At 40.5% G+C, this 72089-nt stretch overlaps 1 protein-coding gene and 1 non-coding gene across 2 annotated transcripts; one reads left to right on the top strand and one right to left on the bottom strand.

Annotated features, from left to right (window-relative positions):
• The first annotated feature begins 17928 nt into the window (after nucleotides 1-17928).
• On the top strand, nucleotides 17929-51872 carry LOC126185359 (craniofacial development protein 2-like). The gene is made up of 2 exons (XM_049928127.1): nucleotides 17929-18771; nucleotides 51747-51872. Exons 1-2 carry the CDS (start codon nucleotides 17929-17931, stop codon nucleotides 51870-51872), a joined length of 969 nt encoding a protein of 322 aa, XP_049784084.1.
• On the bottom strand, nucleotides 26832-26906 carry Trnas-cga (transfer RNA serine (anticodon CGA)). Its single transcript has one exon. It is a non-coding gene; the product is annotated as a tRNA-Ser (tRNA).
• Nucleotides 51873-72089: the final 20217 nt, after the last annotated feature.

Raw genomic sequence — 72089 nt, forward strand, 5'->3', positions numbered from 1 at the left:
TGTGATATAGCAGGTAGTTCTTCAGTACCATCAGAGGACAATGCAAACATTCCTGTCCAATACATTTGTGATGCCCTGGGAACACGCAGTAAGAACGTACAGGTTGTCAACAATGACAAGCTGTTTGTTTGTATGATAGTAAAATTATATTATTATATTCAGCAGCTGTATCCAATGGCATTGAAGAACCTGTCCATTTTCTTTATCATATACATTTGTTGCAGCCTTCACTGAAACTAGTGACGCTAATAATGATATTACATGTCCTGTGTGGTATTAACAGACAAGGTTAGTAGTGGTCCAGGCTTGTGTTATAACTATTATGTTTAGGCCTGAGACAGTGAGAGGTACATGTAGATAGCAACATTATAAGCTCTGGTATTCTTAAAAGAGGAACTCCGTTCTGTTCTAGTCAGATAGCTATAATTGAAATGCAGTTGACATGTTGTGAAATCTAGTTAGGAAATTGAAGAATTAGTTAACAGTGTTCTTATACTGTAAGATTGATTTTGACTAACAGGAAAAGCATTAGAAGAAAGATGCCAACTAAACCAGTGACTATAATGACTAACAATTCATCAGTATCATCAGAAGATAGTATTAGTGTTGCTATTAGCAGCATTTTGTCACCCTCGGCGAAGAAAAGGCACATTCTTTATGCTATGACACAATCTTAATTGTTATATAAATGAATGAAGATGGAAATGCTCAGTTGAATTAGAGATAGCTTTTATGTTGGAAAGTGCGAGATCCTTTGGCGAGGTAAAATTCAAATATACATGCATAAGCGCACACACACACACACACACACACACACACACACACACACACACACACACACACACACAGAACAGTGCCCCTACATTGTGCCTGCTAGGTACACAATGCTGGGTTACAGTTTGGCAGTTGGCCAAGGATGGGGTGAGGGCTGTGTTGGGTGAGGTGAGCAGAGGGAAGAAGAGGCGGGAAGCAGAAAGGCAGGGTGTGGATTGGTAGCCAGTGGCTCAGAGGGAGGCAGTAGCTGTGCTAGCTAGGAATGTGGGAGGGTGGTGGCAGATGTATGGTTTGGCATGTGATTCATGACTACCCGACCTAGTGAGGTATCGCACACGATGACGACATGGAGGTGTGGATTCGGAGTGAGTGACACAGCATAGGAATGGGTATCTGTTGGGTAGAGAATGTGGTGACGGTGGGTTAGCAGAGATTTTAGTTTGATATAACAACGGAAATAATCAGTTTTTGACAATATAATGTAATTGGATAGATAAAAGACATACTCATCAAGCAGTAGTAGGAGACCAGACACATAAAAAGGTTTTGAGAGGCAGATGTACAAACAGATCAGTGGTATGGCCATGGGAACTAGGATGTCTCCTTCCCATGCCAGTCTTTTCATGGGTTGCTTGGAGGGGACTCATGGTGAAGCCAATCTATTAAAATTCCTGGAATCTCCAAATACCTTCTCCCAATAAAATTTCACAAGCTCCTACTGAGAATCCTGTACCACTTTCCTTGATGTTGACCTCAAATTTTGACAGTTGCCATCTTTTGCATGTCAAATGTTCCCCCCCTCCCCAAATACATCCTTGGCATTTGAGGCAAATGTATTTGTTTGGATGCAGACTCTTTACAGCAATACACCACTATTTCACACCAGCATTCACTGGACATAATTACTCCATCAGCCCAGTTAAAAAGCAGATTTCTGGGGCCATCACATCTGATCCTGATAATGCTGAGACCTCCAAAAAACAGCTTCAGAGTGCACGACTTGTCACTGTATTATCCTGGTCTTGAAGGTATTAATCAGCTACTTCAACAAGACCATGACTTCCATCAGGTGATGAAATAAAATTCATTCATCTAAGATTTTGCCCGCCACACACAGAATAGCTTGTCATCACCCTTCCAGTCTTTGCAATATTTGTGTCAGACCCTACGCTCCTTTTGCACTCATCCCCTTACCCTATTTCTCCTATCCTTGAGACCATCCCTGCTGCAAGACTTGCACTATGCACCATCCTACCACCACTTATACCAGCCCTGCAACTGGCAATAACTGGCGAAACATATTCTACCATACGGAGAGCCACCTGTGAAATGACTTGTCATGTACCAGCTGTTATGTAAACACATTGGTATGACTACCACCAAGTTATCAGTTAGGATGAATGGCCATAGGCAGCGGATGTATACTGGCAACACACAATATTCTGTTGCAGAGCATGCTCTACATGACAGCTGTGATCTCGGTGCCTGTTTCACCACACGCACCATCTGGGTTTTATTTATTTATTTATTTATACGTCAGGTCCATAGGACCAAATTGAGGAGCCAATCTCCAAGGTCATGGAACGTGTCAGTACATGAACTTACAACATAAAAGTAATAGCAACTAAAAATAAATGTTCATGAACCTGAAAAAAGTCAGTCCATAAGTTTAAGTAAACGCTATCAGCAATACAATAAGAATCAGCTTAATTTTTCAAGGAACTCCTCGACAGAATAGAAGGAGTGACTCATGAGGAAACTCTTCGGTTTCGATTTGAAAGCGCGTGGACTACTGCTAAGATTTTTGAATTCGAGTCGCAGCTTATTGAAAATGGATGCAGCACTATACTGCACACTCTTTTTGCACAAGAGTTAAGGGAGTCCGATCCAAATGGAGGTTTGATTTCTGCCGAGTATTAACCGAGTGAAAGCTGCTTATTCTTGGAAATAAACTAATATTAGTAACAAGAAAAGACAATAAGGAATATACATATTGAGAGGCCAATGTCAAAATACCGAGACTCGTGAACAGAGGTCGACAAGAGGTTCGTGAACTGACACTGCTTATTGCCTGAACCGCCTGTTTCTGAGCCAAAAATATCCATCTAGAATGGGAAGAATTACCCCAAAACATAATACCATACGACATAAGTGAATGAAAATAAGCAAAGTAGACTAATTTACGTGTCGAAGTATCACTCACTTTTGATACCGTTCGAATAGTGAAAATGGCAGTATTAAGTCTTTGAACAAGATCCTGAACGTAGGCTTTCCACGACAGCTTACTATCTATCTGAACACCTAGAAATTTGAACTGTTCAGTTTCACTAATCATATGCTCATTCTGTGAGATTAAAATGTCAGGTTTTGTTGAATTGTGTGTTAGAAACTGTAAAAACTGAGTCTTACTGTGATTTAACGTTAGTTTACTTTCTACAAGCCATGAACTGAGGTCATGTACTGCACTACTTGAAGCCGAGTCAGTGTTGCACACAACATCCTTTACTACCAAGCTAGTGTCATCAGCAAACAGAAATATTTTAGAGTTACCCATAATACTAGAGGGCATATCATTTATATAAATAAGGAACAGGAGCGGCCCCAACACTGATCCCTGGGGCACCCCCCACTTGACACTACCCCACTCAGATCCCACATCACAGCCGTTATCAACATTGTGAATAATGACCTTTTGCTCCCTGTTGCTAAAGTAAGAGGTGAACCAATTGTGAGCTACTCCCCTTATTCCGTAATGGTCCTACTTCTGGAGCAATATTGTGAGATCAACACAGTCAAATGCCTTTGTTAAATAAAAAAACACACCAAGTGTTTGAAACTTTTTGTTTAGCTCATCCAGTACCTCTCAGAGAAAAGAGAATATAGCATTTTCAGTTGTCAAACGACTTCTAAAGCTGAACTGTACATTTGATAGCAAATCGTGTGATATAAAATGATCAATTAACCTTACATACACAGCCTTTTCGATAACTTTTGCAAACACTGATGGCATAGAAATAGGTCTAAAATTATCTACATTATCCCTTTCTCCCTTTTTATAAAGCAGCTTTACTACTGAGTACTTTAATCTCTTAGGAAACTGATCATTCCTAAAGGAAAAATTACAAATATGGCTAAATACAGGGCTAACATGTGCAGCACAGTACTTTAATATTCTGCTAGACACTCCATCATAACCATGGGAGTCCTTGTCTTCAGTGATTTAATTATTGACTCAATCTCCCTCTTGTCTGTATCACAGAGGAGTATTTCATACGTCGATCTCGGTAAGGCATTTGCTAAGAAATTTATATGATTTCCTGTAGAAACTAAATTTTTATTTAATTCACCAGCAATGCTCAGAAAATGATTGTTAAATACTGTACATATATCTGATTTATCAGTAACAGAAATATTATTACTGCGAACTGACTTTATATCATTGACGTTGTGCTGCTGACCACACACTTCCTTCACAACTGACCATATGGCTTTAATATTATCATGTGAATTAGTTATTCTGTTTGCATACCACATACTTTTTGCCTTGCTAATAACATTTTAAGCACCTTACAATACTGTTTGTAATGGGCTCTGTAGCTTGATTGTGACTACTTCTAACATTTTTCTAGAATTCCCGCTTTGTTCTACATGATATCCTTATCCCACTAGTCAGCCAACCGGGCTGTCCATTACTGCTAGTACCCCGTTTAGAATGTTCTAATGGAAAGCAACTCTCAAAGACCATGACAAATGTGTTATGGAAAGCATTGTATTTATCATCTATATTATCGGCACTATAAACATCTTGCCACTCTTGTTCCTCGACAAGTTTTGAAAAACTCTCTATTGCTGTTGGATTAACTTTCCTACGTAGTTTGTAATTAAATATGACATTGGTTTGAGTGCAAAAACCTTTTAGTGTTAAAATTTGTGCATCATGGTCTGAAAGGCCATTCACCCTTTTTTCTTCCCCCAGACCCCAGTTTGCCAAAGCTCTGCAGGTGGGAACTGGCACTATATCATATCCTTGATTCTTGCCACCATCTGGCCTTAATTTATGTTAATTTCTTCTGTCTCAGCATTTCTTCACAGTAACTACTCCTTACTTCACTCCGTTTTAGTTTTCTACACCTTTCATTTTCTGACCTATCTATTTTTTGCTATTCCTCTCCCACATCTGTTACATGCAAAGCATTTGACATAGCTTTTCCCTCTTATTAAATCATCCATGGCGTTTCAGCAGTAATCTCTGTCTTGCATATTGCCCTGTCTTCCACCTTTAAGCTCTTACATTATCTAATCTCATCTGTGCTCAGTCCCCAACAATCAGTCTTTCCTTCTCATCCAATCCACCTAAAGTGTCCCCTGACCCAGGGTTCTGGGTGACTTTTCTGAACTCTGCCCCTTTTCCCAAACCTCTCCAGTCCTTTTCCTTCACCCCACTTCCTTCCCCACCAACCATTCTTTCAGAAGAAGGAGCCACTGGCTCCGGAAGCTTGCATATGTAAAACCTTTTTTATGTGTGTGTTCTCCTATTGCTGCTCGGTGAGTAGATCTTTTCTCTATCCAATTACAAGAGACTTTGGTTTGTAATTGAAAAGGTTTTTTCATCTCTTTTTATATGTAAATGTCTTCATTATTTCTCTTTTTTGCATCTACATATACTTGAAAATAAATTGTTATGAATCTAGTGTTTGTGATAATTGTATTATAAGGTATTATGGTTAGAGATTGAGGGCATATGATAACTAAAATTGAAGAATTTGTTACAGTAGTGTAAAGTAATAGTTTATTATTAGATTTAGAGTGTATATTCTTCAGACTTCAGACCCACTACCTTATTCCTCATACACCTAACTAACTTTATCCTAGCACATAACTGCTTCTTTTTTGAAGGGCAGATATACAAACAAAGCTATGGCAGAGCCATGGCACCCACTTGTTGTGGTCCTATGCCAAACTGTTTATGGGTCATCTAGAGGAAACCTTTGTAACCTCCTATACCCCAAAAGCCTATCCTCATTCTTTCAGAACCTGACCGCCTTCTCTCCTGTCTGGTTTACATGGTCCTCCTCAACACAGTGTGCAACCGTCTTGGACTTTGACCTCCTGGCTCCTCTCTGATGGCTCCATCCACATATCGGTCCACATTAAACCCACCAGCCACCAAGAGTACCTGCATTGTAACAGTTGCCATCTGTTCCACACCAAAAAAATCCCTTCCATACAGCCTGGCCATCCAGAGACAGTGTAACTGTCATGACAAGAACTACCTTGCCCAATATGCTGAAAGTCTCACCAAGGCCTTCACAGAATTCTTACACATCCTCAATCTTCCCACCATCTCCCAAGAGTCAGCTACAAACAGAGTGCCCCTTCATCACCCAATACCAACCAGACTTGAACAGCTGAAACACATAATTCATCAGGGCTTTGATTATCTATCAATATGGGCAGAAATGAGGGACATTTTACTTGAGATCCTTCTCACCCCTCCCTAAATGGTGTTCCGTCACCCACCCAACCTCCACAGCATTCTAGTCCATCCCTATGCTACTCTCAGTCCCAATCCCTTGTCACAGGTATCCAGCACTTACTGTTCCAGTGTCACAAGCTGATCCTACCCTATCAAAGGCCAAGCCGCCTATTGTGAAAACAACCATGTCATGTACCAGTTCTGCTGCCATCATTGCACAACTTTTTGTGTTGGAATGACAACCGACCAGCTGTCCACCAGGCTGAATGGACACCACGAAACTGTGACCAAAAGCAAAGAGGGCCACTCTGTGGCACAACATGCAACTGAACATATTCTATATTTCAATGGCTGCTTTACAACTGGTCCTTTTGGATCATCCCCTCCACCATCAGCTTTTCTGAACTGCACTGATGGGAGTCATCATCACAACACATTCTCTGGTCCTGGCCTTAATCTATGATAACTTACTGTCCCTATGGCCTCCACCCATTAGTTTCTACCTCCTCTATCCTATCACATGCTCCCATTTCACCTTCCATCACCTTCATAGTGCAGCACTCTCTGCCAAAGCACCCAAGATCCTTTACCCTTCTCTGCTTCCCTCCATTCCCGCTCCCCACTTCTTCCCCTCACCTCATCCCCTGACACAGTGCCAGGCAGTCTCATCAGGCCACCATCTAGTCCACACATGCCCCATCAGATGATACTCTTCTCTATCCCCACCCATACCTTCCCCTTCTCCACCTCAATCCTGATTGCTATTTGTGTGACAGTCACATTCTGGTCGGAGCTGCCAATGGTAGTGGTCATGTGTGCATGAGGTGTGTTTGCTTTTGTGAATGTATGTGTTTGTTTTCCTGAAGGAGTCTTTGGTCAAGAGGTATAGTGTGTAACAATCATTTCATTGTGCCTGTCTGCAACTCAATGTTTGATCTTTATGGTGAGTAGCAATCTGCCCTTATCCTAGTAGTGTTAATAAGTGATTAATATCTTGAGATACACTTTCCCCCTAGAAAGAGGAGCAAATCTTCACTACCATCAAAAGGCAACGTGAGGTGTGGTATTGCAAGCTATCCTTCATCTCAAGTGAGCAGAAGGTAAAGATTTACTTCCACTAATGAACAAATTATTATTACCCTCATTGTTTGTAATGTACTATAAAAGTGGTAAATGAAAGGTGTCAACAGAAAACAGTGCAAATATTCCTGTCCAAGACATTTGTCAAGCCCTGTGAACAGATAGTTGTAAGATCATGATGGCTGCCATCAGTGACAACTTGTTTTTTATATGAAACTGAAACAATTTTGTTAATTTCAGCAGCTGTATCAGGTGCCACTGAAGAAGTTGTTCATTTTTCTAATCAAAAACAGCACTTTCCCTTGAACTAGGAACTTAGTAATGGTATTAAGTGGCATTACCAGACAAGGCCGTTGGTGGTCCTGGCCTGTGTTATGACTGTTGTTTTTTCACCTGAGATTGAGGGCTATAGATAGCAACATTGTAAGCTCTGGTATTCTTAAAAGATGAACTCTGTCCTGTTCTAATCATGTAGCTACAATTAAAATGCAATTGGCATTCTTGCTTGACAAAACTGTTCCCAAAATGTGTCTTTGCCAACACGCGTACCATGTTTAATATGATTGTACCCAATTCTTGTGAAAATGAAGTTGATTTTCTTCCCTGCTATTGGGAGAAAGTAGGACAGAATTAGCTGCAGAGGATGTCACAGGAGCTAAGAGAACTGGTTCAGTTGTCTGTGAGCATTTATGATGTGTAAAGTTTAGAACATGTCTTGAGACACAAAATGTAGAAAAATCATTGAGCAGCTCTGTGCCATCAATCTTAGCGTTAAACTAAAGAAACCTGCTACAAGTATTTTTCGAGTAATCCGTTAATCTTACAAGCATGAAGCAAAATCCAAACTGCATGTTTTACAAATTTGATTTGATGGATGTTGAAGAGAAGCTCTTAGTGAGAATTTGTTGTGAACTATTGGAACATTTGTACCTAGAGATGGAAGGGAAATGTACTAAGTGGTACTCAAGCATTTCCACTTGATCAATTAAAGTAGAATGAATTCAATGATAGTTATCTTCTTAGACACAAAAGATGTGATGTACAAGCATTTTCTGCCTGCTTGACAAACAGTGATTGGTCCACTTTGTGCAGGGGTCTTGTAAGAGGATTAGAGTTCACCACATTTGAAGAGAAATAATAAATATGTGTATGCTCCATTATGACAGCACACCTAGTACCATGTTGCTAATTTTAAGGCAGGCACTGGTCAAAGATTTGTCATCAACACTGCCCCAATCAGACTACATTTCTAAGTTCACTCTTAACAACTTCATTTTGTTGCCTTTCATAAGAATGTGAATGAAAGAGCATTGTTTCAAAATGACTGAATCTCTTAAAGTAACAGCTTCATGATTGTCAACTACCAAAGGGTGTATGAAGACTGTGCAAAGTGCTGGCAGTGGTATATTGATGCAGCAGGGCTATATTTTGATTAATTTTAATTCACTGTGCAGATCTCTGCAACACGTTTATTTTTAAGTCTTCAGTCCTGACAATTATGAAACACTGTAGTATGTCCTTTTCACATCTGTGCCTTCTATTCATTCACCGTCAGTCTTTCCTCTTGTGACTTCTAAATCTAATCCAATTAACAGAAACAAAATTCTGAGAGTTCCTTTGCTACCCCCTAAGTCCACTTCCAAATGATTACAGATGTGAAGTTTTGACTGAGTTAGTATTGTTTGTGGAATATCAGAAACTGCTGCTTAGTAGCATATTTCTCCATTGGTAGGACATGTGTAGTTAGCTCTTTCTTTATTGTAATAGAATGTAGAGTCTCAAATCCCAGTGTCCACGGCCATTGGATTCCCCTTTTGTTAAATCACTCTCCATCAAATTATTCAGTTTTACCTTTGTAATCATAGTCCATTACATTTTTCACTTGCATTGACATTCCTTTCTCCTTAGCATTATCTCAAATCTTCAGTGTCACCAGCATCATGATTGTATACTTGTTAATGGGTTAAGCCTTTCGGCATGTTCTGCCTCAGAATTGTTCACACCTTCTCTTTGAGGGATGTCGAAATTTTCCCTTTGCTATTGGGTTCTATATTATTGCAGTTTTAGATATCCCACTGTTAGAGTTTAAAGGTGGTATCTCTACCAGTGTCCTTACCATATACAGCTCATGAGAAGCGCCAAGGGACACTAAAATTGTTAAAAATCAATGGTAAATTCCATGTTATGCTGATACTTGCTTGCTAACCCACATAAAAAGAAATCCATAGACTTCACTTAAGAGGATTAGCACCTGTGTACAAATATATTGCCCTCAGGGGCTCAGCAGTTATTGTCTGGTGAAGGGGTTGGTGACTGTGGGCTTTGTGAGCTGGGAACTGGTAAGTACTGCCAGTCCTCTGTCATCATAAGCTCTAGGCATGCTTCAGCAACTACTGTGCTGTGCAGTGGTGGAACATTGTGTGCCACTGGGAATGGGAATCTTGGTTTGACTGCCCAAATCACAAGGATGGGACAAACCTCTATAAATAAAAAAGAAAAACCTCAATTTCAAGGTGTGCTGTGCGCCGATAGGCTGTGTGGCTGTCGAGATGAATCTGTCGTTAGCAGGTAAAAAAATGGAAATGTCGTGTGGCTAGGGCCTCCCGCGGGTAGACCGTTCGCCTGGTGCAGGTCTTTCGATTTGACGCCACTTCGGCGACCTGCGCGTCGATGGGGATGAAATGATGAAGATTAGGACAACACAACACCCAGTCCCTGAGCAGAGAAAATCTCCGACCCAGCCGGGAATCGAACCCGGGCCCTTAGGATTGACAGTCTGTCACGCTGACCACTCAGCTACCGGGGCAGGTAACCTCTGAGGAAACTGCCACACCTCAGTTATATAAGGCTTCCTCTGGCAAGTGGGTCTCTGTCTGAGTGCGCCTTTATTTCCCTAGCTGCTCTTGGAAGCGAGGTTGAACTCTCAAGATCTTCTTCTCTTCCTCCTAGCATAATGTGTGTACTCTTTGGAAGTACTGACACCCATTCATCCAAATGAATGAGGCCAGCTAGTCCTCCTTAATTGAGAGCTTCAATTCAGGTTTCCTCCAGTTTCGGGTTTGGCCTTATGTACCTAACCCTATGTGATGTTACAAATGCCAGCATTTTGCCCACACTGCAGTGAGTTGTGAGGTGAAGTGACCTGTGGGAAGTGTGGAAAGGCAGCCCATGAAGCTGGGACTGACTGCCCATCTCCAACAGTTTGCATTAGCTGCTCTGGGAGCCACCCTGTCTTGAGCTGAGACTGCCCTGTTTTTGCTGAGGAACTCAATATTCTGGAAATAAAAGTGACCAAGGAGATCCCCTACTGAGAAGCCGAAAACAAAAAAGGAATACAAGATGATGAAACCCCCAATACGGAATACAAGATGATGAAACCCCTGTAAATGCCAAAATAAAGTTAGTAACACATAATAATCTAGGCAGCTACACCAGAAGAGGCCAGAAACACATAAAGGGTGTGGCAAATAAAAGTGGCCCAGATGAATGGTTATAATTGGATGTGAATGTATGCACATAACTATACTCCATGGCATGCACACCACCTGTATGCCCACCTTGTGATCCACATTTCTGAGAGGAGCAGTACAAATGAGACAGTGAGACCCACAGTGGAGCAGCAGGTGTTGGTTGTGTAAAGTTATGTGATAACAAAGTTGTGGAAACAGTGTGGTCAGACTACCAGCAAAGAGTGCCATGTGACACTTAGTCTGAGGATGGTTCAGAGAGGATCTGTTTTGAACAAGCCAAAAAACACCCCAAAACTTGCCCACATGCCAGAAAATGTGGTAAATGTTTCAGAGTCCTACGAAATCAACTTGGTGACAGTTGCAAGGGCCTGGCATATAATATGAATCATGTGGACAAGTACTCCACCTGGAGCTGCACATGCATCCTTACCAAATGTGTGTTATTTGTGCATTAAAGCCAACAGATGCTCCCCAGTGCCTCCAGTTTTTTAGTGGCTGTTCACTTGAGATAACAATGAATGGCTTGGACATGGATCTGTTCCATATGTATAATGAAACCTTGTTTCACCTGAATGGTCATGCCAGCTCAATGAATAAAAGGTTCTGTGCAGCAGATAATCTGCCAAACTGCCAGAAAACTCCATTGCATGATCAGAAGATTTGGGTTTGGTGTGTAATGTATGCACATTTCTTTATGTCCACCCCGATAGCTGAGTGGTCAGCGTGACGGATTGCTGTCCTACGGGCCCGGGTTCAATTCCTGACTGGGGATTTTCTCCGCTCAGGGACTGGGTGTTGTGTTGTCTTCATCATCATTTTATCCCCATCCGGCACGCAGATTGCCCAATGTGGCATCAAATGGAATAAGACCTGTGCCAAGGCGGCTGGACCTGCCCTGCAAGGGGCCTCCTGGCCAATGATACCAAATGCTCATTTCATTTCATTTCACATTTCTTTATTTGTCCCACCTTCTTTCATCAGACACTGATTTTGCCGCATTACACTGCCAATATTTTGTAACAATTTCTGGAAACATTAATGTAGGAAGAAAAGACCTACAGTTATTTCCAACGGGATGGAGCAACTGCCCATACAGATGGCCAAACCTTGGAGCACATATACACAATCTTCACGCCTGACAGAGTTGTTAGCAGAGGTCAGTCTGATCATGTCTTTAGCCAGCCACCCAGGTCACCTGATTTGTTGGAATGCAATTACTTTGTGTGGGGAACTCTCACATGCAATGTGTATAACAACAGCACTCATAGTCTTCAAGAACTGGAGCAGAACATTTTGGATGTAATTGCAGTAATTTTATCAGTCCAACTTTGACCGCCATCAGCAACTTGCTGACAAGGGCCCAAAGTGCCAAGAGATGAATGGTGGTCACTTTCAACATCTGTGATAAGTCTTGTTAGTACTGTATCTCCTTTCCTCTTCTGTGTTTCTTTTCACCCTGGAACTCTGTTCTCTGGGCCATTTTTATTTGCCCCACCCTGTATTTTCTCAGTGAGCATTGGAAAAGCACCGCAAAACCAGAGTGCCTCTCAACACATCCTTTCCTCATCATCCTTGAAGGAAAGGGAGCAGGGAAAGGGTATGTAATTCTGGGACATCTGACTGATGATGAGGACATCATGAATTCTGATGCCTCATCACCAGGCACGTGCAGCCTTTTGACACCCCTTTTTCAATAAGTGCCTTCCATCCTAGCACAACAAGGATAGCAGTAGGTCAAAACTATACACTGCTGAAATGCCTCCCATAGTTCAGTGGAATATGAATGGATACACAACTCACTTTGAGGCATCCTTGCAGTCTATCATCTCTACAGACAAGGTTGCCTTATGTAGTGTTTCGTTACCTCGGAGTTCTGCCGTGAAAAATATAAAATAGAAAATCTGATTGGCTTTTGAATTTTGGTGGTTTCAGTTACGGATAAGGTGGACTTTGTATTATTGATTGAGATAGTGCTGTAATTTGACCATGCATGGCAGACCGGGTCGGCAACACTACAAAAAGCGACTGTACAGAAATAGCATCAGAAACTAATTGGAATTTACCTTATAATCTTGTTAGAAACGCAGTACTAATTACAATATAGTCTTCATGGCTGTCCTGTAGGACGACCCGTCTTTCACTTTTCTCCATCTGTTGAAAACTTCTTCAAGTTGTCATTGCCATGATCAATTTACAAATTTGGCGATAACCACCACAAATCACTATTGAAACAACCTCGCTTTGTAATATAATTTTAATTTCTACCCAAAAGCACATTCAACACAGTGCCGAAAATACACGTCTTTCGTATGAAGACAAGAGAGAGAGAGTAATCAACTAGTTGTTAAAAAACAAACACCTACGCAAAAGTAAAAAAAAAGAACAAAATTATTTATAAAAATCGGTCGCTGGCGCAGCACTCTTCTGCGTGCGCGATCGTGAATTATATCTTCGTATTGGCGGAGGCGCGGTAGTCAAAGTACCATTACACTTACTGGTGACAGGGCAAAAGGTGGGGTAGCAGTGTTTGGCAAGGATGCTTTCCCTGTCTCCCCTGTGCTCTTAACTACAATGCTAGAAGTGGTTGCTGTTCAGATGAAAGCCTATATTACTGTCACGATGTGCTCGTTTTACCTCAGATAATGGCCCATATTTCTATCACGAGTGCTGTGTTTACCTATTGCCTCATGAGCCTGTTGACAGTGAGGTCCTCACACATCTTCTTGATGAACTACCCCATCCCTTTCTCCTTTTATGGGCTTTTAATTCACACAGTCCGATATGGGCTTCTCACACCACTTCTACAGGGGTTGAATACTTGAGGATCTAACACACACTACAGAGCTCATATTGATGAACATGACTGAAGCTACAAATTTTAATGCCACTATGGGTTTGTTTACAGCCATAGGCCCATAGACCTCTCCTTCTGCTCGCCTGCTCTTGCAGACACTGATCTGTGGGGAGCAGATGAAGACCTTCATGGTAGCGACCAATACCCTATCTGGACCCATGTGCCCAGTGAAGCAGATAAGGCTAACTGAATGCTTTACAGGCAGTTACCTTTTGTAGAGCAGTGTAACAGTGTCCAGGACTGGGTGGATCACATTAAAATTGTGATTCACCATGCCACTGATGCGTCCATTTCAGATTCAATGGGAACACAAAGGAGGTGACCTGTACCTTGGTGGAATGATGAGTGTCATTCTGTAGTGAGGGACAGGAGGGCAACTGTGCACACATTCAGTTGGCGCCCTACAGATGCGAATCTTGCAAATTTTTGAATGACATTGGCAAAGGTGAGGAGAATAATTTGGGCAAGTCTTGGCAAGAGTTCCTGAACTCCATCAATAAGTCTACATCCACAAGTAAAGTATAGGGAGCTGTCAGGAGGATCTGAAATTGCAACCCACAGCCACCAATAGCAGCTGTATGAGAGAGTGGTCTCTCCTAACATCGCTGAGAGACTTTGTTCAGATGATGACAGAATCGTACAAGTTTCTTACAGGTGATTCTAGCCACGATCCAGGTTTCATCTCAATTGGTAGACACAGGAGAAAGTTGATTTTGATTTCTGTTTCACCAGCATACATTCAAACACGACCTGACAATGTACAGCCTGTTGCAACAGTTGCGCCCACAGTCAAAGGAGATCCTCCTTCAGCTCTTTAATGAAATTTAGGTGCCCGAAGACTTTCCCAACTCATGGAAGAATCTATTTTAATCCAAATTTTAAAACCAGGGAAGTGTTGGATAAACCCCAGTGGTTGTTGTAGCATTAGCCTGACAAGCTGGAGAGGAAAGGCACTGGAGTGTATGGTCAACTGGTGCCTTGTGTGGTTTTCCAGGACCTGGACCCTACTAAGCATCCCCCAGTGTGGATTTGGGAGGTATTACTTCACAAACGATAACCTGACACTGTTGGAAGCAACAATTTGACTAGCTTGCTGCTGTAAGCAATACCTTATTGGTGTTTTCTTTGTTTTTGAAAAGGCTGCATGGAGGTATAATATTTTGTTGCAGCACTATCAGTAGGGGTTCCATGGATATCAACCAATCTCCATGCTGACCTTCCTCTTGGACAGGTATTTTAAATACAGAGATGGGAATCTTATGTCTAACTATTTTAAGCAGGAGAATAGTGTCCCTCAAGGGAGTGTTTTAAGTGTCATGACTTTCACCATTGCAATAAACAGTATTACATCCACAGTTTGGTGCCCTGTACCATGTTCCTTGTCTGTAGATGACTTCTCCACAATCTGTGCACCTTCTAAACTTGCAACAGCTACATGGCAATTTCAGATGACAATCACGTGGTTGGAGGAATGGTCTTATACCACATGTTTTAAATTTTCTTTGGAGAAAACTGTTCGTGTTGATTTTCATTGCTCCCGCACTATTATTAGTTTGTTGTTGTTGTGGTCTTCAGTCCAGAGACTGGTTTGATGCAGCTCTCCATGCTACTCTATCCTGTGCAAGCTCCTTCATTTCCAAGTAACTACTGCACGCTACATCCTTCTTAATCTGCTTAGTATATTCACCTCTTGGTCTTCCTCTACGATTTTTACCCACAACGCTGCCCTCCAGTACTAACTTGGTGATCCCTTGACACCTCAGAACATGTCCTACCAACTGATCCCTTCTTCTAGACAAGTTGTGCCACAAATTCCTCTTCTCCCTAATGCTATTCAGTAGCTCCTCATTAGTTACGTGTTCTACCCATTTAATATTCAGCACTCTTCTGTAGCATCACATTTCAAAAGCTTTATTCTCTTCTCGTCTAAACTATTTATTGCCCACATTTCACATCCATACCTGGCTACACTCCATACAAATACTTTGAGAAAAGACTTCCTGACACTTAAATCTATACTCAATGTTAACAAATTTCTCTCCATCAGAAACTCACTTCTTGTCATTGCCAGTCCACATTTTATATCCTCCCTACTTTGACCATCATCAGTTATTTTTCTCCCCTAATAGCAAAATTCATCTACTACTTTAAATGTCACATTTCCTAATCTAATTCCCTCAGCATCACCTTATTTAATTAGACTACCTTTCATTATCCTCGTTTTGCTTTTGTTGATGTTCATCTTATAGCCACCTTTCAAGACACTGTCCATTCTGTTCAACTCCTCTTCCAGGTCCTTTGCTGTCTCTGACAGAATTACACTGTCATCGGCAAACCTCAAAAAATATCTTTTCCATGGATCCATACTTAAAATTTATCTTTTGTTTCCTTTGCTGCTTGCTCTGTATACAAATTGAATAACATTGGGGATAGGCTACAACCCTGTGTCACTCCCTTCTCAACCACTGCTTCCCTTTCATTCCCCTTGACTCTTATAACTGTTGTCTGGTTTCTGTACAAATTGTAGATAGCCTTTTGCTCCCTGTTTTTGACCCCTGCCATCTTCAGAACTTGAAAGAGAGTATTCCAAAGATAAGTCATAGGGTCAGTATTGCTTCGCGTGTTCCAACATTTCTGCAGAATCCAAACTGATCTTCCCCAAGGTTAGCTTCTACCAGTTTTTCCATTTGCCTGTAAAGAATTCATGTCAGTATTTTGCAGCTGTGACTTATCAAACTGATAATTCAGTAATTTTAACATCTGACAACACTGGCTTTCTTTGGGATTGTAATTATTATATTCTTCTTTAAGTCTGAATGTATTTTGCCTGTCTCATACATCTTGCTCACCAGATAGTAGAGTTTTGTCAGGGCTGGTTTTCCCAAGGCTATCAGTAGTTCTAGTGGAAAGTTGTCTACTCCTGGGGCCTTGTTTCGACTTAGGTTTTCCAGTGCTGCGTGTCAAATTCTTCACGCAATATCATATCTCCCATATAGTCTTCATCTATGTCCTCTTTCATTTCCATAATATTTCCATCAACTACATTGCCCATGTATAGACCCTCTATATATTCCTTCCAGCTTTCTGATTTCCCTTCTTGGCTTAGCACTGGTTTTCCATCAGAGGTCTTGAGAATCATAAAAGTGGTTCTCTATTCTCCAAAAGTCTCTTTAATTTTCCTGTAAGCAGTATCTATCTTACCCCAAGTGATATATGCCTCTACATCCTTACATTTGTCCTTCAGCCATCCCTGCTTAGCGATTTTGCACTCCCAGTTGATGTCATTTTTGAGACATTTGTATTCCTTTTTGCCTGCTTCATTTATTGCATTTTTATATTTTTTCTTTTCATCAATTAAATTCAGTATCTCTTCTGTTACCCAAGGATTTCTGCTAGCCCTTGTCTTTTTACCTACTTGATCCTCTGCTGCCTTCACTATTTCGTCTCTCAAAGCTTCCCATTCTTCTTCTACTGTATTTCTTTGCCCTGTTCTTGACAATTGTTCCCTAATGCTCTCTCTGAAACTCTCTACAACCTCTGGTTCTTTCAGTTTATCCAGGTCTCATCTCCTTAAATTCCCACCATTTTTCAGTTTCTCCAGTTTTAATCTACAGTTCATAAGCAATAAATTGTGGTCAGAATCCACGTCTGCCCCTTGAAATGTCTTACAATTTAAAACCTGGTTCCTAAATCTCGTCTTACCATTATAAAATCTATCTGAAATCCTCCAGTGTCTCCAGGCCTCTTCCATGTGCACAATTTTCTTTCATGATTCTTAAACCAAGTGTTAGCTATGGTTAAGTTATGCTCTGTGCACAGTTCTACCAGGTGGCTTCCACTTTCTTTCCTTAGCCCCATTCCATATTCACCTACTACTTTTCCTTATCTTCCTTTTTCTACCATCAAATTCCAGTCGCCCATGATTATTAAATTTTCATCTCCCTTCACTATCTGAATAATTTCTTTTATCTCATCATGTGGTTCATGGTGTGGGTTCCTGTAGTCATGTCCTAGTTCATGAACCACGGGCAATGTATGAGTGGCCAAGTAAATGGTCCCGACAGTCGGGATACCAGTTACTTTGGAATAAGGCTGGGCATCTCGGACATATTCTGAGTCGTGGTCACCTTTGTGCTCATACGGCAAAGACTACCAAATCCACCGGTTAGTCCCTCAGCCATTAGGGGTAAAACCCAATGGGACTCGGGGCAAGTAAGGCTAGCAACCTGCTTCCCTGGTACTTTAAATATGATGCTGGCAACAATCAGAGCAAAATGCCTCGGACCTTTGGAGGTGACGGAGTCCCACCTCTAACTGACAAACCAGGGACTCCTAAGATACGACTTGGCAAACAAATGGTAATGAGATGGGGAGCTATTAATATCAATGGGGGCTATACTGGGAAGAAGGTAGAGCTGGCAGAGGCTGCAAGCAAGATGGGGCTGGACGTTTTAGCTGTTAGTGACATTCGGGTAAGGGGTGAGAAAGATGAGGAAGTGGGAGAATACAAGGTCTACCTGTCACGAGTCAAAGCAGGAATAGCACAATGGGGTGTAGGGCTTTACATCAGGAAAGAAATGGAACCCAGCGTAGTTGCAATAAGGTATGTAAACGAACGACTGATGTGGATAGATTTGACAGTGTCTAGCAGGAAAATTAGGATTGTGTCAGTATATTCGCATTGTGAAGGGACATATCAAGATAAGATGGATAGTTTTTATGAGGCACTCAGTGATGTAGTTGTTAGAGTAAAGGACAAGGACCGTGTTCTGCTCATGGGCGATTTTAACGCCAGGATTGGAAATCGAACAGAAGGGTATGAAAAGGTTATGGGTAAATTTGGAGAGGATATGGAGGCCAACAGGAACGGGAAACAACTCTTGGATTTCTGTGCCAGTATGGGCTTAGTAATCACAAACTCCTTTTTTAAACATAAGAACATTCACCGGTATACTTGGGAAGGCAGGGGAACCAGATCTGTCATTGACTATATAATAACAGATCAGGAATTCAGGAAGGCTGTGAGGGGGACACGTGTATTCAGGGGATTCTTTGATGACACTGATCATTATTTAATCTGCAGTGAAATTGGGATTGTGAGGCCGAAAGTGCAGGAGGTCAGGTCCATATGTAGAAGGATAAGAGTGGAGAAACTTCAGGATAAGGAAATCAGGCACAAGTACATAACAGCGATCTCAGAAAGGTACCAGTTAGTTGAATGTAGTCAGTTACAGTCATTGGAAAAGGAATGGACAAGGTACAGGGACACAGTACTAGAAGTGGCTAAAGAATGTCTTGGAACAGTAGTGTGTAAAAGTAGGATGAAGCAAACAGCTTGGTGGAATGATACAGTCAAGGCAGCCTGTAAAAGGAAAAAGAAGGCGTACCAAAAATGGCTACATACCAGAACTCAGGTAGACAGAGAAAGTTATGTTGAAGAAAGAAACGAAGCCAAACAGATAATTGCAGCATCCAAGAAGAAATCGTGGGAAGACTTTGGAAACAGGTTGGAGACTATAGGTCAAGCTGCTGGAAAACCATTCTGGAGTGTAATTAGCAGGCTTCGAAAGGGAGGTAAGAAGGGAATGACAAGTATTTTGGACAGATCAGGAAAACTGCTGGTGAATCCTGTGGGTGTCTTGGGCAGGTGGAGGGAATATTTTGAAGAGTTGCTCAATGTAGGTGAAAATGCGATCAGTAATGTTTCAGACTTCGAGGTAGAATGGGATAGGAATGATGATGGAAATAGGATCACATTTGAGGAAGTGGAAAAAATGGTCAATAGATTGCAGTGCAATAAAGCAGCTGGGGTGGATGAAATTAAGTCAGAACTCATCAAATACAGTGGAATGTCAGGTTTTAAATGGCTACACAGGATAATTGAAATGGCCTGGGAGTCGGGACAGGTTCCATCAGACTGGACAAAAGCAGTAATCACACCAATCTTTAAACATGGAAACAGAAAAGATTGTAACAACTACAGAGGTATCTCTTTAATCAGCGTTGTGGGTAAAATCTTCTCAGGTATTGTTGAAAGGAAAGTGCGAGTATTAGTTGAGGACCAATTGGATGAAAATCAGTGTGGGTTTAGGCCTCTTAGAGTTTGTCAGGACCAGATCTTTAGCTTACGGCAAATAATGGAGAAGTGTTATGAGTGGAACCGGGAATTGTATCTATGCTTTATAGATCTAGAAAAGGCATATGACCAGGTTCCTAGGAGGAAGTTATTGTCTTGTTCTACAAGATTATGGAATAGGAGGCAAACTTTTGCAAGCAATTAAAGGTCTTTACATGGATAGTCAGGCAGCAGTTAGAGTTGACGGTAAATTGAGTTCATGGTTCAGAGTAGTTTCAGGGGTAAGACAAGGCTGCAACCTGTCTCCACTGTTGTTCATATTATTTATGGATCATATGTTGAAAACAATAGACTGGCTGGGTGAGATTAAGATATGTGAACACAAAATAAGCAGTCTTGCATATGCGGATGACTTAGTTGTGATGACAGATTCGATTGAAAGTTTGCAAAGTAATATTTCAGAGCTATATCAGAAATGTAAGGACTATGGTATGAAGATTAGCATCTCCAGAAGTAATGTCAGTGGGAAAGAAATATAAATGGATTCAGTGCCAAATAGGAGGAACAAAGTTAGAACAGGTGGACGGTTTCAAGTACTTAGGATGCATATTCTCACAGGATGGCAACATAGTGAAAGAACTGGAAGCGAGGTGTAGCAAAGCTAATGCAGTGAGCGCTCAGCTACGATCTACTCTCTTCTGCAAGAAGGAAGTCAGTACCAAGACTAAGTTATCTGTGCATCGTTCAATCTTTCGACCAACTTTATTGTATGGGAGCGAAAGCTGGGTGGATTCAGGTTACCTTATCAACAAGGTTGAGGTTACGGATATGAAAGTAGCTAGGATGATTGCAGGTACTAGTAGATGGGAACAATGGCAGGAGGGTGTCCACAATGAGGAAATCAAAGAAAAACTGGGAATGAAGTCTATAGATGTAGCAGTCAGGGCGAACAGGCTTAGATAGTGGGGTCATGTTACACGCATGGGAGAAGCAAGGTTACCCAAGAGACTCATGGATTCAGCAGTAGAGAGTAGGAGGAGTCAGGGCAGACCGAGGAGAAGGTACCTGGATTCGGTTAAGAATGATTTTGAAGTAATAGGTGTAACATCAGAAGAGGCACCAATGTTAGCACTGAATAGGGGATCATGGAGGAACTGTATAAGGGGGCTATGCTCCAGACTGAACGCTGAAAGGCATAATCAGTCTTAAATAATGATGATGATGATGATGATGATGATCTCATCATACATTTCTTCAATCTCTTCATTGTCTGTGGAGCTAGTTGGCATATAAACTTGTACTGCTGTGGTAGCCATGGGCTTTGTGTCTATCTTGGCTACAATAATGTGTTCATTATGCTGTTCGTAGTAACTTATCCGCACTCCTATTTTTTTATTCATTATTAAACCTACTCCTGCATTACCCCTATTTGATTTTGTTCTTATAATCCTGTATTCACTGGACCAGAAGTATTGTTCCTCCTGCCACCGAAATTCCCCACTATATCTAACTTTAACCTATCCATTTCCCTTTTAAATTTTATAACCTGCCTGTCCGATTAACGCTTCAACTGCTCTGGACGTGTTAAGGTGTGCCTTTGTTCCTGTTCCTGTGTGCTCTGAACGTGCTGTGAACATGTTCAGAGCACACACAGACAGGTACAAAGGCATGTGTGTTAACACGTCCAGAGCAGTTAAAGGGTTAAGGGACCTGATTTTCCATGCTCGGATCCATAGAAGGCCTGTTGTGTTTCTCCTGATAATGACATCCTCATGAGTAGTCCCTGCCTGGAGATCCAAATGGGGGATTATTTTACCTCCGGAATATTTTACCCAAGAGGATGTCGTCATCATTTAACCATACAGTAAAGGTGCATTTTTATTCTACTTGTTTTTAGATGGGGGGGGGGGGGGGCTGAAATATCTAGACCTCACTTTTGATGAGAAGCTAATGTGGCTGCCACACCTTAAAGAACAGATACTAAGTTGTCACAGGGCCTTAAACATTCTTAAATGTGTCAGTCAAAGGTCTTGGGGAGCTGAGAGGGCATATTTGCTCCAACTTTATAAGACCTTTGTGCAATCCCTGGTTGAATACCGTTACCAGGTTTATGGATCAGCAAGGCCTTTGTGCCTAAAAAAGCTGGATGTGGTTCATCACAAGTGTCTCAGATTGTCAACAGCAGCCTATCACACGAGTCCAGTTGAAATCCTGTGTGCAGAGGCTGAAGAGCCTCTGCTGTATGTTCTACTCTCATGGTACACCAGGCATACAGGGCTTTGTTCATTCCTACAGAATCATTATCTACCTGTGTTGCACAGGAACCACTGAACCAGCTGTTCAGTCAGCATCAATCGATCTTCTTGTAACCTTTATGCCACATGGTGTGCTGGCGCCAGCTTATGCTAACACATCCCTCGTCCCTGAAATGCCACAGTGTTGTCATGTACTGAGGTTGTGTATGACAATGGGGAGTGACGTAAGGTGCTGATTGTTGAGATGAGCCAGGAGCTGTGACTTGGGGATGACGTACTCCCGACTGTACCCTGCCATCTGGCTTGCGAGGCAATAGGAGTGTCCTCCTGAAAACTGCTGCCAGGGCAAATGTCCAGGGCTGAGGGCGTGTGCTGGGGTGATGACAGTGAGGACGATGCCAGGATCCAGGTCCATGGGGTCTGCGAGCATGGTCAGTGGGGCCAAGGGTGCATTGTCCATCCGCTCCTCCTGGTTTGCCCTGGTGGCACCAGCGGGCAGCTGCAAAAAAGAGTGCACAAATTGGCAGTGTCTTCCTCTGGTGTATGATTTGAGATGACAATATCATCAAGGTAGTTTGAACAAAATGGCACTTTTGCGGTCAACTGCTCCAAGTAATGTTGAAAAATGGCGGGTGCGCAAGCACTGTTGAAGGGCAAATGCAAATATTTGAACAGTCCTAAGTGCATATTTACAACAAAACACTTTCTGTGATTCATCATCCAATGGAATTTGCAAACAGGCATCATGCAAATCTGTCTTAGAAAAGTGACATCCTGTACCAAGCCTTTCCATGAGTTCTTCAGGGCGAGGTAATGTATAAGTTCTGTGGGTTGACTGTAGACTTGAAGTCAACACAAATGCAAATCTGATCCAAAGGCTTAGGCAACAAAACTAGTGGACTTGCCCATTGACTAGCTTGAATGGGAGCATTTATGCCATTACCTTGCCATTCTTTCGATGCACTGGCTACTTTGCTTATTAAAACAATTGGAACGGTACAGGCCTGGAAATACTTAGGCTGTGCGTTTTCTTTCAGTATAACATGCACTACAAAGTTATTAGCTTTTCCCATTCCATCTGAATATAGTTCAGGAAATTCTTTAAGCAAGTTATCTACTTTGGCTTTTGCATCGGAAGCTGATATGGAAAGTACATTGTTCTGGATGCTAAGGCCAAACAAATCAAAGGCATCTAAACCGAAAATGTTTTCACTGTCTCTTGATTTCAACACAGCAAAATTCACTGTCCAAGTGTAAGATTTGTAAGTGGCAGGCAATCTACTTTTTCAAGCACTGGAATTTTTTGCCCATTGTAAGCAGTGAGGTGCTTGCTAGATGTAGAAAGGCATGGTGAGCCTAACTGTTCACATGTGGCACGATTAAGCGTAGTTACTGAGGCACCTGTGTGTAACTGAAAGTTCACATAACTGCCAGCAATTCGTAATGAGACAAATAGTTTGTTAGAATGTTGTTGCACAGCTCTAGATTGTGAAGGAGGCACACCCTTACTCTTACATTTGTCGGAACCTGTTCTAGGTTTGGGAAACACAATGTTCACTGCATGTGCACGAGCCTGTTTTTTTTCTGGGAGTGGGAAAAATTGGCATTTTTGTGCTATTGCAAATGAACTGCTTCATCATGGCCTTTTTTCCACGTGTGTAACACATTGCGTTATGTGACGGGAAATCCTAAATGTCTAGGGCAAGACTTCGTTAAGTTCACCGGTCTGTTTACATGTTTATGTGGCTGTCCACATCGCTGTGTACGTGTTCGCTGTTGTAGCTGCTTGGGCTGGTTGTGAGCATGGGGTGACTCAACCCAGCAAAACGGGGCCTGGTCAAATGTATCGGCCACTATGGCACCCGAATCTCTGGCTGCAGCTATTTGAACTTGATGGTCACATTACTTGGTTATTGCAGCCATTACTTCGTTATTACTGAGTTCTTCAGGAGACACTGCTGGGAATAATTTTTGTATTAACCTAAATACCGCCTTTGAAAGAAGGTATTGTAGCTTCACAGTACATCGAATGCAATGAACTGCACAATGAGCTTGGAACTGTGTTAGGTATTTGTGCCATCCCTCTTGTGCCGAAACTGTGGAATGCTGGTTGGCTGCACTTGTTGGGTTTGACAGTCGGTCTGTTGGGCGGCCGCCATAGCTTTTGCAGCCAGAAGTTGTACCGTCATCAGCAAGGCAGCAGTTTGTTTGTTCTGAAACTGAAAGGCTTGTTTTAGATCCATTACATTGGCCATCTGCAGTAGGGGCAGGGGGTGAAGAGGTGGGGTAGCCATGGTTTATAGAAATACGTTATAGCAAGCAAAGCCTCTGAAAATATATATTTGATTAGTTCTGTGGCTCCCCTCCTGGAATACACGCAAGAACACAATAACCAATTTGGAATTAGGAACCCCTGCAATCTGAAACACAAGAGAAGGAAGCAAATTCTTCTTCACTGAAGGATTTTTGTTGCCACTGTTGAATCCTTGTTAGCCACTTTTATGTCATCTTATTGTCTCTGTAGAGCTATACCATTTGAAGCAAGGAGAGGATGTTGGTTATTGTCCAGTATCCTTGTTCTATAACACAAACTGCACACAATTATTAACTGGGTTCTTTAATCATAAACAAAGAGCTACTTAATGTAAGCTTCCATGTGCTGTGGTACAAGCTTTCCTACATAGGCCACTTTTGCCTCTCTGCTGTTGAAGTACAAAGTCTGGTATGAACACTATTATGTTCACTATAAGCTGTCCAATTCTAAGGTAGAGGTTGTGACTGGGGCTCCATCTCGGTGACACGCTGGAACTCACATGGCATACAGATTCAAACTAACTTACGAACTAACTGGCACTGTGGTTCACAGTGGCAATCCTAAATACTGACGGCTGAGAGGGCATTGGTGACATAATTCTAGCAAGTCTCTCATTGGCCTCAATTTATCTTCTTGTGACCTCTGAGCCCATTGGTGTGCTGGTGCTAGCTTACGCCAGCACAAAAATAATGTGAACAGTGATAGTAATGGGATGGTCGTGTTTGACGGTCAACGCCGTAGGTAATACACATGTTGCACTGGACCCTGCATGTTCAGTACAGATTAGGCATCATTGCAGGTTGTTTAGTAGTGTACACTTCGTGTTTGCATTCCGAGGCTGAGGTTGACGTCCAATGAAGGAGTAACAGAGTTCCATAGAGGGCAGATTGTGGGGGCCTGATTAGCTGGAACATCAGGGACTAAGACAGCCAATTATTATTAATGTTTCAAGACCAACTGTTTCAACAGTCATGACAGCCTACACAAGACATGGAAGGACATCATTGTATAAATGTAATAGTGGGCGCAAATAAAAACTAAATGATAGAGATCATCATATGCTAATATGAATTGTGGCAAAATAACACAAAGCTACAAAGGCTAAAGTGACTGCAAAGCTCAATAGCCCTCTTCGAGACCCCATTTCTATCGACACTGTCCACTGAGAATGCCATAAAATGAATATTCATGGGTGAGCTTCTATACCAAAACCATTAGTGATCACAACCAAGGCAAAGAAGCATAAGACATGATGTCAGGAGTATATATCCTGGATGGCTGATCAGGGTAAACATGTCATACGGTCCGACGAGTGAATATTTTTCGTTATTTCAAATGTTGGGCCAGGTTTTTGTCTGGAGAACCCAAAAGGAGCCTACAGTCCTGATTGCTTGATTCAAAAGGCTAAGCATGAAGGTGGAAGTGTGGTGGTGAGGGAAGCCATATATGGTATTCTGCTGGTCCTACTGTCACTCTCAAAGGGCATGTTATGGCCTACAATTATTTGAACAGTTTACGTGGTTAGGTGTACCCATGATTCAAAAGTTGTTCCCCAACAACGATGCCATATTTCAGGACAATAATGCTCCCACTCACACAGCCAGGACAGTACAGTCATGGTATGGGGTGCATGAAACTGAACCATGAAACTGAACTGCAGCATCTTCCCTGGCCAGCAGAGTCCCTGGACTTGAACATTATTGAACCCTTGTGGGTGGTATTGGAGCGCAGACTCCAGAGCAGATTTCCGCCTCCCTCGTCACTACAGAGGTTCTGATTGACGAGTAGCATAACATTCCACTGGAGACTATACAATCATTATATATGCCAGTCTTCCAAGAAGAATCGCAGCTGTATTATGGGCAATTGGTGGTCCTACCCCTTATTAATAAACAATTCCCAAGTATGAAACTTCCTGACAGATTAAAACTGTGTGTCCGACCGAGACTCGAACTCGGGACCTTTGCCTTTCGCGGGCAAGTGCTCTACCAACTGAGCTACCAAAGCACAACGCACGCCCGGTCTCACAGCTTTACTTCTGCCAGTATCTCGTCTCCTACCTTCCAAACTTTACAGAAGCTCTCCTGCGAGCCTTGCAGAACTAGCACTCCTGAAAGAAAGGATATTGCGGAGACATGGCTTAGCCACAGCCTGGGGGATGTTTCCAGAATGAGATTTTCACTCTGCAGCGGAGTATGCGCTGATATGAAACTTCCTGGCAGATTAAAACTGTGTGCCCGACCGAGACTCGAACTCGGGACCTTTGCCTTTCGCGGGCAAGTGCTCTACCAACTGAGCTACCGAAGCATGACTCACGCCCGGTCTCACAGCTTTACTTCTGCCAGTATCTCGTCTCCTACCTTCCAAACTTTACAGAAGCTCTCCTGCGAACCTTGCAGAACTAGCACTCCTGAAAGAAAGGATATTGCGGAGACATGGCTTAGCCACAGCCTGGGGGATGTTTCCAGAATGAGATTTTCGCTCTGCAGCGGAGTGTGCGCTGATATGAAACTTCCTGGCAGATTAAAACTGTGCGCCCAACCGAGACTCGAACTCGGGACCTTTGCCTTTCGCGGGCAAGTGCTCTACCAACTGAGCTACCGAAGCACGACTCACGCCCGGTCTCACAGCTTTACTTCTGCCAGTATCTCGTCTCCTACCTTCCAAACTTTACAGAAGCTCTCCTGCGAACCTTGCAGAACTAGCACTCCTGAAAGAAAGGATATTGCGGAGACATGGCTTAGCCACAGCCTGGGGGATGTTTCCAGAATGAGATTTTCACTCTGCAGCGGAGTATGCGCTGATATGAAACTTCCTGGCAGATTAAAACTGTGTGCCCGACCGAGACTCGAACTCGGGACCTTTGCCTTTCGCGGGCAAGTGCTCTACCAACTGAGCTACCGAAGCACGACTCACGCCTGGTCTCACAGCTTTACTTCTACCAGTGTCTCGTCTCCTACCTTCCAAACTTTACAGAAGCTCTCCTGCGAACCTTGCAGAACTAGCACTCCTGAAAGAAAGGATATTGCGGAGACATGGCTTAGCCACAGCCTGGGGGATGTTTCCAGAATGAGATTTTCACTCTGCAGCGGAGTGTGCGCTGATATGAAACTTCCTGGCAGATTAAAACTGTGTGCCCGACCGAGACTCGAACTCGGGACCTTTGCCTTTCGCGGGCAAGTGCTCTACCAACTGAGCTACCGAAGCACGACTCACGCCCGGTCTCACAGCTTTACTTCTGCCAGTATCTCGTCTCCTACCTTCCAAACTTTACAGAAGCTCTCCTGTGAACCTTGCAGAACGGTCGGGCACACAGTTTTAATCTGCCAGGAAGTTTCATATCAGCGCACACTCCGCTGCAGAGTGAAAATCTCATTCTGGAAACATCCCCCAGGCTGTGGCTAAGCCATGTCTCCGCAATATCCTTTCTTTCAGGAGTGCTAGTTCTGCAAGGTTCGCAGGAGAGCTTCTGTAAAGTTTGGAAGGTAGGAGACGAGATACTGGCAGAAGTAAAGCTGTGAGACCGAGCGTGAGTCGTGCTTCGGTAGCTCAGTTGGTAGAGCACTTGCCCGCGAAAGGCAAAGGTCCCGAGTTCGAGTCTCGGTCGGGCACACAGTTTTAATCTGCCAGGAAGTTTCATATCAGCGCACACTCCGCTGCAGAGTGAAAATCTCATTCTGCATTCCCAAGTAAGTACAGGTGTTCTCATTATTTTGCCTATCCCCTGTACATAGTAACAGTGGGAGACTATGAGCTTTTAGCATATAAAAATACACCATCTTTTCTGGATTTGTAAGCTTGATATAAGTTATCATTGTGTTATTAGTATTAAAGAATCAGTTCATTTACGTTTAGGATGTGTCTAAATAGTGCACTTTTTTTTATAAAACAATACTGGGGAAAAAGCAATGTATCAAAATATTGTGAAATCTAGTAATAAAATTGCAGTATTAATTAACAATGTATGTATGATATAAGATGTATTTTACCCAAAAAGAAACATGAAAAGAAAGATTGCAACTAGAGCAACGACTACTATGACAGTATCATCAAGAGTCAATATGACTGTTGCTATAATTAGCATTCTGTTACCCTCTGGGAAGAAAAACTATTGTCTTAATTCTATCAATGGTAAACTCATAACTATTGTCTAAATGAGTGAAGAAGAAAAGTTTCAAGAGCAATTGAATAAGGATAGTTGTTGGGTAGAGAGAGAAAGAGACAGGAAGCAGGACTGGAGCTGGTAGCTGGTGGCATGGAGGGAGGCAGCAGGTTTGCTGGATAGGAATTTGGGAGGGAGGAGCAGCAGCTGTGTGGGTTGCCATGTGATAGATGGGTACCAGTGCCAGTAAGGTGTGGTGCATGATGATGGTGTGGAGGTGTAAATGGAGAGTGAGTGACAACAGGCCAGAGGAAGGGGAAGCTGTTGGATCAATAATATCATGACAGTGAGATAGTGGAGATTGACATCTGCATGATTACAGGAGCAAAGAATGTGTCACAAGGTGAAGTCCCATATGTGTGGTTCAGAAAATCTGTTGCTGGAGGGAGGGATCCAAGTGGCTTATACCAACTTGGCTGTGATCACTGCACAGCATTTTGTGTCCGCTCGACAATCTACCAACTGTTCACCAGAATGAATGCCACCTCCAAACTGTGGCACAACATGCTGCTGAGTGCAACAAGCTCTAGTTCAGTGGCTGCCTCTCAACTCATGGCATCTTGTAGCAAGCTGACTGGAACAATAAGCATAATGTTATAGGTATACCACAAGGCATAATACTGTGTATGCTGTTGTTTGTGTTACAGATTTTCATTCCAAAATTAATTTTTTTATGTATGTATTATGACACTAAGATATCAAAACAATAAAACAATCTTGAATTTCAAAGGAATCAGATTAGATTAGATTTTATTAGTTTTTCATTCCGTAGATCTGTGCTGAGGAGATCCACGTGGATGTGGAACATGTCAATTTTTTTTAACCTGAAATAACAATACTAATAGTATGAATATATACAATACATAATTTGTTTCCATTAAAAACTTCATCAATGGAGTAGAAGGAGTTGGCCACTAGTAAGTCTTTCAGGCTCCTTTTAAACTGATCTTTATTTGTAACTACATTTTTTATGTTTGCTGGCAAATTATTGAAGATGAGTGTTCCTGAGTAGTGGATCCCTTTTTGAACTAAAGTAAGTGCTTTTAAGTCCTTGTGCAGACCATTTTTGTTCCATGTATTGTATGTATGAACTGAGCTGTTTGTTGGAAAAAGAGATATATTATTTAGGACAAATTTCATAAAGGAGTAAATATACTGAGAGGCAGTAGTTAGTAGACCCTGTTCCTTGGAAGAGGTTTCCTCAGGACGTCCGTGAATTTACTCCACAAATAATATGTATTACACACTTTTGGACTCTGAAAACTTTTGTTTGACTTGAAGAGTTACCCCAAAATATTATACCATATGACATTATGGAATGAAAATAGGCAAAGTATGCAAGCTTTTTCATTTTTATGTCACCTATGTCTACTAACACTTGAATTGCAAATACAGATTTGTTAAGGTATTTCTGCAGTACTGTGGCGTGCTCCTCCCAACTGACTTTATTATCAAGTTTTAATCCCAGGAATTTAAGACTGTCAACCTCTTCTATCTGTTCTTCTTCATACTTCATGCATATGCTGGGTGGAAACCCCTTACAGGTTCTGAATTGCATATAGTGAGTCTTTTCGAAGTTTGATGTCAGTGAGTTGGCTTTAAACCATTTATTAATATCCATGAAAATATCATTAGCAGATCTTTATAGAACTACACTCGACGTACTATTTATTGCAGTACTTGTGTCATCTGCAAACAAAACAAACTCTGCTTCTGGCTCTAAGATGGATCCTTGTGGGACACCACATGTAATTTCTTCCCATTCTGATGATGACTATGACTTAATTCACTAGTCCCTTGCACTGACATCCTTTGTTTCTTGTTAGCGAGGTATGACTTGAAACATTTTGCAGCACTGCCCGTGACACCATAGAATTCTAATTTATTTAAAAGGATGTTGTGGTTTGCACAATCAAATGCCTTTGACAAATCACAGAAAATACCAGCTGCTTGTAATGTGTTATTTAATGAATTAAGTACATTTTCACTGTAGGTGTAAATAGCCTTCTCGATATCAGAACCCTTCAGAAATCCAAACTGTGTTCTTGATAATATGGTATTTGTGGTCAGATGGTTGAGTAGCTGCCTGTACATTACTTTTTCTGAAATTTTTGAGAATGCTGACAAAAGTGAAATCTGTCCATAGTTTGATGGTATCTCTTTATCCCTTTCTTGAATAGAGGCTTAACATTTGCATATTTTAGCCAGTCAGGAAATGTCCTAGTTATAATTGACTGGTTACACAAGTAACTTAGAATTGTACTAAACTCACAAGAACATGCCTTAATTAACTTCGTTGATATTTCATTGTAACCACTAGAATATTTTATTTGTAAATATTTTATTATGAAGTTATTTCTTTTGGTGAAGTGAGTGACATATTCATGTAGCTGAAGCTATTGGTAAAGGCTAGTTTCAGATCTTCAAGGGCATTATTTACTGATCCTGACAACCCCATTCTATCAGTAACGGATATAAAGTATTTGTTAAATAGGTTTGCCACACTGTGTCCATCGGTTACCAATGGCAAGTGCCATCTACCCTTAATGCTATTTGCTCCTGTTCCTTTCTGGTTCTACCAGTCTCCTCTTTCACTATATCCAATACTGTTTTTATTTTGTTCCCTGACATTGCTATCTTCTTCTCTGGTGCATTTGTTTAGATGTCTGAATTACTTTTTTTAAATATTTTACACTATTCCTTGTATTTAGCTAAATCATCAGCATTGGAGCTATTCTTGGTCGACAGATACATTTTCCTTTTTGTCTTACAGGAAATCTTTATTCCTTATGTAAGCCATGGTTTTATTATAGACTTCTGTTTAATTTGAGTAACTTAAGGTGTGCAAGGAAATGGAAATTGTACAAAATAGTTAAGACAAACAGAGAAATTAGAGTTATTTCATACAACAATAAATGATGTGCTGAATTATGAAAAATGATTAAAAAATAAAAAAGTTATGTAATGTATGAAATAAAATATTCAGCTAAAAAACTTAACCGGTATGGACAACAGTGATAACAAAAACAAGGAAATCAGTTAACGAAATTGAGAACTTAGTTATGAAAGAACACAGCCAAATATTAAGTAACAGCTGTGTAGGAAACCAATGAGAAATTTATGAGGAGAATAAATATAGCTAAATAAAAGGGAAAAAATAAAAACTTTGAGGTTTGCTGATGACTTTGTTGTTCTGTCAGAGACAGCAAAGGACTTAGAAGAGCAGTTAAACAGACTGAAAGGTGTCTTGAAAAGAGATTGTAAGATGAACATCAACAAAAATGGGGCAGTAAACATGATGAGTGTGCAATCATAGAATTGTAGAGAGAGGTCTTTGGCACAGAAGTTTGACAAGTTGACTGTGAACATGATGTTTTTGGTGTATTGAGGGGAAGGAGAAGGTGTTGAGTATTCATGCAGACTTGTCTCATCCGACAGTGCCAGGTGAATGTTCACATGTTGCATGTCATGGCACACTGTGAATGAGGGAGAAGGGTCGTTATCACATGGGAGAGAGACATTGTGTGTAGGAGTACTGCATGCTCTAATTCGAAACAACTAAAATCAACAGAGTGACTATTACTGCAGTTTTGGTTTAATGTCATCAGGTTGCTCGTGCATTCCTATGCAGTACTGTTACTAGTGACGAGTTATGACATCATTATGGTTTGAGTGGGGCAGTGCACAAGTGGTTTAATTCATACTTAACTGGAAGAAAGCAGAAAGTTGAAATAAGTGGTTCATGTAATGTTAATACAACAGCTGATTCCTCAAACTGGGGACTAATCACATACGGGGTCCCACAGGGTTCAGTCTTAGGTCCTTTACTGTTCTTGATATACATTAATGACTTACCATTCCACATTGATGAAGATGCAAAGTTAGTTCTTTTTGCTGATGATACAAGTATAATAATAACATCCAAAAACCAAGAACTAAGTGATGTAATTGTAAATGATGTTTTTCACAAATTATTAAGTGGTTCTCAGCAAACGGACTCTCTTTAAATTTTGATAAAACACAGTATATACAGTTCCGTACAGTAAATGGCACAACCCCAGTAATAAATATAGACTTTGAACAGAAGTCTGTAGCTAAGGTAGAATTTTCAAAATTTTTAGGTGTGTCCATTGATGAGAGGTTAAACTGCAAGCAACACATTGATGGTCTGCTGAAACGTCTGAGTTCAGCTACGTATGCTATTAGGGTTATTGCAAATTTTGGTGATAAGAATCTCAGTAAATTAGCTTACTATGCCTACTTTCATTAACTGCTTTCATATGGCATTATATTCTGGGGTAATTCATCATTGAGTAGAAAAGTATTCATTGCTCAAAAACGTGTAATCAGAATAATTGCTGGAGCCCACTCACGGTCATCCTGCAGACATCTATTTAAGGATCTAGGGATCCTCACAGTAACCTCGCAGTATATATATTCACCTATGAAATTTGTTGTTAATAATCCAACCCAGTTCAAAAGCAATAGCAGTGTGCATAGCTATAACACCAGGAAAAAGGATGATCTTCACTATGCAGGGTAAATCTGACTTTGGCACAGAAAGGGGTAAATTATGCTACCACAAAAGTGTTTGGTCACCTACCAAACAGTATCAAAAGCCTGACAGATAACCAACTTAACATTTAAAAATAAATTAAAAGAGTTTCTAGATGACAACTCCTCCTACTCATTGGCTGAATTTTTAGATATAAATTAAGGTGGAAAAAGAAACCTTAAACATTAGTGTCATGCAATACTTTGTTCAATGTAATATCTTGTACAGACATATTTTACTAACCTGACACGTTCCACATCATTACGAAGTGCCGTATTCATGATTTATGGAACAAGTATTAATCAAATCTAATCTAATCTAATCTTTATCATTAACTTCCTAAGAGGAAATGAAAGGCAGAGCCCTACCAAAAGACGTAAACTCGAGCAAAGAGTTGTATGAACATAGTGTTTTCCATCTGATAGCTCCAAAAGTGTATTTTGTACTACTAATTCTTCCCCAAGGGTGTTTCCATCACAGCTGGAATTTGTTGCCAACAATTGAGACACCTTTCGGTCTCAGTGCAAGAAAATCGACCGACAAAACTACATCACATGTGATACTGCATGATAGCGCACTTTGTTGGTTGGAGAAACAAAACTATCCAGGAGATTGATAGGAAAGTCATCTATCATGCACTTGTATTGACAGGGAAGTCATCTCTCAGGCACTTGTCCCTCTGATCGTATATTCCTAAAATTTTATCTTTCCTGCTCTTGATTGAGCAGCCGTCAAGGCATTTCATTTCTAGACGAAAATGCTCTCCAAACTACACTACTTTAATGACATCATTAGAACCAGTAGGTTTCTACAGGTGTAGAAATTGTAAACAACTTCAGCATTGTCAGATTGTTTTAGATACTGCAAAAGAATATACTGTTGGTGATAAATTTCTCTTTGATGATTACTGTTGTGTTCAATAAATTAATGGAAAATGCAATTCACTGCACTAATACAAATTCAATTCTACTTGCTGCAGAAACATCACGACAGCATTAAGTGTCTGAAAGACAGATGTGACTATTTTGTCATGAATTAGTAGGATATTACTGACTTTTGACCATTCATTATTTGGCTAAATATACACTGCAATCTGATTACATGTATATGACATGGATTAGCGCCATCACAAAGCAATGACTAATGAAGGGATTGCCGTTGAAATCCCATTACATTGTTGGCATGAGAAATGTCCTTACAGGACCCCATTGTCTGCACTTCCTTGAAAATGAGTTTCCAGCATTACTAGAAGAGGTTCCTTTGGCTACAAGAGTGCATATGTCCCTCCAGCTTGATGGGGCTCCTGCACATTCTATCATCAGGTGACACATCGTCCAAACCTAACATTTCCCGGAAGATGAGTCAGTAGATGTGCTCACTTTCCTTAGTCACCTAGGTTCCCGGACCATATTCCTTTGGATTTTTGCCTTTGGGGATGGTTGAAACGTAAAATCTACAAAGAAAAAGTAAACCCAAGAGCTGATTTGATCATTTGGATTATGAATAGTGCAGCTCTAATAGAAGAACGCAAAGACAACCTCACAAGAGCTACACCTGGTGTTATCAAGGGAAGTTGAAGTGCATAGAACTTGGTGGGGAAATTTTTGAAAATCAACTCTGGAAGACCTCTTTTGCCTTTGCTTTGAGTTTGTTAGGGTTATGTACTGACAGCTGTATCTCTGTACTCAGTAAAAAGTGGACACATTTATATATGCCAGTGGCCAGTAGCCGCTGCAGCGTGAGGAAACGCTCAGTTGTAAGCTGTTCTGATCGCGATACAGCCAAAAGCTGTCCTGCGGAATTGTTTCTGTGAGTATTTGTTATTACTGGTGGGTAGAATTTGGAGTGAATTATCTTCGATGTTCAGTCAGACTCATAACATTAGACGAGGGCCGAAATGTGGTCTCTGTGTGTGTGTGTGTGTGTTTGTGTGTGTGTGTGTGTGTGTGTGTGTGTGTGTGTGTGTGTGTGTGCACACGCTCACGCGCGTGCTTTCCCCCCTCCCCCCCATTCTTAATGAGAGAGAGAGAGACAGAGACAGAGAGAGAGAGAGAGAGAGAGAGAGAGAGAGAGAGATAATGTTAAATGCGAAGATGCGATTATAAGTTTAGAATGCATGATGGTTACCAGTAGACCATGGGCTTACACAGCATGATATCATCTCGGAAGTAGACAACACTTTCTCCTGACACATCCACATCTTGCAATGTTGCCAGATTGTGCAGATGGCCGGACTTAGCGTTGTCAGTGGTGATTGGTTTTCTTGGCCGCCTTAAATGAACAACTCGGACTTAGTCTCTGTGGCAGCTGGCTGGCAGTCAGTTTTTGTGTCTAAGGCTGGACATGTTCCTTGTTAGAGGCAGAGAAGATCAAGACGTCACCAAGATATGCATAGCGGAAGGGGAAAGTAAACAGTGCAAAGTCAATAAATCGCTGCCATGTCTGGGCGGCATTTTTAAGGCCATAAGGCATGCATCAAAATTTAAATTAGCTGAAAGATACAAAAACAGAAGTTTTTCAATTTCCTCAGCGAGTGTAGGAATCTGGAGGTAAGACTTTTGGGAATCGAGGACACTAAATATATGTGCACCTCTAGTAAGTAGAGAAAAGTCCGAATATTGGGGCAGGATAATTGTCAATGATGGTATGTGCATTCAGTTCCCGATAGCCTCCACATAAATGGAAAGTGCCATTTTTCTGAGGTACTAGCCATATCAGGGACTACCAGTCACTGTGTGAGGGCATAATAAACCCTTTGTTAACACGGCATTCACAATCGATTTCTCACATCATAACTTGGGTGGTGCCATTCTGTGTGACTTGTGCCCTATGGGTGATCCCTCCATTGTGTTTATTTTATGACAGGTGCCATTAGTAATTGCATTTAAATGCAACTGTAGGGGCTGTTGAGGAGGGGGAACAATTTCATAAGGAGGTGGTGGAGGCATGATTGCTCAATGACTTACCTTAGTAAACAAGGGTTACTTGTCGCTAGGAGCAAATTGGATGTGAGTGACACCATGGAATAGTGCAGCAGCGATGTCTCAGCAGGCAGCTGATTATGTGAAAGGCGCATCCTTGATAACCTGGTTGAGTGCAGTATTGTGTGAGCAAAACTTGTCAACTGCAGAGTACTTGAATGAAGGCTTGAAGTGTTGAGCCATGAGAGCAGAACATTCCAACAGGATAAGCAGAAGTGGGTCCTCAGAAGGCCAAGAAGCCATGATGTGCGACCAAATGAACACGGGATGCGGGAGCTGGAGGGGTGATGGAGTAGAGATGCTGTGTGTAAGTCCACAGAGAGGGCAAAGTGTTTGACAAACTCAGTCCCAAGCACTGGGTCTTCAATATCTGTCATGCGGAAGAAACATATAAAAGTTCAATTGGATGTCAGACACAACTAGATAACTGCTACCCCCCCCCCCCCCCCCCCCAGACATTGGTGGATGAATTGTTTGCGGGGTGTATAAGTTTTGTCGGTTGGCTGTTGGAACGGGGAGGCACATGGGGCAGGGATGATACTGGGGTCACTGAGGAAGTATTGCTTGGAAATGAAATCTAGAGCCGCCCACCAGGGGTGAGCCAGAGATGAAGTCTGTGGTGAAGGTAGGTGCTGTAAGGAGCTGTCGCAAGCTGTGACACCAAAAATGGTTCACTTGCAGAGTTTGGGTGTGCACAGGGGACAGCAGTTCCCTTGCAGGGGTGCCAAATGTGTGGGGGAACTGGCAGATGGGGTAGATGGGCTGGGTTATATGGCTAGTGCTGTCCACGCCATCTGTTGCGCTCTGTCATTAGCCTCTTGCACGCTAGGAGGTGGCTCTGGATGGAATTGTAAATGCTCAGGTAGCCGACAGTGGTAGCGCTAGTAGCTTTGTGCCAAGTGGCATCATGGTGCTTTGAAGCACTGTGTGTCCTTGCACGACCTGTGCCAACCATGGTAGAAGTCTCAGTGTTGCTAACCTTGCCCTCAGCCAATGTGCCCAACATAGGTAGTAATTGGCAGTGGCGAATGATCTCATAAGTTGGTTCAACAAGACAGAGTTTAGAGTCCAGGGGGTCAAAGGAGATGGAAAGGAGCTGTTGTTGAAGCTCTTGTGGCAGCCTAAACAACCATATAGTCCAAAGACTGATGTTTGGCACAACCTTGCAATTTACTAGTGCCCATAGATGACGCCAGAGTTGTGGACGTGATGTCCTGCTCAGTTGCTCGTTGTAGATTATAAGATGATTGCCTCCATCAGAGAGCATGATGAGTGTCTGTTAATAGGTGACTTATCCATGGTGTAAATGCCATGAGTAAATCACTATTGAAGTCTGTATTGTCACGGAGGTGGCTCACCAGACACCACATAAACAATTTCAATCCAAGGATACAATTCACCATGGAGAAAAAGAGTAATGGACAACAAAAATTTTTGGATGTATTGGTTATTAAACGGGCAGATGGGACTTTAGGGTACAAGGTATATAGGAAAGACACACACACCGATCGTTACCTACATAAGAATTCGAATCATCATCCTAGGCAGAAGAGAGGAGTCATAAAAACTTTAGTGGACAGAGCTAATAACATATGTGAGCCAATTTACTTGCAAGATGAATTAAGTCATTTGCGAACAGCTTTCAAGAGAAATGGGTACACTGACAAGGAAATAGATCGAGCTCTCCACCCTAGAAGAAAAGTGTCCGAAAATACACGACAACAACAACCGTTGGCTGGAAAAGTTTTTCTTCCATTTATTCATAACATCACGGACCGAATTTGGTAAAGTTTTGGCCAAGTTTCAAGTGGAGACAATCTTTCGAACTACCAAGAAAATTAGTGAAAGTTTAAGACCGGTGAAAGACGCACGACACCCCTTAGCTACACCAGGTGTGTATAAAATTCCATGTAGCTGTGGCATTGCTTATATTGTAACAACTAAAAGGAGTGTTAATACCCACCTAACGGAACACAAAAGGAACTGTAGATTGAGACAGGTTGAGAAATCAGCTGTAGCGGAACACGTTTTCAAAGACGGTGATCACGAAATAAAATTTAGTGAGACAAATGTGATAGCTAGGACCTTACATTATTATACTCACATGCATAGAGAAGCTATAGAGATCTACAAGCACGGAAATAATTTTAATAGAAAAGAAGAAGGACTAAAACTAGACAAGATATGGCGGTCGACTTTGTACCAATGAAGCGACAATCGATTACCTGTAATCGAGAGAGATGGCACTAGCCAGAGATAGTTTTAAAGTCAAAAGCACTTGACGAGTGGTGGTGCCATCTAAGCGCTCTGTATAAGTGGGACCACCAGCGTCTAGCAGCCAGTCGCCGACTCACCTCAGAAGATGTTGCCCGCAGCCGGCAATGAAATGTCAGGAAGGAGAAGAAGTTTTATATATGGACCACGGCAATTCAGCCCGGAAATTTTAATTGCTGAAGACACTGGCCGTGAAAGCTTACTTGCTATGATTGCATTGAATTGAATTGGGGAGAAAATAAATGGCACAAGTAGACTAAAGAAAGGGGTTGATTAATAGCACACACTCAGTAGCATTAAGGAGTGAATATATAAAAGAAAATAACCAATTTTGGAGAGTATAGTGTAATTTGATAGATAAAAAATCTACTCAACAAGAGGCAGCAGGAGAAAACACTCTACTCAACAAGAGGCAGCAGGAGAAAACACATATTTCTTATTTAAATGTACAAGCCTATGGAGCCATTGCTCCTTCATTTGGCATAAGGGGTAGCTTTTCCGTAACTGTTTTTCCAAACCTCACCAGTCCTTTTCCTCCGTGCCTCTTCCTACCCCTTCTATCTATCTCCCAGGAGGAGTTGCCACTGGGTCCAAACTTTGCACATTACAATAACCTTTGTATGTGTTCTGTCTTGCCCTCACTTACTCGGAGGATTTTTTTTTTTTTATCAAATCAGTTATATTATACAGTAAGAAATAAGGTATTTAACCATTAAAATGTTTTGCCAATTACCCACTGATGCAGGGAAGTGAACACACGGTAAAATTCACATGGACACAAACTGATATCATAACTGCCTTACAATTCCTTTTGATTCATAGAAGAACTGTGTGTGTGTGTGTGTGTGTGTGTGTGTGTGTGAGAGAGAGAGAGAGAGAGAGAGAGAGAGAGAGAGAGAGAGAGAATGTAGTTGAATATGATTACTGTATGTATGAATTGAAGAAATTAGTGTACGTCAGTGGTCATTGTGATGGTCTAGTATACAGTACACTAGACTCACTAATATGACCATTTCTTGCACATGTGGATGCCGGATTTGTGGAAATGCCAGATTATGGAAGCTGTCTAAAGTTTAGTTTAAACAAATGGGGAGTATCTTTGTTACATCCTAAGCTACATTCTTTTTCATAGACAACTTAGTTCTTGAGTTTGTACTTATAATAGTACTGTCACTGACTATAAAACATGTCCTGAATTTTTACTTGTAGCCTTGACAGTTTGCGACACCATCACACAACCATTTTACAATAATTACATTAGTACTGCATGTATCTAGTTGTTGCATAATGTGCTCCTGGAAGATGCCTGCAGTGTGTGAGAAATCTTCTTGCCCTCTCCACCTATGTTGACTCCTTCATCACTTTCAATATTACTTTTCTGCTTACTATGGATTAATTCCTCATCCCTTATAATTTTGTCTATGCCACAGTTTTCCTTATTTAGCTGCATAGTCTCCCTTCTCCTCCTCTTGGTACGCACAGCATTGTTTAACATTGTAAATAACTAACAAAATTCTTGCACATGGTGATTCATTCTTATGTGTGGTAATGATTGACTAACCAGAAACCAGATGTGGGCCAGATTGTTAAGACTATAGTGCAATTGTAAAAACTCCACACCAAAGCAAGAGGTTGCATTCATTTGACAACTACAGTTCATTAATTTTAGGTCACGCTGACCAGTGGTGCTACTTCTACAGCACTTTGAAAGTTTAATTTTAATTATAATCAACTTGTAAATAAATAAAATGGAAAAAATAAGAACTTTGAAGATTTGCTGATAATATTGTTGTACTTTAAGAGGTAGCAAAGGACTTAGAAGACCCGCTGAAGAAAATGGATGGTGAGTTGAAAAGAGATTGTAAGAAGACAACAACAAAATAAAACAAAAGCTTATGTAATGTAGTGAAATTAAATCAGGCAATGCTGTAATCAGTGATTTGTTAATTTGGGAAGTCTGTCTGAGGTCAGTGCCAAAATATTTGGCAGGCGAGCAGAGGAAACTCTGTGTGACAATTTTTTGTGAACTGTTGGAAGATGGATTTTCAAGTACTAGTTGAAGATGTGCAGTGTGCAAAATGCTAAGTGATACTAAAGCATTTCCACTTCCTCAAATAAAACAAAATGAACTCAGTGATAGTTATCTTCTTTGACACAAGAGATGAGATACACAATGAGTTTGTGCCTGCCTGACAACAATGATAGGTCCATTTTATTCAGGAGTGTTCTAAGAGGATTAGAGTCAATCATGTCTGATGAGAAAACATAAAATACTGGAATGTTCCATTATGACCATTGCTAATTTTAGGGAGGCACTGGTCAAAGAAATGTCATCAACACTGCCCTAATCAGACTACAGTTCTAAATTCACTCTCCCCAGCTTCATTTCGTTCTCTTTCATAATAAGGTGCATGAGAAAACATTATTTCAAAATGACTGAATCTCTTAAAACAACAGCGTTGTGATTACCAACTTCCAAAGGATATATGAAGACTGTGCAAGGTGCTGGCAGCAGTACATTGGTGCACCAGAGCTCTATTTTGAAGAATGTTAATTCAACACGGATATATCTGCAACATGTTTATTTTGAAGGCTTCAGTCCTGAAATTAAGAAACACTGTAATATGTTTGTTTATTTATTTATTTTCATGTTCCATAGATCCTTGATGCAAGTGCATCGAAAGGATGTAGAATGTGTCAGATTATAACAGCAATAACCATATCTAAAGGGTCAGGAGGCTTACAAACTAAATTATATATAAACAGATACAGGAGATTCAAGTGTTTAAACAACAGCACAGATTATATTGTAATAATCATTACACAAACAAATTATAAGCCTTACATCCTAATACATATAAAAACATTCTGTAATCAATTGTATGCCAGTGCTACATAATCAGTTCTTATAGGAATGCTTAAAATTAAATACATTATACTAATAATTACACACTGTCAAAAAATTCCTGTAAGAAAATAGACAGAACTATCCAAAAGGTAAAGTTTCAGTTGTTTCTTGAATTTAGTCATATCCCCAATGATTCATTTAACATGAAATGGAAGTTTATTGTATACTTTTATACTTGAGTAATGTACTCCTTTGTGTACCATGCTGAGATTTTTTATATCTTTGTGAATGTTTACTTCTTGTATCATGATAATGTTATTCACTGATTGTTTTTTTAAATTGTATGATTATTGTTCACCAAGCACATTAGTGGAAAAATGTACTGAGATGGCATGGTGAGGACCCCTAGTTGTTTGAATGTGGGGTGCACTGTAGCCATAATTCTGATGAGTCTTTTCTATGCAATAAAGACTTCATTTACTCATGACTGGTTGCTCCAAAATATGATGTCATATTTCGTAAGTGAATGGAAATATCCTAGGTATGCAGCTTTAATTGTTTCCAAGCCACAAACAAATGAAATTGAGAGAATTGCAAATGCTGCTGCATTGTCTTTTTCATAGTTTGTTGATGTGAACTGACCAGTTTAGACTGTTATTTATGTGTAATCCCAGGAATTTGGAAGACTCAACCCTCAAGATTTCTTTGTCACCACATTTTATTTCAATACTTTCCTGTTTTTTGAGATTACAAATGGGTGTTTTGTCAATCATAATGGTTGTATCATCAGCAAACAGGATGAAGTGTGGTTTTTGTGTCATACAGCATGACAGATCATTGATAAAGATGAGGAAGAGTAAGGGACCCAACACCGAACCATGTGGCACTCCACATTTTACTGTACCCCAGTCAGAGCAGGCAGGTGCTATTGTAGAATTTTTCAATGCTACCTTCTGTCATCTAGATACTTGAGCCACATCATTACTTTACCATTTAATCCATAGTGCTCAGTCTTCATAAGTAGAATTTTGTGATCTACACAGTTGAATGCTTCAGACAAGATTCCAACTGGTGACATTTTATGGTTTATGAATTCAAGGAGTTGGTTGACAAATGAGAAAATGGCATGTTCAGTTGAAGTACCCATGTGGAATCCAAACTGATTTTTATGAAGGATTTTATTTTTATTAAAATAATCCATGATTCTCTTGAATATTAGTTTATCTAGGATTTTAGAGAGAGACTTGTTAACAATGAAATTGACTGGCAATTGGAAATATCAGCCTTATCACCTTCTTTGAACAGTGGTTCCACAATCACATATTTGAGTCTATTAGGGACAGTACCTTGATTTATGGACTCATTAAATGTATGACAGAGAACTTCAAGAAAAAATTTGAAGTAGTGCTTCAATACTTATCCACATCAGTGGAATCTTTATTTTTCATTTACCTTATTACCTTCCCAATCTCTTCAGTTGTAATGTAGGGTACATGCATCTGAGTAATTTTGTTTGTAGAAGACTCATGGCTTCAGTCTAGACCCTTTGCAGCTAATTTGATCTGTTAGTGTAAAAAAATGTTTGTTGAAGATGTTGGCAACTATATCACCTTCATCTACCATGCTTCCATTATGACACACTTCGATGCGGTCTGTATTTTCCTTAGTTTTTCCTGTCTCCCTTTTGACCACCTTCCAAATAGTTTTTATTTTATTATTTGAATTGTTAATTTCAGATTTATTGAACATGCTCTTGGATTTTTAATGGCACTCTTTAGGATGATACAGTATAATTTGGAGTGCCACCTATCCTGAGGTGTGTTAGAATTTCTGAGCGAGACACAAAGCATTCTCTTTGTTCTACAGGATGTTTTGTCCATTAGTGAGCCATTGTCTCTTGTAATCACTCAGACTGGAGTTTTTGAAATTCTCTATGGAAATACAGCTTCAAAAATTGTAATTAATTCATTCAGGCATACGTTAAATTTATCATTGACATCTTTAGCCTGACATATTATTCCATTCCAAATGCTTCAAATGTCTGTTGAAGGTTTCTAGATTTTCACTATTGATTAGTCTAAAACCTTTATTGGTAAAGCTACTCTTGTTAGCCGGGTTACGTCATGCATTTTTAACAAGTGTCCATCGTGTTTGGGAAGGCCATTTAAGATTTATGTTATACATACTTGTGCAGACTTGTGCAGTTCTTAGTCACGCTTGTTGGAAAGTCAACAACTGCCCTCAGATTAAAAGAGCTCATTACATTCTCAAAATCTGTTCTATCGTTATTACAAGTAAGGGAATTTACATTAAAATCGCCAAGCTTGATTTTTTTTTTTTTTTTTTTTAGAACTGGTGAGTTAAACGTGATTCTATTTGCGGAAGGAATACACTAAGCTTTCCTGATGGTGCTCTGTAAACAGTAACTACATAAACAGGCAATGTATTATCATGGAGTTCAATGCAAGAAACCTCAGAATGTTGATCGATACAATATTTATTTACATCTACAGACTTATATACTATATTATTTGTAACATACATTATTACTCCACCTTTATCCATTGTGTTTCTAGTAAAATAAGCTGCTAGGTTGTATTCATATAGTTCCTCCATATCAAACCATTCCCTCAAGTGAAGTTCACTAAAATATAATAGATGGGCATTGTTTTTGCATCAGTGCCATTAATGCAAATAAAAAACTAGTGCAGTCTTATACTCATTATATTTTGATGAAAAATACAAAGTTTGTCATTTCGTACTGAATCACTGTTTCGTTATAAATTGAAATTAGAGATTATAGGCAGTGTACCTGCAGATTTTTGGCTTAAGTTAGTCATGGAACTGAGGCTGGGTACCAAAAATCCTGTAGAGTTGCACATCTCCTGGTTCTTATGCTACTTCTGCTTGCCTCTGTTACTGCTGATGGTGATGGAGACACATCAGGTGGAGCAGGGTTTTGTACTGCTGTAGATTGTGGAGGGACTAAGAGTGATGAAGTGTCTTGAGCCACAGATGGAAGATCAACAGTAGATGAAATTTCTACCCCTGCTGCTGGTGAATACAGGGGGGACAGCAGTTGCAGGTTTGATGACTGTGTTTTGGGATTCCACTGTTGCTGCACCTGAAGTTTGTGGTAGTGTTTCTGTTGAGTAATCTGTTGTTTGCACAAGTTTGGTTGGATTTTCAGTATTTGTCACAACTGGCTGGGGACTTGGGGTACTGTTTACTTTACCTGTTAATAGAACAGATTTCATTATTTCAGCACATATGGCATCTTTACCCTTGCTATTTTTGTGCAGACCATATTATGTAAATGTCAATTTCATAACTGTGATTTTACTTCATTCATTATCAGTCTTTTTTCTGGCACTTTTTAAATTTGAATCCAATTAAAAGAAACAACGTTAGGGGAGTTTCTTTGCTATCCCATAACTTCAGGTCCAAGTAACTAAAGCTGCGGAGTTTTCACGAAGTTAATATCTCCTTGTAATTTTTGTGGAATGTCATAAATTGCTGCTTAGTAGCACCTTTCTCTTTTATTAGTAGGGGATGAGTAATTAACTCTTTCTTTATTGAAATATAGTGTAGAATCTCAAATCCAAGACATCTTGGTCATCAGGTCCCCCCTTTTTTAAATAACACTCCATTTGCTTAGTCAGTTTTACTTTTGATAAGCATATTCAATTATCTGCTTCACTTGCAGTGACACACCTTTCTCCTTGTCATCATCAGGGGTACAAAGCTGTCTGCATTTACTTTTGAAACTTGCATTGCAAGAAAATTTTGAGCAACACTTTTAACATCTGCATGGAGTAAGCTATTCATTAGACAATGTTAGTTCCTGCAAAGGCTGAGCAATTGTTTTCTGCATGAAAAAATTAACTTCCCACTGCAGTCAGACCATGGCAAATATATAGTAACAAAGAGAGACTAAGAGCACTTAACAAATAAAAATAAACCATTTTTCTGAATTTGTAAGTTTGATGTAAATTACCATTGTAGTATTTGAATGAAGAATCAGCTAATTTAATTTTACAATATGTCTAAATACTGCACATTTTTAAAATATTGTTAAATCTTGTAATAATATTGGAGTATTAGTTAACAATGTTCTTGTACTGTAAGATGTATTTTGCCCAACAGGAAAGGCATTAAGAGAAAGATGTCAACTAAAGCAAAGACTGTTATGACCGACAATTCTTCAATATCATCAGAAAACAATATAAGTGAACCTATTAGTAGCATTCTGTCACCCCTTGGGAAGAAAAGGTACAGTCTTAATACTAACAGTGACAAACTCTTAGTTATTTTTTAAATGTAAGAATAAGTAAAGTTTAATGAGCAGTTCAATTAGAGATAGTTGTGTTAATGAGCGTGAGATCGTTTGGTGAGCTAGAATTGAAATTGAAATGCACACACACACACACACACACACACACACACACACACACACACACACACACACACGTGTCCCTACATTGTGCCTACTAGGTACTCAGGTACTCAATCCCAGAATTGCTGTTCAGCCAGTGGCCTAGGGTGGGTTGGGGCTCATGGCCCAGGGAGAGGGGGGGGGGGGAGGCAGGAAACAGGGAGAGGGTTGGGGATGGGCAACTAGGAGCTTGAAGGGAGAAAGCAGGCATGCTGGCTGGGAATGCGGGAGGCAGTGGTGGCAAGTGCATAGGTTGGCGTGTGGTAGATGAATACCAGAGCCAGAAAGGTGTGGCACAAGACGAAGATGTGAGTGAAAACAGGGCAAAGGAAGAGGAAACTGTTGGGTTAATGGTGTGGTGACAGTGGGTTAGCAGAGTTTGATCCCAGGAGGATTGCAGAGTAACGGATGTGTTGTAAGGGTAACTTACATCTGTGTTGTTTAGAAAAGCTGGTTATGGAGGGGAAGGCTTCAGATGTCATATACCAACTCTGCTGCAAGAACAGCGTAGCTTTTTGTGCTGGCATGACAATGTACAAATTGTCCACAAGAATGAATGGTCACAACCTAACTTGGGCCAAGAACAAAGGTGACCATCCAGTGGCACAACATGCTGCTGAGCATAATGCACTCTAGTTCAATAGCTTCAAAGAGTAATGCACTGAAGTTCAGTAGCTTCTTCATAACTCATGTCATCTCACAGGAAGCTGACTGGAGGTAGATGTGTATGTGACAGATTTCAGTTACAAATTTAATGTTTTGTAGGTGAATATCTGTCAGTCAAACAGCAGCCTTACCAATGATGTTTGATGCAAATAATATATCAAGACAACCTTGGATTATCAAAGGAATCAAAGTAACATGTGCATGGAAAAGGAAATTGAAGGAAAAAGTTATGACATACAAAGCAGTAGGAATTATAGTATTTCATATGACAGGTAATAATGTTCTGTCGTAAGGAAAGTTATTGAAAAATTTAAAAAAAGTCTTTGTAATGTCTGAAATAAAATATTTAGATAAAAATTAAACCAGTATGGACAGCAGTTACAAGAAAAACCAGGAAATCAGTCAAGGAATGTGATAATTCTTTCATTAAAGAAAACAGCCAAATAATTACAGCTGTGAAGAGAACCAAGGGGAAATTTGGCTGGGTATAAGTAAAAATAAATGTAAATAAATGAAGGGGAAAAAATAAAATTTTGTGGTTTGCTGGTGACTTTGTAATAATGTCAGAGATTGCAAAGGACTTAGAAGGACAGTTGAATGGATTGGATAGTATCATGAAAAGAGATTGCAAGATGAACTTCAACAAAAATAAAGCAAAAGTACGTAGTGTAGCTGAATTAAATCAGTGTTGAGGGAATGAAATTAGGAAATGAGACACTGAGAGTGGCAGATGCATATTGCTATTTAGGCTACAAAATAACTGATGATTGCCAAATTATAGAGATATAAAATGAAGGTTGGTAATGGCAAGAAAATGATTTCGGAGAAAGAGGAATTTGTTAACATATAATACAAATTGAAGTGTTAGGAAAACTTTCTAAAGCTGTTTGTCTGGAGTGTAACCTTGTATAGAAGTGAAATGTGGATAGGAAGCAGTTCACGCAAGAAGATAATGGATGCTTTTGAAACTTAGTGTGCTGCAGATTAGATGGATACATCAAATAACAAAGGAGAAGGTACTGAATCACACTGGGGAAAAACAGATGGCACAATGTAACTAAAAAATGGGATTGATTGATAGGACAAATTCTGAGGCATCAAGGAATTGTGACTTTGGCCATGAAAGGGAGATTGGGGGTGGAAATTGTGATAGATCAAGACTTAAACACAGTAAGCAGGTTCAACTGGATGCAGTAATTGTGCAGGGATGAAGAGCCATGCACAGAATAGACTAACTTGGGGAGCTGTGTCAAACCAGTCTTTGGACTAAAGAAGCAACAAAAGTGCTGCTAGGATGCCTGCATATTTAAAGATCACTTCCTTAAAGTAGCTCAGAAGATTGGTATTGACAATTCACATGATAAAGTGATAGAATCATACAAGAAACAATGCCATATACATAAGCCCAAATCACAATTAGTCCATGCTCTGTCAAAGACATTAAGAATGTAATTAACTCTCTCGAAAGCAAAAATATTCAGAGTGTTAATAATGCTTCTGGTAAATTACTACAATTCTATTTTCCAAATGTTTTCAATATATTCAGTCTCATGTGGAAAACTTCACTCTTTTCAGACAGACTGAAAATACTATTGACAGACTCCTTTACTAGAAAGGTAGTTTGCCAGTTATTAATAATTACTAATCAGTCTCCCTTCTTGCCTCCTTGAAGTTACTGGAAAAGATTACCTATGTACAAATAATAACATACTTTTCTAAAAATGGGGTAAATTTCCAGTTTCAACTTGGATTTCACAAGGGTCTTTCAGTGGAATGAGCAGTTAATCAGTACTGCTTGTACGAAATTGAAATGAATATATATTGCGAACTGAGGCTTTCACTAACTCATCAAAAGCATTTGATTGTGTGCTTCGTAGTAATGTCCTAGGGAAGCTCGTATATTGTGGTATTAAGAGATCATTCTGGCACCTGGTTTGCAAGCTATCTAACTAAAAGAATACAGTGTCATAGCAAGAAACCCAGAGATTGCACATGGGGAAACAACATTTAAAAGAATGGTTTATAATTACTATAAGATTGATATTGCATACACTATTCTTCAAATTATATAAATGGTCAGGCATTGTATATCCAAGTTACAGAAATAGTTTTCTTTGCTGATGATGCAGATTTTATGATCAAGCCTAATGGAGAAATTCAAAGACTTGAAAATGTAAACAGAATTTTCTGGAAAATTAGTACTCATTCTTTCTAAATCAACTATACCTGAATTTAGATAAAACACACACATACAATTTCACACAGCACAAGAGCTGATTAGATCACTACAAATAATGCATGATGATAAATCAATGTCACATGCTGCACATGTTGTTAAATTTCCAAGCACTACATTTTTTTTACATTCTAGATAATATCAGATGATTGAGCTGAATTGTCAATAAGTGGACATAGTTTTCCTATTTTCATTCACTAATGTCTTATGGTGTCATATTTATCACTTATTAAATTTTCTCTGTACATCCCGTAAAACTGCCACATCAGGCAGTACATTTTAATGCATTACTTCATTGCTGTTAACTCTATTTTCAACATATTTTGCATACAGTATCAACATATATCACTAAATCTGCTGGCAAGATTATATCACTGTACGACACACAGTTCAGGAGATATGGCAACATAAACATTGAGATGCCTGAGAAATTGCCACATCAGGCATGACTTTTGTTTTATTACTTCTTTACTACTAAAATTATTCACAACAGACTTTGCAACTGTATTTAAAAAATGGTTTATAGAACCATAGTTGCCATCAAACTTTTGTAAAAACACAGAAACCATAGACAAATTGTTACACAAAGTTGTTCCAGATGTCACACACAACTACGAATGTCACCAGTGGCTCAGTGAATGTGCTACATTATCAGCTGACAACAGAAATGTCAGTGCCATCAATTACAAGAATCAAAACAAGCCCACCAATACTATAATGAATCGAGACCAAGTTGCAAATTATGTGACTGAATTCTTGAATTCACTTGATTTGCCAGGCATGCCACCACATGTGTTGATATTAAAAATTAGTGTGCCTCTCATTCTTCTCAGAAATATCCATAAACCACAGCTTTGCAACAGTACCAGCCTTTTACTGAAAAAGATGATGTACAGTATCACTGAAGTTACAGTATTAAAAGGAAATTTGAAAGGTGAAGATGTACTGGTACCACACATTCCAGTGATTGCAACAGCTATGCCATTAGAGTTCAAACACTTGCAGTTTCCAGTGTGACTCACATTTGCAATGCCCCTCAACAAGGTGGACAAAAAAGGAAAATCTGTGGTTCCCACATAGACAACAATTTGCTCACTCATTGGGAAACCATGTGAGTTATTCATGTATACACCAGACAGACAAGCCAGAAATATTGTGTCTGGATAAACACTTCAATAAACAGATTATGAAACCAAACACAGTTTTCTTTCTGTGGCATTGAAATGCTGGTTATAGCTCGTACATAATAAAATTAACTTCAATTGCTGACTGAAACCGTATCTGCTTAACAATGGTTTTTGCTCCATGCAAGAATTTATGATTGTGCAACAATATAATCTCTCTCTCTCTCTCTCTCTCTCTCTCTCTCTCTCTCTCTGTGTGTGTGTGTGTGTGGGGGGGGGGGGGGGGGGGGGCGCATGCGCACGAAACGGATTGAGAAAGAGGGAGGATGGGAGATTGAACATTATCAAGTATGAATGTATGAATTACTGTATGTTTTTTAAAAGGAATTAGCACAAGAGAGTGGTCACTCTGATAGTGTGTTGTACAATAATTGTAAAACAGACTATCTCCACATCAAAACAAGAGGTTGTGTTTATGATCCATGGGACAGGCAAATAAGTAAGTTAAACTTTTCACTCTAAAATGAGTTGTTTTATTTTTTCAAATTTGTCTTGAGCCACTTGTCATGATACCAGCAAGTTTAATTGGCATGTTGTGTATCTCGTATTTTAATTAATGAGCAATACACATCTCCTCACAATATAAATTTTGTTTAGCACTATCTTGGTTGTTGTACTTTCTTTTATTAAAAAGTCAGTATGTAATTTTTAACACAAAGGATTTGTTCATCCTTTTTTTCTACATATTAATTATTTATATATTTATGCAACTACTTGTACTTGAAAATTGATTTTCATAAATTTAGATATTTATGTTAATTGTGTTTTGTAGAATCATGCCTCTGTTGAACTCAGGTAATTACAAATACTGTCTTATTGTTAGGGACTGAAAGCATCTTGTAGCTAAAATTGATGAATTTGTAAAGTAACATTTCATTCTTAGTTTCAGAGTATATATTCATATCATTTTAGAACCAGACAATGGAAAATCCAGGATGGAATGTAACACTATTGGAGAAGGAAAGTTGCTACTCACCATATAGCGGAGATGCTGAGTTGCGATAGGCACAATAAAAAGAGTCACACAGTTATAGCTTTCGGCCATTAAGGCCTTTGTCAGCAATAGACACACATTCACACACACACTCACACAAACACACCTTGCACACAAGTCTGCAGTCTCAGATAACTGAAACGACAGTGTGTGAATCTTTTTGTTGTGGCTATCACGACTCAGCATCTCCGCTATACGGTGAGTAGCAACTTTCCTTCTCTAATATTGTTACATTGTATCATTTTAGAGTATTTGACAAAATCTGATTTATCAAGTATATTGACAAAAATATGGAATTAATAAATAACTTAATGATAAACTTTTCAAACAGAAAGAGGAGCAAAGGAAAGAGGCAAACATTACCAAAGAGCATTATCAGTGATATGCCTTTACTAACATCAGAAGGCAACATGAGCTTTGGTATTCCGAGCTGTCCTTCATCTCCAGTGGACAGAAGGTAAAGACTTACCTCCACCAGTTAACAAGTGCCAAATATTACTTACATTTTATTATTATTATTTGTAATGTACTAGAAAAGTAGTGAATGAAAGATGTCAGCAGAAATAATATGTTACAGTAGGCACTTCTTCAATATCATTAGGGGGTAACGTAAGCAGTCGTGTCCAAACATTTGTCATGCCCATAGAACACATAGTAAGACCATACAGGGTGCTAGTAATCACAGGCTGTTTTTCTGTATATGATTGTATGTTATATGGCCTGTATCCAATGCCATTGAAGAAGCTATCCATTTTCCTAACCAAACTTGTTTGTTCCAACCTTCACTGAAACTAGTAACTGAAATAAATTTGCTCATATTAATGGTATTAAGTGGTATTCCCAGAAAAGGCCAATAGTGTTCTTAGCCTGTGTTATGACTCATATTTACACCTGAGAAAGTGAGAAGTATATGTAGGAACATCATAAGCTCTGGTATTCTTAAAAGATGAAGTCTGTACTGTTCTAATCATGTAGTTACAATTAAAATGCAATTGACACTTTTGTTTGACGATACTCTTCACAAAATGTGACTTTGGCAGCACTTATCCCATGTTTAACGTGTACATATTCAATTCTTGTGAAAATAGAGTTGAGTTTCTTCCATGCCACAGGGAAATGCTATGGCAGAATTGGCTGCAGAGAATGTCACAGGAACTAAAAAATCGTTTAGTACTTGTGCTGAGAGGCAAAGCACAGAAAATCATTGTGCAGCTTTGTACCATCAATTAATAGCATAAAAGCGGAAAAAATGTGCTTCCTGTCTTTTTGATGTGATCCATTCTTCTTACAAGCAGGAATCCAAGCCCAGAAAGCATGTTTGATAGATTTTGAAGAGGAAAAAAAGAGGAGCATGCCGTATTAACTAAATTGATGAAACTGGCTAAACTGCAATAACTTGTTATGTCTTAACTGTAGGTAAATCCACTGTGCATTCTATTGTGACCAGCATTTAGTGAAAGTGGGAAGTGTGCCTTAAGTCAGAGTCAAAGTTTTGGGCAGACAAGCAGAGGAAATACATGTGACAATTTGTGGTTACCTGTAGGAATGCTTGTATTTTCAAGTAGTACCTGGAAGCTGAAGGTCAGTGTGCTAAGTAGTACTAAAACATCTACCCTTGATCAAATAAAACAGGATGAACTCAATGATGGCTATCTTCTTAGACACAAAAGATGGGATACAAGGAGTTTGTGCATGCTTGATGAAGAGTAGTCTAAGAGGATTAGAGTTCACTATATCTGAAGAGAAAACATAAATACTGACAGAGCACTCAGTCCCATGTTGCTAATTTTGAAAGAGGCTTTGGTCAAAGAAATGTCATCATCATTCCCTCAATCAGACTACAGTTCCTAAGTCACCCTCCCCAACTTCATTTTGTTCTCTGTCATAAGAAGGTGCTTAAAAGGTGTATTATATCAAAATGACCGAATCTCATAAAGCCACAGCTTTGTGATTGTCAGCTTCCAAAGAGTGTATGCAACAGTATATTGAAATGGTAGTGCTGTGTTTTGGAGAATATTAATTCACTGTGGCTGTATCTGCAATATGTTAATGTCTATATCTTCACACCTCTTAATTAAGAACTGCTGTGGTATATCCATTTAACATCTTTGCCTTTATTTCATTCATTAGCAACCTTTTGTTCAGGGATCTTTTAAATTCGAAACCAACAAAATTCTGGGAGTTTCTTTGCCACCTTATTGTCCAGTCCCTACTAACTGAAGCTGTGAAACTTTCTCTAACTTAATAAGTCCATGTGTTGTTTGTGGACTGTCAGAAATTTCTGATTAGTAGTACATTTCCCTGTCAGTAGGCCATGTGTAGTTGGCTGTCTCTTTATTGTAATATGATGTAGAGTCTCACCCTTGCCCTTGGGCATCAGACCCTCTGTCTTTATATTTTGTAACCATATTATAGCTTCTTCACTTGCAGTGAAGCTCCTTTATCCTCATCATAATCAGTGGAACTCCACCACCACCACCACCATCATCGTCTTCGAGGATTGGGTTTATTGGCCTCTTCTGCCTCAGAATTGTTCGCACCATTTAACAAATAAAAATACACTTATCTTTCCTAAATTTGTAAGCTTGATGTAAATTTCCATTGTATTATTAGATTCAAAGAATCGGATCATTTAAGAATAGGAAATTTGACAAAGTAGAGCAAATTTTTTAACCAAAGAATATTGAGGAAAAAGCAATGTGTCACAATAATGGTAAATCTGGTTATAAAAATGCAGTATTCATTAGCAATATGCTGATAATGTAAGATGTATTTTACCCAACAGGAAAGGCATTAAAAGAAACATTCCAGCTAAAGCAAAGTCTGTTACGACAGACAATTCTTAAGTATCGTCAGAAGACATTATAGAGTTGCTGTTACCACTGTACTGTCACCCCCTACGAAGGAAAGGTACAGTTTTAATGGTATTGATGACACACTCTCAAGTATTATTTAAAATAATGAAGAAAGACATTTTCATGAGTAATTGAGTTAGAGTTAGTTGATGTATAAGAGAGCAAGATCCTTTGGAATGCTAGAATTCAAATGTAAACACATACACACAGACCTTTGTGTCCTTACATTGTGTGTGCTAGGTATACAAAGCCGAAAAGGCAGTTTGGCAGGTGGTCTAAGGTAGGGTATTGGTTGTGTTGGGTAGGGTGGGTAGAGGGAGAAAGAGGCAGGAGACAGGAAAAGGGGTTGGGGATGAGTAACTAGTGTCTCAGAGAGAGGCAACAGGTCTGCTGGCTAGGTATGTGGGTGTGAGGGGTGGCAAGTGTATGGCTATGCAAGTGATATATGGGTACCAGAGCCAGTGAGTAATGGCGCACGATGACAATGATGCGGATTTGGGATGAGTGACATGATAGAGGAAGGGGAAACTGTTGGGTAGAGGGTGTGGTGACAGTGATTTAGCAGAGATTGATGCTGAAAGAATTGCAGTAGCAGAGGATGTTTTGCAAGTGCCACTCCACTCTAAGTAGTTCAGATAATCTGATGTTGGAAGGTAGAATCCTGTTGGTATACACCATCGCTGCTGCAATCACACCACAGCTTTTTGTGACAACCTACCAATTGGCCACCAGAATGAATGTCCACTGCCCAACTGTGACCAAGAACAAAGGTCACCACCCAGTGGAACTACACATTCAAGTTCAGTGGCTACTTCACAACTAATGCCAGCTGGATCCTTCCCTCCAGTACCAGTTATTCTGAACTGTGTCAATGGGAGTTATCCTTGCCACACATCCTTCACCCTCATAATCCTCCTGACATCAATCTTTGCTGACCCACTGCCACCACACCCTCTACCCATCAATTTCCCTTTCTTTTCTCCAGTCATCCCCACCCAGTCCATGCCTCCACTTTATCTTCACCTTCATCTTCATCTTGCACTGCACCTCACCAGCTCTGGTACCTGTGTATCACATGCCTATAGTCTAGTCACTGTAAGATGATCCTCGAGAGCTATGAGCCCTGTTGCCAGCCGAAAACTTTGGCACTCGACACAGCTGATGGTGTGTGGTTGCAATTCTTGTGTGCTTTGTTATTGTTATTCATATTGCACATTACCATAATAGACAGACTCAAAACACTGCCACAAAGTTTCACGTTGAAGTGTTATTTATTGGGTGGCTGTGACATTGACGTTTTCCCTGTGACAACTTTTATCGAAAATTTGATTCATACAAATAAATCAGCTGAGAGCAGATATGCTATTAACTTGTTGGCTCAAACAACAACCACATTGTCATTGGCATGCTGCTTGTAATTACAATCTACACTATGTGAACAAAAGTATCTGGGCACTTGGCTGAAAATGACTTACAAGTTCATGGTGCCCTCAATCGGTAATGCTGGAATTCAGTATGGCGCTGGCCCATCCTTAGCCTTCATGACAGCTTCCACTCTTGCAGGCATATGTTCAGTCAGGTGCTGGAAGGTTTCTTGGGGAATGGCAGCCCATTCTTCATGGAATGCTGCACTGAGGAGAGGTATCGATATTGGTCGGTGAGGCTTGGCCTGAAGTCAGTGTTCCAAAACATCCCAAAGGTGTTCTATAGGATTCAGGTCAGGACTCTGTGTAGACCAGTCCATTAGAGATAAGTTATTGTCGTGTAACTACTCCACCACAGGCCATGCATTATGAACAGGTGCTCGATCATGTTGAAAGATTTAATCGCCATCCCCGAATTGCTCTTCAACAGTGGGAAGCAAGAAGATGCTTAAAATATCAGTGTAGGCCTGTGCTGTGATAGTGCCATGCAAAACAAGAAGGGTTTTAAGCCCCCTCTATGAAAAACACGACCACGCCATAACACCACCACCTCAGAATTTTACTGTTGGCATTACAAACGGTGGCAGATGACGTTCACCTGGCATTCGCCATACCCACACCCTGCCATCGGATTGCCACAATGTGTATCATGATTTGTCACTCCACACAATGTTTTACCACAGTTCAGTCTTCCAATGTTTGTTCTCCTTACACCAAGCGAGGCATTGTTTGGCATTTACCGGCGTGATGTGTAGCTTATGAGCAGCCGCTCAACCATGAGATCCAACTTTTCTTACCTCCTGCCTAGCTGTCGTAATACTTGCAGTGGATCCTGATGCAGTTTGGAATTCCTGTGCGATGGTGTGGATAGAGGTCTGCCTATTACACATTACGACCTTCTTCAACTGTCACTCAACAGATGAGGTCAGCCTGTACGCTTTTGTGCTGTACATGCCCCTCCACTTTTCCATTTCACTATCACATTGGAAACAGTGGACCTAGGGATGTTTAGGAGCGTGGAACTCTCGCGTACAAGCATATGACACAAGTAACACCCAATCACCTGACCATGTGTAAAGTCCGTGAGTTCTTTGGAGTGCCCCATTCTGCTCTCTTGCAATGTCTTATGACTCCTGAGGTCGCTGATATAGAGTACCTGGCAGTAGGTGGCAGCGCAATGCACCTAATATGAAAAACATATGTTTTTGATAGTTTCTAGATGCTTTTGATCACATAGTGTAACTGCCACAGTATTAGCATGATTAAAAGGCATTTGAGGGATCACAATGTTGCAGATGAGTTTGTATATGACAAATACAAGAAATCCTTGAGCCACTTCCAATCTCTTATTGCCAGGAACTATTATGGTGTATTGTCAGATACAAAAACACTATCTGAAATGACATTTAGTAGCAAGTGAGAAACAAACTAGTCTTGAAACATTGCATCATTCATTTCTTCATAGTGATCTACATTTTTTAATTGAAAAAGTAACATAGAACCAGACACAAAACCATTAATAGAGCCACAGAGTAAGATGTCCACCCTTCCTTGTGGGCCCAATCATTGTTCTGTGACATGTATTGTTAGTCCATAATACAGTTCACCAACATTTCATCAATCAGTATTATGTTCTCTGGATTCACTGTTCTCAAGAAGAAATATCTCCAACCCACAGTGTCAGTGTTCCACTAATACCTTCCTGCCTGAGAAACTTTTCCACTTACAGGGTGTATACGACTCGGGACAACCGGGAGATCCGGGAAAAACCCGGGAATTTTTTCATCTGGGAGAAAACCGGGAAAAACCCGGGAATTGTTTAGAATTCCAGGAATTGAAAACCGGGAAAAACCCGGGAATTGTTTAGAATTCCAGGAATTTTTCATTGTTTTAATTTTCAGTTAAATTTTTGTGATTTTGATTGGTAAGAACAATTACTCTAACAAAGGATATTATTGTATCCCACTACTGCAGAATGATACTGCAGCAACAAAACATGAACAGAAAAAAAACTTAAGTTGCAAAGGAAATGTGCCATATACAACAACAAAACAGTGCTCATACAAGCGTCTGCCAACAGTAAAATGTGTCAAAGGCTTTAGGAACACTATGCAATGCTTTATAACAACAATGCCTCCGATGAGTGTGACGTGACAACTGTTTAAATTAGATTCATTTGAGCAGTTGCAGGCGGACTCTTGTGCATGCGCAGTTGAGTTGCATATGAGTAGTACCTTTTCCCGCGTTCTGGTTATGGAAGTGTGGCTGGGCACCCCTGTTTGGAAATATCATAGGTCCGGGAGTGATGCACAGAGCAGTCAGAGTTGAGGTGGGTCGTCTCCACGTGACCTGTGTTTATGTTCAGTGATTTTGTTGTTTCCTCTTCATTTATTGCTCTCACGTTAAATGATAACAAAACTGATTTTTGTGGCCGGGAGCTATCAAATGAATTAAAATATGTTCGCATAATTACGGCAGGCTATAATATATATTAATAGTTTTAGATTTTATTTCCACCTTTGACAGTAAAGCATTAATCGCCTTACAGAACAATGAAGTTATTTTTGCCGGTTTGCTAAAGAGATTTGGCTTTTATTAATCCTTTCTACTGACGCAGTCAATTTATTTGAAACAAAATGTTTAATTTCACACTGTTGGCTAGTTTCGACTGTTCGCTGCATTTCAAGTGCACGTATGGCATTATGCTGTAATAAAGAACCAAACATTACCAGTATTCCTAGAAAATTTACATATGGATGTGCATTTTAAGCCGAATTGTGCATTTTAGTATGGTTCGCGAAATCCCAATGATCTTGAAGTATCCTTTGATGTCCTGTTTCTTTTACGAAATAATGTAAGACCTTCTAATGTTTTACACGTACGAACATACGGGCTTCCTGCACAAGCGCGGTGACGCCAGTTATCTGACGCTTTCTTGCAATTGCTGAAACGAACCTATTTCTAACAGGTTGCGGGAAAATATTGCAAATGGTGGTTTGAAAAGCGTTTCATTCAAAGAAGATTTCCTTTCATGCAAGATGAACTATGTACGATGAATTTCTTAAATCACAAAGCATTTGGCTCTCATTTAGAAATGAACTGTTTGAGGACGACCATTTAATAGAATTTCGAGCCCAGAAGATGAGACATTTGCGTCAGTATTAAAAATTTTACTGGCACATTTGTGTGATGTATCTTAAAGTCTAACATGCGCAAAAAAGATCAACATTATACGTGGAAGCTTAGTCTCTCTTCCAACTTATTAATCTTCGAGACCAATATTATATGTGAATGCTATGTGTATTAATTTAAGCCATTACCTTTTCTTATTTGTTTACCATTTTCGCGCTACTTAAGAGTGATTTTGCTATTGGCTGACTGCGTCACGTGTCCTATTGCTGTTATCAGCTGCCGAGATCATGTGAATGAGTTACAACACTTACAAAAGTACATCGCAATCTTGATTTCAATGCTTCGGAAAGTGACATGCGTTGTTTGGTGGAATTCAAATTTATACCTTCATAATATGAAAATATACAGCGTACATGTTGCTGCACATCAAAGGTCTTTCAAAACGTGTTTTTCCCCCTGAGTTTCATTTTCTTAAGTGCCGGGAAATTCTACGTCGGTATATAAAACCATAAACATTCAAAGGATTGATGACTTTTACAGTGCTGAGGAAGAATATACTGTCACTTAATGCAGAAAAAGTGTAGGGTGCTCTTTCCTGCTGCAATATGAATACATATTCTGCCTAGTTGCATTTTCATCAAAGTTGTCAATATTTCTCACATGGCGCAGTTTCTTCCTTGTCTTTCTTGTTGTTACAAGTGCAGAGGTTCCAGCTGAATTAACACTCTCCTTTTCCTTCATCAATTTCCTCACTAGCACAGTAGATATTCTCAAAGCTTTGGTGACTCTTTTGATTGCATTATTGACTGGTATAAATGATCCGCCATTGTCCCTTTCCCTCTCAAAGTAATCAGATAATCATAATACAAATTTTTGTTCTTGTCTATCCAGCCTAACACCTTTACCAAAGGTAAAGTCTCCTCTTTGTCACAATATAGATCCTCAAAGCATCTGTGACTGTTGATCACATTACTGATTGGTATCACTGGTACACCAATGTCCCTTTCCCTAGCTAAGTAATCACATAATCTGAAAATGAATTTGTATGCTTGTTCTTTCAGCACAACACCTTTTCCAAACTTTGCCTTTCCTGTGCTGCAAGAAGCCATTATCACAATAAACAAGAAACTCACTGATGGAATTTGTGGAATACACACTTGTAAACTTCTGAAATGGTACTGGTATGCAGCAAAACACTGACTTGAAACAAGGGCCGCCCACATAGAACTCCAGCAACACTAAGGCATTGCACAGAATCATACAGTGTTATTGGCTGAAGTAGGCAGGTGAAGCTGCTGCACCCAGTCTACTGTAACTGTTAGGGATCAACTTACTCCCATGCATTTGCCACCCATCCATACCACATTCCTGGCCAGCACACCTGTTGCCTCCCTTTGAGAGATTATCCTCAACTCCTCTTCCTGCTTCTCACCTCTTTCTCTGTATACCCGTTCCAGCCAACGCAACCCCCACCCCAACCTAGTCTGTCTGCCAAAGTGCAGACCCTGCAGTGTGTGTCTAACTGGTACGGTGTAAGGGCACAGGAGTACCTCTGCATGCATAATATGTGTATGTGTGTGTGTCTATGTATTTGTACTTGCAGCTCATCAAAGGATTTCTTCCAAAAACTAGCAAGTTTTCGTTCTCTTTTGTGTAAGGCTGTACATTACTCAATGCTTCTGTTATTCGGTGCAGTGAGTGGTCTCCTTTACTCCTAAAATATTTACACCATGTGAGAGTTTCATTGTATGTCTAACGGAGGACTTAATCTGACAGCTGAATAATATCTAGCAGTCTTTTTCACTGTACCTGTCTGTCAACCAAATCCTCCTCTATTTAGTGAGTAGAAATCTATCCTTTCCATATGGCTGTTATTGCATCCTCGATATTCCATTGTTTTATGCAATTACCTTAAGACTTCTACACATGCTGGAAACACATACACCTTCACATTTAGAAGTAATGTGAAAAGTGTTTGTTTTGACCATCCTTCCATTTGAATCAAATCTTGGCAGGTCCAATCTCTCATGAATAGTTAAGGCTGTGTGGTGACTATTCTGTAAATTAGTGTGGTATTGTTAGTTTAACTTTGTAAAATGTTACACTGTTTAATACATTTTCCCAATGATCACACATTATGTACATAAACCATTGTGAGCTACACTTTTTCCAACAGGAAGATCAATAAAGAAAAAAAGTCGACCAAAAGAAGAATTGTCATTGCACACAATTCTTCAAAATGTTGAGGTATCTAAAGTGTTGCAATCCCAATCCATCACTCACTTCTTATGAACAATAGGTGAAATCCAGCTGTCACCAGTACCAGTACCACCAGTACCAGCAGTTCACTATACCTAAAATTATGACAAAATTTAAATTAAACCATACAAAACATATCTTATTACAATAGAAAAGGTGTAATTTTTTTCAAGTAAATGATTTTTTCAGCAATTACTCAGATACATCCATCTGCTTATATACATTAATTTTTCTCACTGGAAAATCTCTGTTTAGGAGTTGTTGGTGATCACAGTCTAGTGATGAATAATGGAGTATAAAGTGGTATAAAAATGACATCTTTACTGAATTTGTTATCATGATATAAATTATCATTGCATTAATGAATATACAGAAGTAATTCTACACAGTTTCAGTGTTTTTTTTTTTCACTTAAGGAACTTCAACACAAATAATTCTTCCACATGATCAGTCATTACCTTGAGAGTTCTTACTCCAGTCAGTCTATCATCTCCTGGAGTAAGAGTTAAAAATAACTTTTGGTGATACAGAAAAAAGTTTACATTAATGCACTCGTATTTTATTCCATTTAAATGAAAAATATTCAAGCACAAAATTTCTTAGTTCTTCCACTCCTTTGACATAATATGGCATTTTATGAGATCTGCTTGTAAAAGCAGAAAAATCAAGGAGGAGAAATCAGCTAAAGCAAAGAATATTAACACAAATATTTCTTCACACATACCAAAAAGCAACATGAATCTTGCTGTGCCAAGTCGTAACCACCTCTTGCAAATGAAATATAAAGATGTACTGTTACCAGAGAAGAGCAGCTGTAAAATATTGCTTAAAATAATGCTGTGCATTTACAGCACCTTGTAGGTAAATGGAATTATACAAATTCTGTTTCAAATGGAAACTTAGTTTCTGCATCAATGTAAAACTAATTTAAATCAATGGTGAATAGAATATACATTATTTAGTGGGTATTACTTTTTCCATCGTTAAACTTTATCTTTTTTGTTATCTTAGAGCAAAAACGTTTTCATGATTTTTTTTCTATAACTAGTTACCCAATTATAGCTGATAATTAAATAAATTGTGACATGGCTGCATTGTCATCACACCTGAGTTTACAATTAGAAAAGTGTGTACACTGTCATGTTTGCTGTCACAACTATGATGTCAGGGTGTGTACAAACCGGGAGATCCGGGAAAAACCTGGGAATTTTTTCATCTGGTCGAAACCAGGGAAAAACCTGGGAATTTGTTAGAATTTCAGGAATTTTCCATTGTTTTAGTTTTCAGTTAAATTTTTGCGATTATGACTGATAAGAACAGATACTCTAACAAAGGATGTTACTGTATCCCACTACTGCAGAGTAATACTGCAGCAATAAAAATGAATGAGAGAAAAAAAAACGAAAATAAAACTTAAATTGCAAAGGAAAAGCACCATATAAAAAAAAACACAGTAATCATACTTCATAACAACAAGTTACTTAGGATAAGCGTAATGTCACAACTGTTTACATTACATTAATTTGAGCAGTTACGTGCGGGTTCATGCGCATACGTAGTTGAGTCATGTATGAGTAGTACTTCCTCCCGCTTCTTGCTACAGAAATGTGGCTGTTGGCTGTGTAAGCAGTAGCAGCAAGGAGCCACCTGCTACCCGGAAAAATTTTACTGGCGCACCCAAGCTGCCAGATTCACGCATGCGCAGCAGGCCCAGATGTAGGGAGGAGAGGGGGGGGGGGGCAATCAGTGGTATCTGAACTGGGTGGCAATTTCGGGATGTTGGGGGGGGGGGGGGGGGGGGGTTCTTCCTCTGCGAGGTAACAGTATTTTCTTATTTGTATTGGAACGTGGTTAAAGGTGTGTGTAAATCAATTCCAGCAATGGCTGGATGTACAGTTAACTCTGTAAAGTACTATGATTTCCATTGTAGTCATGTCATAGCAAATAGATACTAGTGATGAGGAACTGAGCGAAAATATAATAAATTACTTGTGTAAAAGCGTGGTGGTAGCTGCCATCGAATTATTAATCTGAAAGTAATTCATTTGAGTTAAGAACATTTAATCAAATACTACATACCATTAACCGCTAGAATATGCAAACAATCTACAAATCTAAGGAGTATTAAGTCCAGCAGTAAAATTTGATATTGGCTGCCAGTATATTGATATTAACAAAGAGATAGAGGGGCTGGCCAATACTTACCTCAGCTCAGTACAGCCGATAGATACACATAAAACAGAACCGAAAATTTATGATCCTAGCTTTTGGAACAAATGTTCCTTCATCGGGGAGGAGAGCAGGCTTCAAAGCCCCAAACGAACGTATCTCAGCTCTGGTAGACCAGCACCTCCAACCTATCACCCGCAGACTCCCATCCTACATCAAAGACACAAACCACTTCCTAGAACGCCTCAAATCCATTCCCACTCCTCTCCCACCTGAAACCTTTCTTGTCACCATAGATGCTACATCCCTTTACACAAACATCCCACATACCCATGGTCTCTCTGCCCTTGAGCACTACTTCTCCCAACGCGCACCCGAAGATCTTCCAAAAACCTCGTTCCTTATCACACTTACCAACTTCATCCTCACCCATAATTACTTCACTTTTGAAGGCCATCAGGGGAACGGCCATGGGAACCAGGATGGCTCCGCCCTATGCCAACCTCTTCATGGGCCGCATGGAGGAGGCTTTCCTGAAGACCCAACAGCTGCTTCCCCTGGCCTGGTATAGGTTTATAGATGACATCTTTGTGGTCTGGACTCATGGTGAAGAAACACTCCTTAATTTCCTCCATAACCTCAACTCCTTTTCGAATCTGAATTTCACCTGGTCCTTCTCCAAAACCCAAGCCACCTTCCTGGATGTTGACCTTCATCTTGTTGAAGCTCACATCCACACCTCTGTCCATATCAAACCCACAAACAAACAACAGTACCTTCACTTTGATAGCTGCCATCCTTTCCACATCAAACGCTCCCTTCCCTACAGCCTAGGTATTCGTGGCAAACGTATCTGCTCCAGTGACGAATCCCTCAACAATTATACCAATAACCTGACCAGTGCTTTCCTCTCCTGCAACTATCATGCAGACCTTGTCCACAAACAGATTTCCCGAGCAATACATTCCTCCCCGTCCAACAACAATGTTCCTACCCCCAGACTACACAGAAGCATCCCCCTTGTCACCCAATATTATCCTGGCCTCGAAAACATCAACAAATTACTCCGCCAGGGATATGACTTTCTCAAGTCGACCCCTGATATGAGATCATCCCTTGACAAAATTCTCCCCACACCACCCAGAGTTGCCTTTCGTCATCCCCCTAACCTCCGTAACATCCTTGTTAAACCCTGCAATATTCCCAGACTACCTTCTCTACCCAGCAGTTCCTACCCCTGTAATCGACCTCGCTGCAAAACCTGCCCCATGCATCCCCCCACAACCACCTACTCCAGCCCCGCTACTGGTAAAACATACACAATTCAAGGCAGGGCCACGTGTGAAACTACACATGTCATTTATCAACTGACATGCCTGCACTGCACAGCCTTTTACATCGGCATGACAACAACTAAACTGGCTGAGCGCATGGACGGACACAGACGAACTGTCCGCCTAGGAGATGCCCAATACCCAGTAGCGGAGCATGCCCTCCAGCATAATTCTAGGGACCTAGGAACCTGCTACACCGTATGTGCCATTTGGCTTCTCCCACCCAACACCAGTCCCTCTGCCCGAGCACGGGGTCCCGGGTTCGATTCCCGGCGGGGTCAGGGATTTTCACCTGCCTCGAGATGACTGGGTGTTTGTGTTGTCCTCATCATTTCATCATCATCCAGGAAAGTGGCGAAATTGAACTGAGCAAAGATTGGGTAATTGTACGGGCGCTGATAACCACGCAGTTGAGCGCCCCACAAACCAAACATCATCATCATCACCAGTCCCTCTGAAGTGCGGAGATGGGAACTTGCACTCCAACACATCCTTTCATCCCGCCATCCCCCTGGACTGAACCTACGTTAAACAACCTCACTCCCATTTACTCTTCAGTCTTCTCCTCTTTCCCTTTCCTCTTTAGCCATTCACGCATCTTTTCATCCTACATAGTTGTGTTTATCTTTATACTATATACCTCTTTACTTCTGTATGCATCCTCTTTGGTTTGAAGCTGGCACAGTACTTACAGTAGAATATCTTTGGCTTCCCTCTGACAACCATGCCTCCATCCTTGCTACCCTCCCAATATTCCTTTCCCTGTTGCTTCATAACCTCGGTTGTGAGTAACTGAATCTCCTTTCCTCTCTTCCCTTTCTTTCCCCTCTTTCCTCCCCGATGAAGGAACATTTGTTCCGAAAGCTAGGAACGTAAATTTTCGGTTCTGTTTTATGTGCATCTATCGGCTGTACTGAGCTGAGGTAAGTACTGGCCAACCCCTCTATCTCTTTGTTAGTATTTGTTTCACATCTTTATATGAGATTTTCCATTAATCATTTAGATTACCTATATGGTCCACATCCTTCATTATTTTGTCCCTTTTGTTAGCTATCACTTACGTCTGTCATCTTAACACTTTCTCTTCTTCAGTGTTTTATATATACATAAATAAATATTTTCGTCATCAACTGTGCTAGTTTCATCTTCCTCCTATTATCTTGTTCTGTTTATAGTCCTCTTCTCTTTTTTATTTATTGATTTATTTATTCAACATTCCATAGTTTTAACGTTCGTTATTCGCTGTTTTCCAGCCAACAATCACTGCCAACAATCTCTTCCACACCTACCAGTATCATCCATTTCCGTCGATTTCTTGTTGCTGGCGATATTTTTGTGCCATTGGCTATCTTTCTCTGCCACAAGAAAATTTTTTTGGGACATTTCTGCGGCACACGCGATCTTTTTTGCGGCACGCGCTATCTCTTTTGCGGCATGCGCGAACTTTTTTTCGCCACTCGCTATCTCTGTTTTTGAGCAACGTGTGTTCGTTTCCCCTAATCTCACATACTTGCTTGGTCTGGTCAACTTTTTCCATATTTTTCTTATTTAGTGGTCTTCCTTTGGTATTGAACATTACCAACACAATTTCTTTGTTTTTCGCCCTTCCCTCCGCGTTTTATTCCTTCTTATGATTACTATTTCAACTTTATTTAAAAAGAAAGATGATGAGACTTACCGAACAAAAGCGCTGGCAGGTCGATAGACACACAAACAAACACAAACATACACACAAAATTGTAGCTTTCGCAACCAACGGTTGCCTCGTCAGGAAAGAGGGAAGGAGAAGGAAAGACAAAAGGATATGGGTTTTAAGGGAGAGGGTAAGGAGTCATTCCAATCCCGGGAGCGGAAAGACTTACCTTAGGGGGAAAAAAGGACAGGTATACACTCGCACACACACACATATCCATCCACACATACACAGACACAAGCAGACATTTGTAAAGGCAAAGAGTTTTGGCCCAAACTCTTTGCCTTTACAAATGTCTGCTTGTGTCTGTGTATGTGTGGATGGATATGTGTGTGTGTGCGAGTGTATACCTGTCCTTTTTTCCCCCTAAGGTAAGTCTTTCCGCTCCCGGGATTGGAATGACTCCTTACCCTCTCCCTTAAAACCCATATCCTTTTGTCTTTCCTTCTCCTTCCCTCTTTCCTGACGAGGCAACCGTTGGTTGCGAAAGCTACAATTTTGTGTGTATGTTTGTGTTTGTTTGTGTGTCTATCGACCTGCCAGCGCTTTTGTTCGGTAAGTCTCATCATCTTTCTTTTTAAATATATTTTTCCCACGTGGAATGTTTCCCTCTATTATATTCTATTTCAACTTTAGTTATTTAATTTCCCTACCCACCAGTTACCCACTATGTACCCTAATCCTATACCACGTTATTTACATTCATTCCGGAAACATGAATTCACCGTAGCCAAACTGCAATCCCACATACTTTTCCTCTGGTCTTGCTTAACCTTTGGAATTAACCCTAAAGGGCTTACCTTAAAAGTTCCCATCTTCGGGTGCAATTTCTCCTTCCACCAGTCTCTCCTGGACTTCCAGAACCTTCAATCCTTAGCCCTTACCCAACTTGTCCTGAATCTCTACACTACTTCATGTAACCACCACTCCCAACAGCTCCTATCTCTCTTCAAAGTCCTCCACCTCTCAAACCCTTGCTTGGAGAACACACTCAGGAACATCATCCTAGAAGCCAGCTGCAAACTTGAGTTCCATGCCACACACCACCTGAAAAAACTATCCACAGTGCTAGTGCAACACCTAAGAAGTGGGGTCCCTCTCCCTATCCCTCACAAACACCAACCACAACAGGACCTTCAATAAACCCCCCTCATAGCCAACAAACCTAGCCTAACCACCCTACTCAATCTCCCCATCCCAGCACATACCCCACACAGACCAAATCTCAACTATAACCACAGTCAAATGCCACATATCACCAGTCCCAATTCAGTCCTAAACCTCTCATCCAGATCCCTCTCTCCTCCAGAGACATCTGTTCTATCAAAAGGCTTAACTTTTAGCCCCACGCCAAAATTCAACCACACTGCCCTGGTTAAAGATCTCCTCTCATTCACCCGGAACCTCAACTGGAAATATCACTTCACTACCCAAACACAGCCCCCAAATACTAGACCCAGTGTTGAACCCTGTCTAGAACAGTTCCGACTGTCTTCTCAAAGGGATCCTCCTCCCCTCCCCCAAAACCATCCCTTGCAGACATTTCAGGAATTCCTCACATCCAGTGTTGCCTCCCAGTCCTACTTGAAGAACATCCCGACAACCCCCAACATCACCCCAGCTGAATCCCGTGCCATTAAGGAGCTGAAAATAGACCACTCTATTGTCATCCTCCCGGCGGATAAAGGCTCCACAACTGTCGTACTTGACCGTGTGGAGTATGTGGCAGAAGGACTGCGTCAACTCTCCGACACCTCAACCTACAAAGCTGTTACCCAGGATCCTATTCCCTCCATCCAGAGTGAGCTGCAAAAAATCCAAGGTCCCTCACAAGGCCTCACAACGGCTTCCATAGACTTACTCACTCCACCTGAGCCACGTACCCCTACCTTCTACATATTACCCAAAATCCACAAAGAGAACCATCCTGGCCGTCCCATTGTAGCAGGCTTCAAAGTCCCAAACGAACGTATCTCAGCTCTGGTAGACCAGCACCTCCAACCTATCACCCGCAGACTCCCATCCTACATCAAAGACACAAACCACTTCCTAGAACACCTCAAATCCATTCCCACTCTTCTCCCACCTGAAACCTTTCTTGTCACCATAGATGCTACATCCCTTTACACAACATCACACATACCCATGGTCTCTCTGCCCTTGAGCACTACCTCTCCCAACGCGCACCCGAAGATCTTCCAAAAACCTCATTCCTTATCACACTTACCAACTTCATCCTCACCCATAATTACTTCACTTTTGAAGGCAGGACCTACAAACAAATCAGGGGAACGGCCATGGGAACCAGGATGGCTCCGTCCTATGCCAACCTCTTCATGGGCCGCATGGAGGAGGCTTTCCTGAAGACCCAACAGCTGCTTCCCCTGGCCTGGTATAGGTTTATAGATGACATCTTTGTGGTCTGGACTCATGGTGAAGAAACACTCCTTAATTTCCTCCATAACCTCAACTCCTTTTCGAATCTGAATTTCACCTGGTCCTTCTCCAAAACCCAAGCCACCTTCCTGGATGTTGACCTTCATCTTGTTGAAGCTCACATCCACACCTCTGTCCATATCAAACCCACAAACAAACAACAGTACCTTCACTTTGATAGCTGCCATCCTTTCCACATCAAACGCTCCCTTCCCTACAGCCTAGGTATTCGTGGCAAACGTATCTGCTCCAGTGACGAATCCCTCAACAATTATACCAATAACCTGACCAGTGCTTTCCTCTCCTGCAACTATCATGCAGACCTTGTCCACAAACAGATTTCCCGAGCAATACATTCCTCCCCGTCCAACAACAATGTTCCTACCCCCAGACTACACAGAAGCATCCCCCTTGTCACCCAATATTATCCTGGCCTCGAAAACATCAACAAATTACTCCGCCAGGGATATGACTTTCTCAAGTCGACCCCTGATATGAGATCATCCCTTGACAAAATTCTCCCCACACCACCCAGAGTTGCCTTTCGTCATCCCCCTAACCTCCGTAACATCCTTGTTAAACCCTGCAATATTCCCAGACTACCTTCTCTACCCAGCGGTTCCTACCCCTGTAATCGACCTCGCTGCAAAACCTGCCCCATGCATCCCCCCACAACCACCTACTCCAGCCCCGCTACTGGTAAAACATACACAATTCAAGGCAGGGCCACGTGTGAAACTACACATGTCATTTATCAACTGACATGCCTGCACTGCACAGCCTTTTACATCGGCATGACAACAACTAAACTGGCTGAGCGCATGGACGGACACAGACGAACTGTCCGCCTAGGAGATGCCCAATACCCAGTAGCGGAGCATGCCCTCCAGCATAATTCTAGGGACCTAGGAACCTGCTACACCGTATGTGCCATTTGGCTTCTCCCACCCAACACCAGTCCCTCTGAAGTGCGGAGATGGGAACTTGCACTCCAACACATCCTTTCATCCCGCCATCCCCCTGGACTGAACCTACGTTAAACAACCTCACTCCCATTTACTCTTCAGTCTTCTCCTCTTTCCCTTTCCTCTTTAGCCATTCACACATCTTTTCATCCTACATTGTTGTGTTTATCTTTATACTATATACCTCTTTACTTCTGTATGCATCCTCTTTGGTTTGAAGCTGGCACAGTACTTACAGTAGAATATCTTTGGCTTCCCTCTGACAACCATGCCTCCATCCTTGCTACCCTCCCAATATTCCTTTCCCTGTTGCTTCATAACCTGGGTTGTGAGTAACTGAATCTCCTTTCCCCTCTTCCCTTTCTTTCCCCTCTCTCCTCCCCGATGAAGGAACATTTGTTCCGAAAGCTAGGAACGTAAATTTTCGTTTCTGTTTTGTGTGTATCTATCGGCTGTACTGAGCTGAGGTAAGTACTGGCCAGCCCCTCTATCTCTTTGTTAGTATTTGTTTCACATCTTTATATGAGATTTTCCATTAAGCATTTAGTATATTGATATTGTAAGTCACATTTTTGTCAACAGGAAAAGTGCTAAAAAGGATATATCATCAAAGCCAAGGAGAATTATTAGAAATGTTTCTTCAGTACCTTTAAAATTCAACTATAGTATTGTCATTCCCAGTTGTCTGTCATTCTTAGAGAACACATGGTACAGTCTTATGGTCACTTATCATAAGCTCTTAAATAGTGTTTAGATGAGTAAAAATCTATAACATTCATGAGCCCTGATTGGTAGGTTCAGCTACCAAATTAGAAAGGGTTTCTTCCTCTACATACAATGGTCACTTTCCTCACAATGTGTGAAAATTGTGTCTTTAGATACATCTATTGAATATAGGTCATTATAAAGGATGTGTGTTTATAATGGTGTCTTGTATGATGCTGTGAGTCCCAGTGGGATGAAACTTGGTGCGAGGCAATATCCCGCCCCTCTTGAATGGCATCAAGGTGGCTACAGGACATTAAACCCAATCAAGTGGGCTGCCTAGATCAGTGTCCCCATTCACTGAACACACCACCACCATCAGTGCCACTTGTCCTCACACCTTGAAACACTGAAAAAATGTTTGCATTTTACACAGGATATTGACACAACATCTAATGATCAGGAACTTTATGCCCCTGCCTTTTCTCCTCTTCCTACCCAAATAATAGGCTTAGAATTTCTTCCATGACGAGGATTTGAACTAGCTACATCTGAGTTCAGTACCATCACACAGAGATTTGTCAGCAACCTTTTCTATGGAGATGGATACTCATGAACTGTTGAATTAAAATTATATACTATTTTGGAGAGGGAATTATTCTTTTGTCAATTTGAACTCAGTAGTTCAACATATCATATGGCAGGGATATTGTAAAACCTTTTATAGGCCACATGAAATTGAAGTGTGGAGTGTGCTAGACACTTGATAAAAGAGACCATTTACCTATAAATACATACATACTTATACATGTAATTATAATGTTTTATTGGTGACAAATCTCAACAAATTCTTTGTTGTGCTGCTTATTTGATGGTGTGTAGTAACAAAAATAACCAGATTTGTGGGCATCACTAGCTTAATTTTTTTTTCTAGTTAAACCAATAAAGGAAATAACAGTTGCTACCAGTAGAAGCTGTAAAGGAATTAAGCCAACAAAAATTGCTGTTTATTGCTCATCCCCTGCAGGCAGAAGTTATAGCCTACCCACGACAATGAACAGCTATTAAGTATTATTTAATTTTGTGAAGAAACTAAATTGTGCAATTAAGAAATATTTAAAGCAGTACATTTTTATGTGTGAATTTTTGGTGACTGTTTGAATATGTATATCTGCCTGCATTATTTTTTCTCAATAACTCCAAGAATAAAATTTACTTTGCCACAAACTATTGCCACTGTAATGTGTGTGAATGCACTCTTTCAGCTAGAACATAACAGGACATGCTAATTAAACCATGGTAGTTCACATGATGATGCCAGGCAGAGCAGTTAATTGTGAGAAGGAACCCAGTATGGTAGTTAATGACAGACACCATACTGCGAATGAGGTACAAAGTGTATGTAGAAAAAAAAAAATATTGCACCATTGTGGTCATGGTGTTGTTGTTGTTGTTGTTGTTGTCTTCAGTCCTGAGACTGGTTTGATGCAGCTCTCCATGCTACTCTATCCTGTGCAAGCTTCTTCATCTCCCAGTACTTACTGCAACCTACATCCTTCTGAATCTGCTTAGTGTATTCATCTCTTGGTCTCCCTCTACGATTTTTACCCTCCATGCTGCCCTCCAATGCTAAATTTGTGATCCCTCGATGCATGTCCTACAAACCGGTCCCTTCTTCTTGTCAAGTTGTGCCACAAAGTTCTCTTCTCCCCAATTCCTTTCAATACCTACTCATTAGTTATGTGATCTACCCATCTAATCTTCAGCATTCTTCTGTAGCACCACATTTCGAAAGCTTCTATTCTCTTCTTGTCCAAACTATTTATTGTCTACGTTTCACTTCCATACATTGCTACACTCCATACAAATACTTTCAGAAACGACTTCCTGACACTTAAATCTATACTCGATGTTAACAAATTCCTCTTCTTCAGAAATACTTTCCTTGCCATTGCTAGTCTACATTTTATATCCTCTCTACTTTGACCATCATCAGTTATTTTGCTCCCCAAATAGCAAAACTCCTTTACTACTTTAAGTGTCTCATTTCCTAATCTAATTCCCTCAGCATCACCTGATTTAATTCGACTACATTCCATTATCCTCGTTTTGCTTTTGTTGATGTTCATCGTATACCTCCTTTCAAGACACTGTCCATTCCGTTCAACTGCTCTTCCAAGTACTTTGCTGTCTCTGACAGAATTACAATGTCATCGGCGAACCTCAACATTTTTATTTCTTCTCCATGGACTTTAATACCTACTCCGAATTTTTCTTTTGTTTCCTTTACTGCTTGCTCAATACACAGATTGAATAACGTCGGGGACAGGCTACAACCCTGTCTCACTCCCTTCCCTACCGCTGCTTCCCTTTCATGCCCCTCGACTCTTATAACTGCCATCTGGTTTCTGTACAAATTATAAACAGCCTATCGCTCCCTGTATTTTACCCCTGCCACCTTCACCATTTGAAAGAGAGTATTC

This window comes from Schistocerca cancellata, chromosome 1 (assembly GCF_023864275.1).
Source record: "Schistocerca cancellata isolate TAMUIC-IGC-003103 chromosome 1, iqSchCanc2.1, whole genome shotgun sequence".
Classification (NCBI taxonomy): Eukaryota; Metazoa; Arthropoda; class Insecta; order Orthoptera; family Acrididae; genus Schistocerca; species Schistocerca cancellata.

What these genes read in the sequence shown, in the direction of transcription:
- LOC126185359 (XM_049928127.1), top strand. Translation starts at nt 17,929, where the DNA reads ATGCCTCGGACCTTTGGAGGTGACGGAGTCCCACCTCTAACTGACAAA. An exon ending in TGAGGCCGAAAGTGCAGGAG is followed by an intron (nt 18,772 to 51,746) that starts GTCAGGTCCATA and finishes TCCATGCCACAG; the next exon opens with GGAAATGCTATGGCAGAATT.